Genomic DNA, 72,089 nt, shown 5'->3' on the forward strand with positions numbered 1-72,089 from the left:
CTTGTTTTGCCAACACAACGTGGCGTCTCTGTCGTCTAAACACTGTGACACTAATGAATATTAACTAAGTTGCACAATAGAGCGCGCTGATTGGTTTGAACCAGGCTTTACTCATGCATTAATGCAGCACACTGTAAGACGTAATAAGACACACTCTGGCACAGACGTCCAGTCTGCACGCTGGAATACACGCTATTATGTCATGACCGTGACGCAGCTTCAAAAATTCGTTTTAAACAGGAAGTACGAATTTGCTTGAAATAACGCAAAAACAACCAATTTACAATTTTTAGTGAAATATAGGTGTCCTAATAGTGTTTTTAGCAGTGTGGGACACATATACCACTGTCAACAGCTCAAACACATGTGTTTTGGTGTTTCGTGACCCTTTAACAGTCAAATGGTGGTTATTCTGACAAGAGACTCAGTTGTTGTTGTTTTTAGTTGCTTTAATAGTGTGGACCACAATTTTCTTTTTGATCCTCACAAATTTGGAATCCAGTCGCAGGCCGGATTGAACGGCTCAGCAGGCCAGATTTGGCCCGCGGGCCGCCAGTTGACGATCAGTGATTTAGACCTTTACTAGACAACAGTGAGATACAGTATTTCTGCAGTGAAAACATGCCAGAGGAATATATACCGTATAAGCACAAGTATAACACTGCATGCAGAGAGGACATGCTGCTTTGTCCTGCTGACATTCACCCCGGGAAAATGTGATTATGCGACCTTTTAATTTCACCTCCAGCACTTGTGCGCGCACACACACACACACACACACACACACACACACACACACACACACACACACACACACACACACACACACACACACAGGGTGTTCTGCATTTTAATGTCTATAAACACAAGTTTTTGCCAATTACTTGAACAATTTTTGCTAAACTTTGTCTCATTGCGTCACAACACAAACACACGAGACAAAAAACTAGGGAAAAAAGCCTTCATATTTATTTCAAATTGAAACTCTGCTATAAACACCCAACAATCCTTTGTCAAAAGGTCACTGTGATGACACACTCTCATAATTGCAGCAACACACTAGAGCACTTTCATTTATTAAAGTTAAAGTCGGCATGAACCGGAAGCTATGAACTTTTTTTTGTATTGTGATGCAGTTCCTAGATCAGGCGTGACCAAGCTTTTCTTATAAAGGGCCAAAAACCAAACCTGACTGTGGGCCGCGGGCCAAAGGTAACAGTATGACTGTATTAGAGTAAATTTTCCATGAGTAGTTTAATTTATTTCATAATATTTAAAAATAACTACAAAATATTGCTTCAAATTATTTCAACAAATGCAGTATTTTTTAAAATTTTGTTATAATTAAATAATTACAGTAAAAACATAAACAATCCCGTTAACAACACAGCGAAGCTCAATTCTGAATACACCAAGCTGCACGTGCCTTTGATTTGATTTGCTCACCAATTTCTTGAGCATTCCCCTCTGACAGTATTTACAAGTCAGATTCATTTTCAAAACTAAACAAATTACAAGAAATTAAAAGGTTACGTTAAATTCTAAATGCCCAGCTTTGTCAGATATTCGCCCTCGCTCTCTTCTCAAATGGGATGGATGGCCAAATCAAAGGCTAGCATGGGCTAACTTTGGCCCGCATGCCCTAGTTTGGGCATCTCTGTCCTAGAGAAACAGAATATTAGATGAGTAAACAGTGGGCGTGGCTTGTTTTTTTTTTTTTACTGCGAGCTGATTGGATGTAGTAAAGTAGGTATTTCATTCAGAAAGGTGGGGAAAAGGGTTTTGGGGAGTTAGACTCTTCCTAATAGACTCCTCCTTCTCACCATTTATGCTTGTTGTCATAGTGATGTCAAAACTGACAGCTGGAGGGGCGTGGTTAAGTATGTTAGTCACGCCCAATACCTCAGACAGACCTAATCTGAGAATTGAACTGAACACAAACAGAAAGAGCATTTTTAGATTTAAATCTTAAATTACAAGGGCTGCCTTGAATGTGCTTGAATGCAAGTCATCTGCTATAAAAAGTCTGTTACTTGATGAAAAATAAATGTATGATTTGCATCAAACAAAAATGAAGCATTGCAGTAAGAAATGTTTATTTTGCACTATTGTTTTTATAAGCATGTCAATTTAATCAATAATATTTCTGCTACAAAACAAATAAAAGACTATAATAAACAATTCAATTCACGCTAAAAGCTGCAAAACAGCCATCAGTAACTAAATAGCAAAATAACATACATCTCAAGTAGAGGTGTGAACCTATACTGGTCTCACGGTTCGGTTCGGTTACGATTATCATGCCATCGATTCGGTTCAATTCAATATCTCGGTGCATCACGGTGCATTGACGATGCTTTCCATATATAGTGTTATATTTTAGGGGGGAGGCTATAACATGCTGTCTGTATAAACACACAGACACACAGCAACACACTGTCTCTCATTCAAACACATTCACAAACATAGACAGCATCAAACAAACAAACACACACACACACAAACAAACACACTTAAGCCCTTGCAACAGGGAGAGCTCGCGCTGAGCAGAGCAGAAAAACGAAAAAAAAATAAGCACTTTTCCGACGGTCCCTTACAGAGAGCTCCTCTCAGCGCGAGCTCTGCCGGCTAAAGTAAACGCAGACTGCGAGGGTTTAAACGGAGCAGTGCTCGTAATGTCCAGCGAAAAAAAGAAAGACAGCTGTGAAACATAACCAGCTTTGTCTTTCTGTAGGAAACACACTTTATATCTTTTTAGGGTCAGCGTTTTTTGAGTTATTGCCGTCTATAACTGAATGTGTGTCAGGAAAATCGAAAACAAAACCAACTTAAGCGCTTATTTCTGGCACCCACTGGATATAAAGCACCCTAAGCATTTGCCTATGGTGCCTATGCCACGGGCCGGCCCTGAGTTGGCTGAGTGTTGTAAATACCGGCGCTCACCTCCCTCGCGACAGAGCGCATAGGAGATAAATGACGTCAGTACATAATAACCGGTTATGGTTATTACTGAATCGATACCGAATTGTCCGCGTCTGCATCGCGGTGCACCGAAGAAACAATTAATTTTGACACCCCTAATCTCAAGAAAGAACGGACAAAAGAAAGTAATGACAGTCTCACTTCTATAGAAGTTTTGGTTTGTGCTATTTTATATGCTCAGTCTTGTTATGAGCTGATCTTCATTTGTCTGTGTTTGTGGAATAAAGCCGACCCAATATAAGAGCATGCAGAGCAGGATTCTCTCGATGACCACCAGCGCAATACCGCTTTTGTGAGCCGCAGTTACAGTGTAAACTTAGTAAAGGCGAGCTTCTTTAGCGATGATGTGTACAGTATTAGATTTTACATTAAGCGAACATTTGCGCTGAACACGCAGTGAATGCAATGCATTGAGATTCGGGTGCCTTCTCCAAAAACCCGAGTTCTCTGAGACGTGATTGGTCTCAGCTGGCGGATTAATATTCACCACATGTCATGATCGCTCTCATATGCGCCTTTATTATTATTATTATAACTAGGTAGGGTTTGCAAACCTGTGTACTTTTCACTCTTGCATTCTCAGCGGTCACAAAAGCTGCCTGTCATCTGACCGCGGAAAGCCTTGAGGGATTGACAGCTAATCCGAACCAATATAGCAGCAGGGAAGAGTGATTCAGCACGTTTTTAGAAAAAAAAAAAAAATCGAAGCAGGTCGAGCTACAATCATTATATGCAGTCGCACTAATGCTCCCAAATATATTATGAAGTCGCATAGCTTAAATTTCGGGCGCATATAATTGATTTATTATGGTATTAACGGTATTAGAAAATCTACGTCGTGGCGCAATGTCACACCGGTGATGACTATGACACCGTTGTACCATTCACCCCTAAAACTAGCCATTTTTATATTTATTTTAAAGTGTTTTCATGTCTAAAGAAAGCAAAAGCACAGAACAGACTCACATTTAAGAGCAAGGGGCGGCCCCTGGTGGTTTGGCGGTATGGGTTGCGTATAGGGAGGATCAGCTCTTTAATGTTTAATGCCACCTTTCAGAGAAAGACTGAAATACAGGAAAATACCTTTACAAGATGGTAGTGGGATAGAACTGTAAAATACGGGAGAATCCCGGTAAACGGAAGGATTTACAGGTATGTATTAGTGTAACGAGGAGACTGACACGGAGGGATCCATTATGCAGTATTTATTGATCACAATCTCACTCAATCACACAATATGCACCTGGGCGCACACACACATCCACAGTAGTAGTAATGGTTTCAAGAATAACGGTGAACAGACACAGAGTGAGTTACCAGACATGAGTAGAGGGCAGTGAGCATGAATCAGAGTCCGTGTATCAGGCGTGGGTCGTGGGCAGGCAGAAGGCGAAGCAAAGTAAGAGACAGGCTGGAGTCGTACACAAGAGATCAGGCTGTATATAACGCTCAGTAGTGCTGGCCGGGGCTGAACAAGACTTCGCACTGACTGAGTGTTTGAGTGCGGCTTATATGAGGTACGTGGGTCGTTAACATGATTCAGATCAGGTGTATGCGCAATCAGTGTAGATGGATGATGTAATGCTAAAAGTCCGGAGATGGTGGCCTCTGCTGGCCAGCGAGGGGAATGACCGGGACCGAGTCGGTGACAATTAGGGTCTAAATTAACATCAGTTTTATTTTTGAGTGAACTATCCCTTCACTTTGCAGTTTCACATACACACAGTTGTTCAGCGCTCATTCATTCATTCATTTGCTTGTCGGCTTAGTCCCTTTATTAAGCCGGGGTCGCCACAGCGGAATGAACCGCCAACTTATCCAGCAAGTTTTAACACAGCGGATGCCCTTCTAGCCGCAACCCATCTCTGGGAAACATCCACACACACATTCACACACACACTCATACACTACGGACAATTTAGCCTACCTAATTCACCTGCACTGCATGTCTTTGGACTGTGGGGGAAACCGGAGCACCCGGAGGAAACCCACGCGAAGGCAGGGAGAACATGCAAACTCCACACAGAAACGTCAACTGAGCCGAGGTTCGAACCCAGAGACCTTCTTGCTGTGAGGCGACAGCACTATCTACTGCGCCACTGCCTCGCCCCAGTTGTTCAGCGCTACTTTAAATTTATTGGTCTCCATGTGGATCTCCGTGATTCCGTTCTGGTTTTCCGCATCACAGAAAGGATAGAGCCCGACTAACTATGCACAATTATATGGTTAGTTGCATTTATTATCTGCGTTAACAACTGTTTTAGTCCCTGCTGTCAGGACAGACCTGTGACCCACTTTCGGGCCGCTCTCCACCGGTCGAAAAAACCACTGGATACTAGGATTTGGATTTGCACTAAAATAATATGCAGGAATCCAACGTTAGTCCCAGCGACTGAAAGTCTATACGACATTATGCAATAATCCCGTCCGCTGTAGAACGAGATGCTGTTTAATCTGAGCGCCGCTCCGTTTACTGTTTGAAAACATGTAGCGCATGGGAGTCCTGTAATCACTGGAGGCTAAAAATAACACGCTATAATGCTCAGCGAGCCTGAACAACGTATATGAGGAGAGTTTAACATGGACAGACCGCTGACTGCGGCGCAGGGGGGGATGATGGGGAAGAAAATGGATCTAATGAAGCCTGTCGCCATACAAAAGGCAATAGGAACAAAAGCTACATGAGCTTATAGAGCAGAAAAACACACAAGAATGAACATTAGCAACACAATAAGCACTTAATAAACCTAACCAGCCTAAAAAGCAGCTACACAGGCAAACAGCACTTATATTCCTTCAGAAATGAAAAAGGAGCCATCTAAGATTAAGCTGAAGTAGGTTCAACGTGTTTTAAAATATGTTAGACAAACACAATAGTATATTATAATATATATACATTACTATTATGTATATAACTAATTTAATTTAATTATTTGTTTTATTCTAATTGTCATACTTTATTTTTAATGTCTAAAGATATAGGGCTCTATCATACACCCGTGTGCAATGTGGCGCAAGGCGCGACGCAATTGTTATTTGCTAGTTTCTGCTTGGCACAAGACTCATTTTGACGTTTTGCGCTACGCTGTTTAAACAGCAAATGCATTAGCGCTCATATGTGCACCCATAGGCGTTCTGGTCTAAAAAGGAAGGCGTTCTGAGGCGCACTGCTGGCGTGTTGCTATTTTGAGAAACTATAATAGATTTTTCAGTAGACCAAAACAAAGCCGGTCTAAAGTCCAGCGCAGAGCGCGTTAGTTGTGCGCCTCGCATACACACTGCTTAATACACACAAGATGTAGAGCAATACGCAAATATCTTTACATATGAAAAAGAATTAAAATATTAAGGATATATATTGGATATATATATATATATATATATATATATATATATATATATATATATATATATATATATATATAGGATATAAATATAAAAGATTAAAATATTACAAAACATATTATTTTCTAGCCTACATAATTATAAAAACCACTGCGTTCATGCCTTCTTCATCTCGGGAGGCTTTTTTAGTTTATTCGTGACAATTTGCTTCTGTATAATGTTATTATTATTAGCAGTAATATTTATTATATCCATATTTATATTTGTTTTATTAAAAACAAGCTTAGATTTGTCCACCTGCAGGTTTTAGATCATATGGGGCACAGCATGTGTTTTAGGATATAACTCAGGTTTTTGACCACACTTCGTTATTATTATTCATTTATTCGTTTGCTGGAAATTAGAACTGAATTTAGAAATAGTTTTGAAACAAATCTTTGCACTTAACACACTAAATTAATTATGTAAAGGCTAATGGATGTCTGTGCGTACAATGTTTCCCTATCTATGAGAGCGAAAGTGAAAGTAGATCATTTATCTCTCATTCTCGCGCTGCAGATGCTCTGTGTAACTGTTTTCTCTCTAGTGAAATGCTCAGATTTTCCACTTACAAAGTCTGTCATGTAAATAGCAAATGCACCATGGCGCGACGCACCTGGCTCTTAAAAGGGAATAGGAGATGAGACTTTGATTGGTTTATTCTCAAAACACACCTATAACTCATTATGAGAATAAGCTCAACCCTGTTAGACCATGCACCACGGCGCAAAGCAGATTTTTCAGTCCTTAAATTAGCGAAAGTGGATTCTGACACGCCCTGAATGTGTTTGCACCCTGCGCTTTGCACTTTGCGCATGGATCGTCAAAATAGAGCCCACAGTGTTGTTTGCCCAGATGTATATGTGTGTGTGTGTGTGTGTGTGTGTGTGTGTGTGTGTGTGTGTGTGTGTGTGTGTGTGAGTGTAATAAGTGTTCAGATGCAAAACCCTGTAAGTCAGTGGTTCTTAAACTTTTTTCACCAAGTACCACCCCAAAAAAAATTGTCTCTCCAAGTACCACCAAAATGACCAGTATTGAAATAAAGTAGCGTAGTAGGCCAAATTAAGCAGCTACAGCACAGCACAGTTCGAAAACGAGGCATATTCATATTTGTACAATTTGACAACTTGATCACGTGACTCGCGGAGCTGAAAAGTTAAAATGTTTTCAACTGGGTACACCTGGAATACGCAAGTGCATCATGTTGCAGTTTTTACTCATTTTGCTAGCCTCTGGGTTAAATTTTGATGCTCAGGTGACCGAGATGTAAGGCGAGAATACGGTCGTTTTTCTAAATGAAAGATTTTTTTAAATAAATGATCATTTAGACTCAAAAATAAATAAAACGAAAATAATTAATCATTTTAAACATCAAATAAAAGTTATAAAGATGTTATTTGTTAATTCACACATTAAGGATTCAGTTATGATACTCCCAAAATAACTCCACAGAAATCCGCATACTTTTACCAAAATTCTCAGCAGAAATAGCAAAAAAATAAAAAAAAAAGTCGGCAGATTCCGTCTGGCCCAAGCAATGACTAAATGCACTACAGAATGTTACGTTTGCACACATTTACAAATTACATGAATATGCATCAGCTTTTCACAGCATGATACTCACTACTCTTGAGTACTCTTAAAAGGCTACTTTATACTCATACTTTGAGCAATATACTCATAGTAATATTCAAAACAGATACTTTTACTCTAATCACACTGTGTGTGTGTGTTATTTTTAAATGACTGTTGCATTAACAATTACCATTAGGGAATAAGCTTGTAAATACAAGCATACTAATTCAGTTTAAGTGAAATTCTGCATTAATTGTAATGCGTTAAATTAAGACATGACAGATGACACAAAAATGATCAAATATTACAGAGCTGTACTGTTTCAATAAATAGCACAATGCCCTTTGTCCCTATCTGTAGTATTTTTGCTCACTGTTGTATTTTGGAGTCTATTTTTAACCCTTAGCCATGTGAAGATGTTGTGGGTGTGCTGTGCATCTGTTCCAGATGCTGCTGAAACAGGAATTCTGTCCAGAACCATCAGGCAGACGAGTGCATGAAACTACAACTAAACAGCAGCCGCCGCCAGACCAGACCAGACAAACACGCTCTCTGTGGAGGCAACCCTGAAATATTTAAAGTAAAAAGACTTTTCTGGCAGACTTAATATCATTAAAACCATGGTAAAACACCTTCATTGTTTTTGTTGAGCACAAAATAAGATACTTAGAAGAATGCTGAAAACTGGTAACCATTGACTTCTATAGTAGGAAAAACAAGTACTACATACTGAAATGAACTCATTATTTACCTCCCCTAATGTGCTTTCACACCTTTATTTGTTTGCTTTTTTTGTCAAATACAAAAGAAGATATTTAGAAGAATGCTGAAAACTGGTAACTATTGACTTCCAAAGTAGGAAAAAAATTAATATATACTAAAATTTACTTATTATTTACTTTCCCTAACGTGCTTTCACACTATCATTCTTCTGTAGTATGAAACAGCAAACACTGTATATTAAAATTCACTCATTTACTTTCCCTAATGTGTTTTCTCACTTTTATTTGTTTCTTCTGTCGAACACAAGAGAAGATATTTAGAAGAATGCTAAAAACGGGTAACCATTGACTTCTATAGTAGGAAAAGCAAATAGTATATATACTAAAATTTACTCATTATTTACTTTCCCTAAGACACTTGCTTTATTTGTTAGTTTTTTTCTGTCAAATACAAAAGAAGATATTTAGAAGAATGCTAAAAACAGGTAACCATTGACTTCCAAAGTAGGAAAAAAATTAATATATACTAAAATTTACTTATTATTTACTTTCCCTAACGTGCTTTCACACTATCATTCGTTTCTTTCTGCTGTCAACCTAATGTGCTTTATTTGTTTGCTTCTTTTGTCAAATACAAAAGAAGATATTTAGAAGAATGCTGAAAACAGGTAACCATTGACTTCTGTAGTATGAAAAACAAATACTATATACTAAAATTTACTCATTATTTACTTCCCCTAATGTGCTGTCACACCTTTATTTCTTTTTTCTGTCGAACACAAAAGAAGATATTTAGAAGAATGCTGAAAACTGGTAACAATTGACTTCTGTAGTATGAAATGCAAATACTATACTAAATTTTACTCATTTACTTTCCCTAATGTGTTTTCTAACCTTTACTTGTTTCTTCTGTCAACAACAAGAGAAGATATTTACAAGAATGCTAAAAACCGGTAACCATTGAACTTCTATAGTAGGAAAAGCAAATGATACATACAAAATTTACTTTTTTTATTTACTTTCCCTAATGTGCTTTTAAACCTTTGTTTCTATCTTCTGTCAAAAACAAAATAAGACACTTAAAAGAATGACTTCTGTAGTATGAAAAACAAATACTATATACTAAATTTTACTCATTATTTACTTCCTCGAATGTGCTGTCACACCTTTATATATTTCTTTTTTTCTGTCGAACACAAAAGAAGATATTTAGAAGAATGCTGAAAACAGTTAACCATTGACTTCTATAGTATGAAAAGCAAATACTACATACTAAAATTTACTCATTATTTACTTCCCCTAATGTGTTGTCACACCTTTATTTATTTATTTCTTCTGTCGAACACAAAAAAAAAGATATTTAGAAGAATGCTGAAAACCGGTAACCATTGACTTCCATAGTATGAAAAAAAACATATACAATTGAAGTCAATGGTTACAGATTTCTAACATTGTTCAAAATATCTTCATTTATGTTTAATAAAAGAAAGAAACTCATAAATGTTTGAATCAAGTGAGCTGTAAGTAAATAAATACAGTTTTCACATTCGGGTGAACTGTCCCTTTAAGACTTGCAGTGTAAACACCCAGTCAATGCCAAACTCTCAAGACTAGCTTTAGTTGTTGTTTTGCACACTCCATAACGTCAGCTTGCGGATTGCTCAAGTACTACACACCTCCAGGGTTTACTATAGTAAAGGTCTCGTGGTCAGTGTGTCCAGCAGATGGAGGCTTCTCTCGTCTGAAAGCTGCTTAACACTGGTCCAGTGCAGCTCCAGACACTGACTGCTCCTCCAGCTCCGGCAGATGGAAAACGCCCCGATAATTCCCAAAGAGGGGATTAAACCCATGCATCCTTCAGCCTGGACCATTACTATGGGATGTACATGATCTATACTGTACGTGAGACACTGTCCAACACACACTGTTACAATGCATATGCAGTTGATCAATGCATAGTTGACCAAACTCAATATTGCATCATGTGAGATTGAACTAGAGTACGAACAAGGAAATGATGCTGTATTGCTACTTATTAATTGTGAGGGTTTGGTGATTTGAACAGATATCAGTTACTAATGCTATGATTTGTGTGATTGTATGAAGCTGTGATGATTGTGATCCGGGCTGGAAATCCCAACATCACAAGCGTGAAGAAAACAATGATGAATTTGCTTTGAACAATACTGACATCAAGTGGTCACTCTCTGCATGCACATATCCAGTACACACACACACACACACACACACACACACACACACACACACACACAGACACACAGAGTACATTCATTCATTTTAATTTCGGCTTGGTACCCTTATTAATCTAGGGTCACCACAGTGGAATGAACCGCCAACTTATCCAGCATATGTTTTACACAGCCAATGCCCTTCGAGCTGCAACCCAGCACTGGGAATCACCCATATATTCTCATTCTCACTTTATGGCCAATTTAGTTTATTCCCCTATAGCGCATGTGTTTGGACTGTGGGGGAAACCGGAGCACCCGGAGGAAACCCACGTGAACGCAGGGAGAACATGCAAACTCCACACTGAAACGCCAACTGACCCAGCCGAGGCTCAAACCAGTGTCCTTCCTGCTGTGCCACTGCATCACCCACACATAGTTCAGTATTTTAAATATATATATATAAAAATGTATAATTTTATAAATAATTTTTATACTATTATTATTTGTTTTTATCAATATATCCCAAATATATATTAATATATTATTATATCATATACATACACACACACACACACGTAAACAAAAACTAATTTTAGCTTTACATTATGATCATAAAAAAACAAATAAAGTTTACAAATTTTCTTCAGTTTTCTATGTGTAATCATTATGACAACATTTTATAAATAAATCATTAAAAAAATTAATGTTATATAATAATATGTAATAATTCATATGTGATTACTTTTTAAACACTTTTGTATTTTATGGTAACTTTATAGTAATATATAGCAATAAAAATATTTATAATATTAAAAATATTTATCAAAGTATTTCAAATAATAAATGCTATAAAATATGATATAAAAATCCATAAAAAAAACACATGTATTTCTATTCAAGACTACAAATACAAATACATAACACACACAAACACATCTATATAAGGGTGTCACGGAGGTGCAGTGGGTAGTGCTCACAGCAAGAAGGTGACTGTTTCGAGCCCAGGCTGGGTCAGTTGGCATTTGTGTGTGGGGTTTGAATGTTCTCCCCGTGTTGGTGTGGGTTTTCCCTTACAGTCCATACACATGCTCTATAGAGGAATTGATGAACTAAATTGGCTGTAGTGTTTGTGTGGTATGTGCTGGTTCTCCAGGTTGGGGGTTGTTCCAAAACACCAATATGATGTGGCTAAATATCAACTTCGATATAAACAGCCCTGGTAGTAAGTAAGTATGTATAAATATATATATATATATATTAGTGCTGCCAAATTAACGCGCTAACGCATGCAATATGAAATAATTAACGCATTAAAAAAATTAACGCAATTAACGCAGTTTTTATTTATTTTATTTATTTATTTATTTTCTCCTGTTGTGGCCAGGGCAGAACGGGCAGTTTCCCGCTGGGTCGACGTAATTTTTGGGCCGGGCTGATCATCTTCTTATGATCTGATCAGCCCATAAAACACTCAGCAGACTGTCATGTTTTTCTCCCTAAGTGATTGACGAGCTGTCACGCTCCTGTGAGCTGTCACGCTCTGAAAGTAAGATGTTTCTTTTCCGGACAGAGCGGCCGTGTGACATAATCTGCAGCCCATTGGTTCTTTTCTTTATTGACATTGGGCTGACCCAATCACAAGCTTCCATGTTGGGCTCTGTGTAACGTAGGTGTGTATTTGTCAGAATAGTCGAGAGTCACGCCTGTTTCTTACGCGCGAGTCTGCGGGAGAGCCGGCATTTGACTTTTGCATCTGCGCCCTGCAGCGGGGCACAGATCAATATACTCCTGTCTATTCTATCTAGTTACCTATCTGTCCATATAAATATACTGTTTTTTAACTTTTAATCTGCACCACGGCCGCGGCAACTTCCTCCTGCTGTTTCCTTAACCTGCAAGTCTTTATTTTACAAATGATAAAGAGTGTCTGCTTCTCAAGCTCTATGAGGAGTGTCAGTCACGTATTTTAAGATGCACTCGGTCAGAAGACAAGCGCATGAGATATCATGACATTGTGTTTTTAATCGTCAGCATGATGTAGGCTTATAGTGACAATAATATTTATACAATATGGTTAATATAATGATATTTATACATGACCAAACTAGTGTGCAACGTAAGCAACTTTTTTTTTTACATTTAGTTTTGTAGTTCGGGCTGAAACATTTGTTGCATTTTTAATTGTTTAAGTTCATTTGATTGACAATGTAAAAGCTGTTAGCTACGTTTGATATCTCATTGTTGAGTTAAACATGTTTTTAGGGTCTCTGACACATTGCTTTTATTATTGATCTTTATTTTATTAATCAACATTAGCTGTGTGCGTCAGCAGGCAGTTTTTGTTATGTTCATTATTTATTAGGCTCCATCAAAACACACAGGTACCCACATTTCCAGTGTGGATTATAATTTTATTATAATAATAAAAAAAAAAATTTTAGTTTTTAATTTATCAACTCTTGTTATTTCCTATTTATGGCTTTTGTGCTTTTATAGAGTGGGAGTTGGTAAACATAATCAGGGGTGTGCACAGATGGGGAGCATTTTGATTGATGTATTGGGCCGCTTAGTGGGCACACACACACACACACACACACACACACACACACACACACACACACACACACAAACACAAACACAAACACAAACACAAACAATGATGCACAAGCATATAGTTAAACAAGAAAAAAAAAAGAAAGAATTTATAAGCTCTCTTAAAGCAGCCCTGTCCCTGGTGATTCTGGTTTTACCAGTATTATCACACGTTAAATAACCAATGAGAAATTCTCATCATGGTCACAGCCTTTTACAGCAGGACTTGAAAACAAATGACCTGTACAGAAGACAAAAAAATACTTCAGCCGTATAATAACTATCAAAACAAAGGTGCAGCATCTACTATAGATCTACTGTAGATAAAGTACTCTCACACACTCCTATCTGACATCACAACACAAACACTGGAACTTCTGCTCACAGAAACTGCTGACTTCATGCTTACTCCGCCAGAACCATAAAGACGTTTATCAAAGATGATATTACAAATCAGGAGTGATATAGATGCTATATTTCACAACAGAGTGATAATGAAAACTGTATGTTGTTCTCTCATAATCTCATCTTGAAATGGGTGTGTGTGTGTAATATTCTCTAATATTATTAGTTTATTTATTAGTTTATTAGTGACTAGTTAACAGACACTAATAAAAGCGTTAGTAAAAGCTGCACTAAATGCTTGATTACAAAATGTTTACTCAAAAAACAAGATATACAGTTGTTTAAATTAGTGTTACTAGCCTTTTATTTTTAATTACTTGTAAAATTAAGTTTATAAAGGAAAATTCGACACTTTTTTTGCATTTGTTTTGTCACTGCTTGTGATTGAACCTGGAATTTGTGAAATCTCAATTCCATTCATTCATTCGTTTTCTTTTCTATTAATCAGGGGTCACCACAGCGGAATGAACCGCCAACTTATCCAGCACATGTTTTACACAGTGGATGCCCTTCCAGCTGCAACCCATCTTTGGGAAAACAAATTTCATAAACAAGTAATATTAAAAAGATTGAGGATTAAGCACAATGTGGTACTATTGTACTGTATAAATGTATGCAAAATATTGTGATGAACATTAAACGTTTTCTCTACTTTGCCTATATACTTACAACCAGGGCAGTAGTTTTTAGTTAAAAATATTTACTATTTTCCCAAGTGTATATAACTACTGCAAAAAATTATCAGCATTCGGCACATACTTTTAGTATTATCTTTGCTTGAACTGACCCAATCTAATCCTGTTTATATGAAATGAGCTGCACCCTAGCAGGTTTGAGCTACCAGAACTGTTGCTATAACAACAACTCTCGGATCAGTTTTGAAGAACGAAACGATCCTGGATCATGTCAAATCATCAATATTCAAATCCAGCTAATTAAGTAATCCATGTACGAAGAACGGACCCCGGGGCTGTTTACATTGAAGTTGATATTTAGCCGCACCATGATGGTGTTTTGTAACATTAAATTATTTATGAGGCGAGTTGTTAGCCCGATGTTTAACCCCCATTCTGGAGAACCAAGACATACAAACATACACTACAGACAATTTAGCTTAACCAATTGCCCTATAGTGCATGTGTTTTGGACTTGTGGGGGAAATCGGAGCACCCGGAGGAAACCCACGCCAACACAGGGAGAACCTGCAAACTCCACACAGAATACCTGAGTGACCCGGCTGGGGCTCAATCCAGCGACTTTCTTGCTGTGTGGCCACAGCGCTACTCACTACACCATCGTGCCTCTCTTACTTTGTATATGAGCAATTCCAGCATTATGGATGTGACGTTTGCAGGAAAAACACAAAACATAAATTCGCATAGAAAGCATATGTTAACAATATATTAAAACTATTTTCCAGAACAAACAACCACAGAGTTAAGATACCAGAAACATATCAATCAATGTTTTGTACTGTAAATGTGGAAAATAAACATGCGTTATGGATGTGACGTAAAAAAAAAAAAAAATTTAAATCTGCGGGTTCACAGAAACATACTTTGTAGAAATCCTGTGAACTAAACTGCACAACCCAAAAGAAACAATGATAATCAAAAGGATAAGAGTCGGCTCTCTATAAAACACAAATCATTGATTTTATTTAATTTAATATTTTCACATTTATGAGGAAAAAGTGTTGTTACAGATGTGACATCTCTCTGTTATGGATGTGGCAGATGTGAAATTGCCACTTGTGTGACTTTAAGAAATCACATTGAATAATTTAAAAACATTGACAGAGACATTTTTAAGTATTTTAAAGTACTGTAAAATACTTGCTCATCCAAAAAAAAAAAAAAAAAAAAACCCAGAAACTGTTTCCATATATTGTTGAAAACTTAATTGCTCCTATATAGATTTATAAAATAAGCATATAATTGGCATCATGAAAACTTTGTTAGTAAATTCAGTGCACATTTAGAAATATCTACAGACTGACCACTGAAACTAATGGTTGTGAATCACTTTTTCAGTGCAGTTTTGCATATTAAAAGCCTTTAACTGCAGTTTCACTTATTCATGAAACTAAAAGACTTCATTTTCATCATAGTAGCTTTTACAAGCACAAGTTCTTTTGTGAAACAATTATAATGAATGTAATGACCTCCCTAAAAAACAGTGTGAACTAAATTGAGTGCTTGTGTGTAAATGCAAGAGTGTATTGATGTTTCCCAGTGTTGGGTTGCAGCTGGAAAGGCATCCACTGTGTAAAACATATGCTGGATAAGTTGGCAGTTCATTCCGCTGTGGCGACCCTAGATTGATAAAAGGACTAAATATATATTTATATATATATATATATATATAGATAGCTTAAGGGGGCTAATAATTTTGACCTTAAAATGGTGTTTAAAAAATTAAAAACTGCTTTTCTGTATTTAGCTGATATAAAACAAATAAGACTTTCTCCAGAATAAAAAATATTATAAGACATACTGTGAAAATTTCCTTGCTCTGGTAAACATCATTTGGAAAATGTAAAAAAAAAAAATGTCAAAGAGAAGCTAATAATTCTGACTTCAGCTGTACATATATACAAGGCTTGACATTAACTTTTTTGATCACCAGCCACTGTGGCTAGTAAATTTCCAACATTACTAGCCACTCGCCATTTTCACTAGCCACACTTTTCTTGTTGGGAAAACATATTCATAAATTTGATTTTGACATGCTAAAATGACTTGATTTAGATGTTGTGTTATGTCCACATGCCTTCTCATTAATGTAATTTCTTGTGTGTGTTGTGTATTAGCTTGCTCAGTGTGCATAAGGAAATGGGTAGTGTTGCAATGCAATCAGTTTATATTTCACACGACTTTTCAGGGCTTAAAATTAAGGATTTACCAAATTTATCTCTGACCAAACCAAATAAGTATTTCTTAGCCACAATTTTTAATGCATCAAAAACAAGGAAAATATAGCTTTATAGATGCACTTTCACATTCAACAAAACTTTTCTTAAAAAAAAAACAACAAAAAAACATTCGCAAGCATCACATCACATGTGCGCGCGAGTGATCATCCTCTCATTCGGTATTTACCTTCTTTTTTGCTGTTTTGCTCGCGCAAACACAGTTATTTTTGCCAGTCGTGTTGCTTCTCGATTTTAAGATCACATTTGAATGCATATTGGACCATGCTTATTGTCGAACCCTGAAAAAAATGATTTACAACCAGCCAAAGTGGCTAGTGGAGGCGTCTGTCTAACCCGCCAGAGCTGAAATATACCTGTATTTGGCGTTGGCGAGTGTTAATGTAAAGCCCTGCATATATATATATATATATATATATATATATATATATATATATATATATATATATATATATATATATATATATATATATATAGTAAGTTAAGTAAATTTGCTCCAATAATTGTAGTTTTATTTACAAGTATAACAAATTTACTACAGCAAATTAAAAATATATATATTATGCATTCTATTAAATGTAAAATATTAAACAGGACCATTTGCAACTTAAACTATTATGGCTAAAAGGCACAAATCAAGAAGCAGCAACCGGCTGTACCGAGAAAGTCTGAATAAAAATAATGCATAATCATAATTAGTACCACTCCGGGTGCCCCTACAAGTCCAAAGATTGTGGTATGGTTGAATTAGGTAGGCTAAATTGACCTTAGTGTATGTGTGTGAATGAGTGTGTATGGATGTTTCCCAGTGATGGGTTGCAGCTGGAAGGGCAACCACTGCATAAAACATATACTGGATAGGTTGGCGGTTCATTCCACTGTTGCAAACTTGGATTAATAAAGGGACTAAGGTGAAAATAAAATTAATTAATGAATAATTAGTAGCTACCAGTAATTAATAATAAAAATAAAGCAGTTTTAAAACTAGACTGGGCGGTGCGATAGCTCAGTGGTTAGCACTGTGACCTCACAGCAAGAAGGTCTCTGGTTCGACCCTCGGCTGGGTCAGTTAGCATTTCTGGGGTTTGCATGTTCTCCCCGTGTTGGTGTGGGTTTCCCTCCGGGTTCTCCGGTTTCCCCCACAGTCCAAACACATGCGCTATAGGGGAATTGATGAACTAAATTGGCCATAATGTATAAGTGTGTGTGTGAATGAGTGTGTTTCCCAGTTCTGGGTTGCAGCTGCATAAAACATATGCTGGAATAGTTGGCGGTTCATTCCACTGTGGTGAACCATGATAAATAAAGGGACTAAGCTGAAGGAAAATGAATGAATGAAACTAGACTGAGATCTTATAATGTAAAGAGGATATTGAGTTCAACAGAGCAGAAGCTGAGCGCCATGAACTGACTACAGATGAACTCTACCCTGCACCTCTGCCAAAACCAGCTTTTCAGGAAAACTAGCTGCGTGTGTGTGTGTGTGTGAGAGAGAGAGAGAGAGAGAGAGAGAGAAAGAATGTGTGTGTGTGTGTGTGTGTATGTGTGTGTGTGTGTGTGTGTGTGTGTGTGTGTGTGTTGACTCTGGGGCCCTCAGGAAATGGATAATTCTCACGCGAGCCTGTGAAAGAGGGCGGATCTACAACACACTCCTTCCTCAACTACAGCATAAATACTCAGTGTGTGTGTGTGTTTGTTCTTGCGAGTGTTCTTCTGCAAATCTGAACACACAGAACTACAATCAACCAGCCAGCATGAGCCAAATGAAGTCCAGAATGGAGACAGCGGCGAAGATGAAGGATGAAGACAAGCTCTACAGGCGGGATGGGATCCTGTACTCGACTGTTCTCAGTCCACCAGAGACCCTGGACAAGTTAAAAGACCTGCAGGCCAGAAAGGATGATCTCATTCTGGTTGCGTATCCTAAATGTGGTGAGTAAAGCAGTGTGTGAGACGTGGCTGTGTGTAACTGCTGACAGTGGACTCAGGTTACATGTTAGTTAGTTGCGTAACGTTCTTGTGTCAGAGCATGTCTCTTGTAAACGTTCCTGCATGGCAACTGAAAGTCACACATTCTGCCTTTAATGCAAATCTCAATCTAATGTTTTCCATGAGCTGACTCTTGAAATCTGATGCTTTGTAATGCATGACATTAATGCTATTCTTACACAGTATTTGTCAAGTCATGCTCAGTCAACACACACTGCAATACTAGACACAAAAGAGTGACGCAATTCTGTGCATTCACAGTCAAACACTTGTGTAAATTGCTGAACTGGACTGAATATATGCAAGAATGTGTTTTTAACAGAGTAAATACATGAATCACAGAGTGCAATTCAACCTTTTAAGACCTTTTTAAAGATTCTTTCCATACATTTTAAGACCTTATAACCACTCAGGGGCGGACTGGGACTAAAAATTAGCCCTGGCACTGTAGCCACACTAGCCCACATTACCACACCCACACAGCCCCATCCACAGACACGCACATTCACTACTTATATTAGTGTACAGATGGTGAAATAATATAAGCAGTACCATATGTAATAGATATTTAAACATTTAATGTATGTGAGTGGAAGAAAAACAACCCATTTATAACAAATTTATACATGCAATAATTGCATTCATTTATTATCTTTTCGGCTTAGTCCTTTTATTAATCTGGAATCGCCACAGCGGAATGAACCGCCAACTATTCCAGCATATGTTTTACACAGCGGATACCCAATTCACCTATAGCACGTGTTTGGACTTGTGAGGGAAACTGAGAGGAAGCCCGAACATGCGAACTCCACACAGAAACTCCAACTGACCCAGCCAAGACTCAAACCATCGACCTTCTTGCTGTGAGGCGACAGTGCTACCCACTGCGCTGCCCCCTTTCGAGACTATTTCAGTTAATTTCATGCATTTGGCAGCATCTGATTTTGGAGCAACTTTCTTTTTCAATTTTTCGCCTTTCCTTTTTTTATGGTCCATCTCTGACAGTTAGCTTGTGTTGCTCTTACTGTTTGCTTGACATTCTTGCCAGATTTTGATTACGTCTATGTAACCTCTGATTGGGTCGGTCCCTTTCGAAACCAGCCGGCCATTGCCGATTGGGCCAATGCTTAACATTTATTATTATTATTACTATCATCATCATCGTCATCATACATCTTGCAAGAGATAAAAGCTGCCGATTGGGCCAATGCTTAACATTTATTATTATTATTACTATCATCATCATCGTCATCATACATCTTGCAAGAGATAAAAGCTGCCTGCGTGTAAAAACAATACATATAACAAAAATTAAAAAAAAAAAATAGCACACCGGCCCACATTTAAAAAATGGTCTGGCCCTTCTGGCATTTGCCAGAATTGCCAGATGGCCAGTCCGCCCCACTTTTTAACCAGAAACACCAGTGAGATTTTAACTTGCAGTATATTTACTAAATATTAATATGAGAAATTAATACAAAACTAAAACATTATTCATATGCGGAATAAAAATCTATTAAATCGAGTTAATTCAGCAGGTTGGGCCGATAGAACTGCAGAAGTAATAATGTTGCATTGGTTACTGCAGTAGCAGGATTTTATTAATTTCGTAAACTACACGGCGTTTTAAACTAAACTGATTTATTTTATCTTTGTCATGATGACAGTGAATAATATTAGACTAGATATTCTTCAAGACACTTCTATACAGCTTAAAGTGACATTTAAAGGCTTCACTAGGTTAATTAGGTTAACTAGGCAGGTTAGGGGAATTAGGCAGGTTATTGTATAACAGTGGTTTGTTCTGTAGACTATCAAAAAAAAAAAATGCCTAAAGGGGCTAATAATTTTGTCCCCAAAATGGTTTTTAAAAAATTAAAAATTGCTTTTATTCTAGCCAAAATCAAATAAATAAGACTTTCTCCAAAAGAAAAAAATATTATCAGACATACTGTGAAAATTTCCTCGCTCTGTTAAACATCATTTGGGAAATATTTAAAAAAGAAGAAAAAAAATAATTCATAGGGGGGCAAATAATTCGAACTTCAACTGAATATCTCTGGCTCTGTATAGCCAGTCTTCCACTGCACCTTGAACGCACATTCATTTAGAAGGAGAGCTACCCTGTACTAAAATGGTGGCTCTATTGACGCATTCCTTCCAGTAGACAACATCTAGTTTTAATATCTATGGTTAGGAAGTTGGACTTGTAATGAAAACGTTGTCTGAAAGATAGTCAAAATTAGGGAAGGAGGGAGCAAACTGCACTCTTTCCAGCTTCGATGCCCAGCTAAGGTGCCCCTGAGCAAGGCACATAACTCCTAATTGCTCCCTGGGTGCTGGAAGCAATAGCTGCTTACTGTGTATGCTCTGTGTGTGTTTGTGTGTGTATGCTCTTACTTTTTAGACCAATTTTGAGTATGGGTAAAACCATACTTGACAAGGCTCACTTCCCTCATTTTGCTGCTCTTACTTTATTAACCTAAATGTCTCTGTGACTGATTTCCAACAGGGTTTAACTGGATGGTGGCGGTCCTGCGTAAAATCATTAACGCTTCCACTGGTAAAGATGAGAAGCCTCCTGAAAGGCCTCCTCTGGTCGAGTTTCTACCTCCAAATGTTCAAGAGGTCAGAAACAGCACAAACAACCCAGCAATCTGGGAATATTTACCCTGAACACACACAAAAACATCCCTGCACGTGTAATATTACGGTTCCACACTGTTTGTTTTACAGGAAATGGCACAAATGCCTTCACCGAGGCTTCTGGGAACTCATCTACACCCTAACAACATGCCTGCTACTTTCTTTACTAAGAAACCAAAGGTCAGTAGCAACGAGATTAAACTTTGAGTCACATCCATGAGATCAAATCATGTGACACTACATTAAAAGCAAGCAAGATCTGCAAGTACTAAACACATCATACATACAGTTAAAGTCAGAATTGTTAGCCTCCCTGTTTATTTTTTTCCCCCAATTTCTGTTTAACGGAGAGCAGATTTCTTCAACACATTTATTATCATAATAGTTTTAATAACTCATCTCTAATAACTGATTTATTTTATCTTTGCCATGATGACAGTAAATAATATTTGACTAGATATTGTTCAAGACACTTAGGGCAGGTTAGGGTAATTAGGCAAGTTATTGTATAACGATGGTTTGTTTTGTAGACTATTGAAAATGAATCTAGCTTAAAGGGGCTAATAATATTGACCATAAAATGCTGTTTAAAAAATTAAAAACTGCTTTTATTCTAGCCGAAATAAAACAAATAAGACTTTCTCCTGAAAAAAAATATTATCAGACATATTGCGAACATTTCCTTGCTCTGTTAAACATCATTTGGGAAATATTTAAAAAAGGAAAAAAATCCAAAGGGGCTAATAATTCTGACTTCAACTGTATATATTCATTACACATTTGTTATATAATTTTGAAAAAATACATAGTGTCGCCTTAGAATTATACGGTTCTATCTGACATTATTGTCAAAATTGAGTTAGACATATTCTTATTAAATGACAACTTATTTACATTATGTGATGTGTTTTTATACATTTTTTACATTTTAAGACTTTTATTTAAAAAACAAAAACGGTTTACCTATAAAGTTGAACTCTAGCTTGCCTCTATAAGGTTCTTTCTGTGAGCCAATCAGCATTTTTAATGCATGCACGAGGACCAATCAGGATCAGCTTTCTTTGTCATTTTGCCGGACTGCTCCATTGCCAGCAGGAAAGACCAGAAAGAAATCCAAAAGTCACACAAAATCAGAGTCGGCTAAATAACGCTACAGCACACAAATTGAGATGAGATGACTTAGAAGCATTTTTTGACATTTAGATTAAATGGTAAATTTTACACTGTTGAAATAGAAACAAAATATTTTTCAAAAAATGATATATTAAAATGTAAAATATTTTTATTTGTGTATATAAAGTCAGTGAAACACTTTTCAGTGTTTATAAACTCATTTGCTCATTGTCGGTTTTCTTTTAAAGTCTTTAAATTTAATATTAAGCCTTGAAGGGCAAATACTTAATTTAATTCATGGAGCATATAATTCAACAAATATAGCATAAAATTCAGTAAATATAATTTAATAATTCATATAAAGCATAAAGTTTAATAATTATGACCATATTCATTACATAAAATTAACATCTGCACTGCATAAAATATTTAACACAGCTTTGTATGTTAAGTTTGAACAAGTAAACATATTCATCCTACAACATGAAATAAATGTTATAGAAAGCACAAATGTAATTTTCTCAAGTATCAACATATTGTTACAGCACAACTATATATTTTTTTGATTGTATTTTCTGAAAAGTAATGCTTCAACGAATGATCTGCCAGATAGAACCTTATTATTCCAAGTGGAAAATGACTTTTCAGAATAAGAAGGTTCTATCTGCATTTACCGTGGTTTATTTACTCCAATTTGGAAATGTAAGAGAATCATTTGCATTTAGAGAACCCTTAGGGCCTCTATCATCCCCCATAGCAAAATTTCTCTGGCCCAGATCTTGCCCACACCATCAGCATTTGCTTGGCCCACATGCCGCAGTGAATTACGGTACATGACTGGACCAAGTCCGGCTTCCATACAAGAGGCAAACATAGACCAGGATTTTAGGAGTGGGTCAAGATAGGCCAATCTCACGTGGCCCACATATACATTTAAACATCTGGGCCAAATTCTACATTTGATATCTGGCCCAAGTCTTGAGTGCCGCCTGTAAGATGGTGCCACCTCAGCCAAACCTGGGCCAAGTTAGGTTCACATGCTGCATGCCAGTGCCGGACGAATGCCTGCTGTGCCAGCTTTATGCCAAATCTGGGCCAGAATTATTTGCTACCTGGGATGTTAATGTATGAAAGAGAACTGTTACACACATATTGTTTGCTATATGGATTGCAGAAACTTTAAAGCTCAATATCTCAAAATCATTCAGAACTTAGATAGAACCTTATAATTCCAAGGTGACGATATAATACAACTCAAATTCTCTAATTTCCCCCATCTCCTCAGATTCTTGTGGTGTTCAGAAACCCGAAAGACACAGTGGTCTCATATTACCATTTCATGAACAAAAACCCAGTTCTGCCCAACGCTGAGTCCTGGGACAAGTTCTTCTCTGACTTCATGACTGGTGATGGTGAGGAAAACATGACTATGAGCCGTGACAGATAAATATTATTTTGATGAACATATTAAGATAATGGTTATGCATGTCTGTTTCTCAGTTAGTTGGGGCTCTTACTTTGATCACGCTCTCGCCTGGGAGAAACGGATAGACGACCCGAATGTGATGATCGTGATGTATGAGGATCTCAAACAGGTAAATGCTTGTAAAGTCATTAGTCTTACAAGTCATCAATAAGTATTTGTGCAAGCAGATATTTATGAAAGATTATAAGGACTTTTTCACAATAAGTGTATTAAACTAATCAACAAATGCTTCATGCGGATCATAAAATTGTCTGATTTCAACTGTAAACAAATGTTTAAATGCTATAATAAAAATCTGTAGCCTAGGTAACAGTAAGTTTCAATAATATACACGCTGAATAACCACACCATGGTTTCCGCTACATTCCTTCTTCTGTGGCGGGGCGCCACACCAAAATCCATCCCGCCACGGCTACATAACAGCTTCTTATTCAAAATATTTGGTCGTTTTTTAAATATCGGGTTAAAAATCGCACCGAAAACGTATTTAAAGGTAAGTGAATAATAACAGCGCAAACTTTTCTGTGACCGTAGTAGTGCTGTGTGTTCTGGTTAACCTTTTAAGGTGACGTTCTGACTGACAGGCTGACTGACAGGTGCGTGATGCGAGAGACCAGCAAACATGGCATAGCATTCAGTTATGATAAACACAGTTTCCATAATTATACTTTATTATAGATATTTATCTTGCTGGAGTTTACAGCCGTTTCACTTTACTTCAGGATGCATTGATGCCGCGGTCCGCTCCCCAAGTCTATCGGAGACATTCATAAATATTCCTAGCAAATCTAATAAATATTGGAGACATACTCGGTACATAAATGCACAAAATCACACTTCAACAGCGTTTATTTGAGGGCGCGCAAGTAAATCTGCATTTGAGCAGCGTATATTTGAGGGTGCGCAAGCGGTTTTGTGCACGAACAGAGGAAATCGGTGCTCAAGCAGAGATTGACATGCTTGTAGGCTATTACATGAATGCAATCTCATTTACATTTACATTTACATTTAGTCATTTAGCAGACGCTTTTATCCAAAGCGACTTACAAATGAGGACAAGGAAGCAATTTACACAACTAAGAGCAACAATGAATAAGTACTAAAGGCAAGTTTCAGGTCTGTAAAGTCTAAGAAGGGAAGTGTTAAACAAGTCCTCAAACCATACACAACAACTGAAACAAATCTTAAATGTACTTACAGGCTGCTGGTCTAGATGCTGCTAAAGTGCTTCTTTAGATCTCGACTTAATACTAATAATAATAATACTAATAATAATAATAATAATTCCTTACATTTATATAGCGCTTTTCTGGGAACTCAAAGCGCTTTACACAATGGGGGGGGGATCTCCTCATCCACCACCAGTGTGCAGCATCCACCTGGATGACGCGTTGGCAACCATTTTGCGCCAGACCGCACACCACACACCAGCTGATTGGTGGAGAGGAGACAGTGATGAAGCCAATTGGAATATAGGGATGGTTAGGAGGCCATGATGGACAGAAGCCAGTGGGCAGATTTGGCCAGGATGCCGGGGTTAAACCCCTACTCTTTTCGAAGGACATCCTTTTTAACGACCACAGAGAGTCAAGACCTCAGTTTAACGTCTCATCCGAAAGATGGCGCTCACTGAGCAGTATAGATTACCTGTCACTATACTGGGGCATTAGGACCCACACAGACCGCAGGTTGGGCGCCCCCTGCTGGCCTCACTAACACTACTTCCGGAAGCAACCTAGCTTTCCCATTTAGTTTCCCATCCAGGTACTGACCGGGTGCAGCTCTGCTTAGCTTCAGTGGGCGACCATGTGAGAGTTGCAGAGAGCTAGCTGCCGGCCAATACTGCGCCCATGACATTTGTCAATGAAATAAAACCACATGTAGATGTGTGTAAAAATGAGTCTGCCACCATAGCTGAAAAAAATCCTATAGGAAACACTGCATGCAGTACATTGGCCTTCCCAAAATTCCCTGCATGACAATTCATTTTCGATGTTTTTTTTTTGTTGACATTTTTAAAGTCTCCTTTTTTTCCTCATCAGTACCACATAAAGAACCATTGTATAGTATATTTAGGGCCTTTTATGAGTTGAAAAGATTCCATGGCTGTTAAAGGTTCTTCAAAGAACCATCTACATCAACAAAGAACCCTTTAAGCAGTTCACATTTAGCTGATGATTGATTATAAAGTGTGTTTAGCATGTTGTGCCGGAAGACAGCCTCATAAGATCCTCGAGCCCGGGGCTCCCTCCCGTTTGCAGGTCGAGAGAGGAGTTTAAGCTCAGGTAGTTCTCATGAACTCCCCTGCTGTTTTGAGATAATGAACAATTAGGGATTGTTATGAAGAGATATCTACATACTAGAAGCACATCTATGGTGCCGATTTGGATTAGTCAATTAACTTAAGTTGCATGTTTTTGGATGGTGGGAGGAGACCCAGGGAAAACTCACTTGAGCAAGAGGAGAACATGTAAACTCCGCACAGAAAAGATGACTGGCCTGGTAAGGGTAGAACCAGTGATCCTCTTGCTGTGAGGCGACAGTGCTAACCACTGTGCCGCCATGCCGCCCATCTAGGAAAGGAGGAGGAGTAGGGGTGGAAGGGGGGATACTTCAAGACGAAGATGGCTGTTTTATGGAACTTAGGGTATTTATGGTGACTTAAGAATAGTCTGATTGGTCAATCATGAATTGGCCTAAGCCAGGACCAGCTGTGATCAATCATAAGCACGTGATCCTCTCGAAATTAGTTTATAAATAAACTTCACTTAGACAAATAATGTTTACTGCATTACTTTATTGGCATGTGTGTTGGAAATATGAGAACCCAGTCCAGGAGACCCGCTTCAAGCAGAATTCTTTGAGATGTGTTGGTTGTTCTGCAGTCAAACAGCATCTTTAAGAAATCTACACGACTAACAGAAGTCTAAAACAAGTCTAATTTGGGACAGAGTTGTCCTGTCTATTATAATGTTTTTAGGAGAGGCTGTGACTAAAGGTGGAGATGGCTAACAATGCATGCAAACGAAGTAGATAGGTGAGCCACTGACCACACAAGTTGATCAACAAACGAGTTCCTTTGGTCTGAATGGATCCACAAAGACTAAGACACAGTCGTTGGGACCCTGCCCATAACATGTGGACCCTGCCCATCACATCTGCACCACTTTGGCAAAGCCAGTGCTGAAACAAGAGGTTTTAGTGTCTCTCATACCCTAGTTATATATAGATTAGGGCGACGTGGTGGCGCAGTAGGTAGAGCTGTCGCCTCACAGCAAGAAGGTCGCTGGTTTGAGCCTCGGCTGGGTCAGTTGGCATTTCTGTGTGGAGTTTTTGCATGTTCTCCCCATGTCAGCCTGGGTTTCCTCCGGGTGCTCTGGTTTCCCCCACAAGTTCAAAGACATGTGGTACAGGTGAATTAGGTAAGCTAAAAATGTCTAGTGTATGAGTGTGAATGAGAGTGTATGGGTGTTTCCCAGTGATGGGTTGCAGCTGGACATCCGCGGCGTAAAACATATGCTGGATAAGTTGGCGGTTCATTCTGCTGTGGCGACCCCAGATTAATAAAGTGACTAGGCCAAAAAGAAAATGAATGAATGAATATATATAGATTATTGTTCTAGATCACAGGTGTCAAACCTATAGGTAAGTGTGTTGGAGCAGGGTTGGAACTAAACTGTGCAGGGCTTCGGCCCTCCAGGAATTGAGTTTGACACCCCTGTTCTAGATATAAATGTATATTTCCATATTTGACCATGATGTTTTTGTGTTGTGTGAATGGCACAGAGCCTCTTCTATATAATCAGTGTCTTTCTACTTGTTTGATATGAGCTTTAGTTTATTACATGGCTCATGTCATCACCACATGCATATAATTGTGGTTTTGTCAAAAGTGCAATGTGTAGATGTTAATACTTCAAAACACGGTAACACTTTATTTTGATGGTCAACCTGAGTATTAGCACACTGTCTGCTTAATATCCGCTGATACTGCTCCTTGAACAGACATTTAACTCAGGTGTTCTCAACTGTTGATGGGACCCACATTTTTACATGGTCATCAAGCCGTGACCCAAATTTTTAGGAACTATAATACAATTTTAGGAATTATAATTAGCTGTTATTTATTTGTTATCATACACAAGTAGTGACAGATAAATCATAAGACATTCACAGAGACTTACAAATAAACAATATTTTATTGCTGTCATTTAAAAAAAAATGGATCAAATTATAGAAATATTACAAAGTAAAAACGACAAATACTGTAAACAGTGGCTAGGGTAAGGAAATGTTCAGTTACCTTGAACTAAACTGAACTGCTAATAAAACATGTCTGGTTTCTAAATGCCGTTTTAATTTAGGTTTCATGCTCTCTTATGAGAGCACCTCACTACATATGACACTGAGGCTTTAAGTCTTTTTTGTCATCAATATATGTAAATCCATACTTTACATATTCGGGATCGTACTTGCTCTCCGACAGATTTGTTGCTATAATTAAATTAAATTTCACAAGTCAAACGGTAGGGTTGTCGCGCACATTTTGCTTATACCGGACTTTTATTTTGAAATAAGTAAAAAAAAATTAAACTTTTGTTGTTGTTTTTTTTGACCACACACTCCGCGACCCACTGAAAATGTTCCTGTGACCCACTTTTGGGTCGCGACCCACCAGTTGAGAAACACTGATTTAACTGACTATAAAAAACTTTGCAGGTACATGTCAACTTACACTAACACTAACCCCAACCTAACAGTCTACTTATAATCTAACGAGAATTAGTTGGCATGTAGATGCAATGTAGCTTAAATTCAACAAACAGACCATTATAATAAAGTGTGACCAAAACACTGATGTACAACACTATAAATTAATGTAATGTGGTATATTAGCATAAAACACTTACATTACTTTTAAGTCTTCAACACTAATATTCATGGTATTTTTTTTTTTTTACCATAGCTTTTACAGATTTTCTTTACAGCGTGTCTTTTAAAACTGCAGTGCTGCATGTGCTTCTCTGAGTCTTAAACGTTCTTTCTGCTGCTCCTCCAGAATCTTCCAGAAGGAGTGAAGAAGATCTCGGAGTTCTTCAGTCTTCCTCTGACAGATGAGCAGGTCAGCAGCATCGCTGGACAGAGCACATTCAGCGCTATGGTGGAGAACTCGCAGAAATCCCACGGCAACTTTGGTAGCATTTTTTTCAGAAAAGGTAAAAGATCCCTTCATGATGTAAACGTTACGCACAAGCTGTCAATCACTCCAGCTGTCAATCACTCCAGCTGTCAATCACTCCAGCTGTCAATCACTCCAGCTGTCAATCACTACAGCTGTCAATCACTTAAGCGGTCAATCACTCCAGCTGGCAATCACTCCAGCTGTCAATCACTCCAGCTGTCAATCACTCAAGCTGTCAATCACTCCAGCTGTCAATCACTGCAGCTGTCAACCACACAAGCTGTCAATCGCTCGAGCTGTCAATAACTCCAGATGTCAGTCACTGCGACTGTCAATCACTTAAGCTGTCAATCACTACAGCTGTCAATCACTGCAGCTGTCAATCACTCCAGCTGTCAATCACTCCAGATGTCAATCACTGCGTCTGTCAATCACTCAAGCTGTCAATCACTCCAGATGTCAATCACTGCGTCTGTCAATCACTCAAGCTGTCAATCACTGCAGCTGTCAATCACTCCAGCTGTCAATCACTCAAGCTGTCAATCACTCCAGCTGTCAATCACTGCAGCTGTCAACCACACAAGCTGTCAATCGCTCGAGCTGTCAATAACTCCAGATGTCAGTCACTGCGACTGTCAATCACTTAAGCTGTCAATCACTCCAGCTGTCAATCACTCCAGATGTCAATCACTGCGTCTGTCAATCACTCAAGCTGTCAATCACTGCGTCTGTCAATCACTCAAGCTGTCAATCACTCCAGATGTCAATCACTGCGTCTGTCAATCACTCAAGCTGTCAATCACTGCAGCTGTCAATCACTCCAGCTGTCAATCACTCAAACTGTCAATCACTGCAGCTGTCAATCACTGACACTGTCAATCACTCCAGCTGTCAATCACTGACACTGTCAATCACTCAAGCTGTCAGTCACTGCAACTGTCAATCACTCCAGATGTCAATCACTGACACTGTTAATCACTCCAGCTGTCAATCACTGCAGCTGTCAATCACTGACACTGTCAATCACTCCCGCTGTCGATCACTGAAGCTGTCAATTACTCCAGCTGTCAATCACTGCAACTGTCAATCACTCCAGCTGTCAATCACGGACACTGTTAATCACTCAAGCTGTCAATCCCTCCAGCTGTCAATCAATCAATCAAACAACCAATCACTTATTTTCATCTTGTTTGCATGGCGTCACTTAAGATAAAAGGATTTCTTTTGTGATTTAGTCATATATTTTTTTGTTTTGTGTTTTGTCTTGAACAGGGGAGGTGGGCGACTGGAAGAATCATTTCTCTGAGGCTCAGAGTAAACAGATGGATGAGCTCTACCACAGCAAACTAGCTGGAACTAAACTGGCTGCCCGAATGAATTATGACCTTTACTGCCAATAAACCTGAAGACACGACATGAGCTGACAGACGAAGACAATGTTTCACAGGAATTCACCAGGGCAGCTGTTCATGAACGTCTTTGATACTCTTCATGTACATTCCATTGCTTACAATAAGCACAGACTCACTGTCATTAAACCTCATGGTGTGTGTTTGCTAACATTTATTAAAATGAAATGTCAACACTATTTAGGTCTCTGTTATCAATTGCAAATATTCACCACTAGTCTGCGCACTAGTCACTACCAAAATCCACAGGAAGTGAGCAGAATGATTGAATTGGATCTAATGGCTTATGGACAGCTGGGGAAATGATGCTAAATGTCCATAATGAATTGCAACCAGCCATATAATGATGTAGAGTTAAGACAGCTAAATAAACATCATCAGCATTTTTACAAGAGAGTAAAACAAAGTCCAGTCAACCTTCTTCATCTGGCACCCAGTAGAAACTCATCAAAACAGATGGATGTACACGTGTGAATAAAAAATTAGCACAAGTACACAAGATTAAGAGTTGGTTTGCTTATTTATTTCCATTTTAAGTGTTTTTTTTAAAAAGGTAAAGCGGAAAAAAACTAACATTTAAAAAAATTAACAAAAATAATCCATTTAGATATTAAATTTAGAAATATCATTAGACATTCCCTATAGGATTTTGTAAGTCCAGTGGTTTTTGATTAAAAACAGACAAGATTTGTGTGTATTTTCACAGCCAAAAAGCAAAAAAAGTCATGTTTCGCCACAAATCTATTATCATTTATTTTTTCATATTTTTTTAATAATTATAATTGGCTCAATTTAATTAAATTCATATTTATTTGTTTGTTTTTGTGCTTTATCATATTTTAACCTAATTTTTATTGTATTGTATAATTTTTGTTGTTTCTATTTACTTTGTCAAATAAGTTTTATTGAAGACACAAATTCAGAAAGACAATGATTCAGTTTTACATACTTTGTCCACATATGACATAGGCAAAGCAGAGAAAAAGAAAATAAATAATTAACAGTGTTAGAAGTGCTAAAATGATTTGCCATCCCACAATCAAGAAGCATATTTATTCTTATTGCAAACTATTTAATATAGTGTATATTATATTATATTATATTATATTATATTATATTATATTATATTATATTATACACTCTCAGAAAAAAAGGTACAGTGAAGGTACAATTTTGTTCCTAGAGGGAACAAAATATATAATTGTACCTTTAAAGGTGCCATATTGGTCCTTAGGGTACAATTTTGTACCCAAATGGGCTATAAAGGTACAAATGTCCAGATTTAGGTTTGAAAGGTACATTTTTGTACCTTTTATAGCACATTTGGATACAAAATTGTACCGTAAAGGACCAATTTGGCACCTTTAAAGGTACAATTATATATTTTGTTTCTCTATAGGAACAAAATTGTACCCTCAGCTCATGATAAGATCAAGACACTATATAACACTAATTTAAATGTATTAATACTAAACATTAATACTAAAATACATAATTTAAAAATATAATAAATAAATAAATTGATTGAATTAAATATTTTAATAATGAAATTTTTTTTCATGTATTTAAATTACATTTTTTCTCAAAAATGTTAATAATTTAATTTATAATTGAATGTAATTTTAATCATTAAAAACGTAAATACTGGTCTTTGCTTACTGTTTAAGACCCTATAGTTTATGGGATGTAGAATAAGAACCATGCAGAGTGACAGCATCTTCATACAGGTGGTGATGTTGCTGTCTCTTTAAGAATTTGGCTTGTTGAGACGTTATAGTAGTGTTTGTTAATGTGGCGGTCCGTCGAGTATGCTGGCTGTTTACACAGAACTTCGCACGCTCTTCAAAGAAAAGTCTATTTTGGAGTCCACACTTTTCAGGTAAGAATGTATTAAAGATATATTTTCAGTCTCATTTTTACATGTGAAGCCGTGTTCTGTTGATTTTGTCTGACTCTCGGGTCTCGGCTTTCCCCCGCTTTAAGTGCTCCGGGCTGGCCTGCAGGATGGAGTTTGCTAAGATGTCTGCAGCTTATTAAAGAAGTTAATACAATGTCATATCGAAGTCACCGAGGGACATAACGTTATAGACGGTGAGTACTATATGCTGTTAGTTTTCTCGGTGTAAAAGTTCCCTTCATCGCCTACGTTACGTATTCGCGCCTTATATCTTACGTTACGTTACTGCTTTATTAATAAGTGTTGCCACGGCGGAATATAATCGCAACCCAAATAGCAAAATACACTCGGGCCAGTTGCGGCGGCAGAAGCGAGCCGACGCTGCCGTATCCGTGCACCGGATTCGGGCCGTGAGTAATGTGCGGTGTGGCCCGGAGCTCGCGCGACTAAAGTCTTCATATACCTTGATATAAAACCTTTTGTTATTAATACTGGAATTTGTAATTATCGATAATGTTTTATTTTTTGAGGCCATTTTTCTAGCCACGGTTGACCGCTGAAATGTAATTTTAGACGGTTATATAAGTTAACACCGCCATTTTGTGAAGAAAAATCACAATTTTGTCACCGGTAAAGCGACTGATTATGTAAACGTGGCTAGTTACAAACGTGGCGTGTGTATGCTTGTTACATATCTTCGTTTCAGTGTCTAAGTTACATTAATGTTGAGGAGTGTCCACAAACTCTCATGTCCAGAATTGTTGGTGCTTTACTATTGTTTAACGTTATACTTATGTTAATGTAGAATTATTATTAACATACCACGTTGTATAAATCGACGTTTTAAGTTATACTTTGTTCTTTAATGTAATAATTTGTCTCATCTGTTCTGAAACTGATACCTTGAGCTATTTTACCTATTTTATTAATATCTCAAAATAAATAGTTATTGCTTTATCTTATTGCTTTCCAGAAGTTTTTTAAGTTTCCAATTGTCTTTCAGGACAAGATTGAACCACAGAATGCAGCCTAACAGCATCAGACCAATGAAGGCATGTCATATGAAAGCATGGCTCAGTTACAAGATGTAAGTATGTCTCATTATCTATACCATGGTTTTAATGGCTTACATACTATTTTAAATTTGTAGGTTTTTACTTACAAACAACAATAAATGTACACCCACGTGTTTAAAATTATTTTCTAGGTTTTCATCGAAAGATGAGAGATCCACTGAAGAATGCTATGGACCTGACTCTAAGGTACTCTTTCTAAACTTTCTCCACTTGATTAATATTATTAAATTCTAGCTTTGGATGGATTCATTCATATTTGTTTGTATGCCACATCTTATGTTCCAGGAATTGATTTTACAGCAGAACTTCTCATGTTGCCAGCCTTGTTAAGCGAGACACTTCAACATTTCGTTGTGCTCAGGTGCGTATGTTGTTTTCTGTTCAGTATATGCTGTGATAAATGCATTTTATAATGCTTGATATTCTTTATATTAGGATGACGCAGTGGGTAGGGCTGTCACCTTACAGCAAGAAGGTCGCTGGTTCGAGCCTCGGCTGGGTCAGTTGGCATTTGTGTGAGGAGTTTGCATATTCTTCCAGTGTTCGTGAAGGTTTCCTCCAAGTGCTCCGGTTTCCCCACAAGTCCAAAGACATGCGCTATAGCTGAATTTGGTAAGCTTATTTGTCTGTAGTGTATAAATGTGTGTGTGAATAAGTGTGTCTGGATGTTTCGTAATACTGGGTTGCAGCTAGAAGGGCATCTGCTGCATAAAACATATGCTGGATAAGTTGGTGGTTCATTCCACTGTGGCAACCCCAGATTAATAAAGGGACTAAGCCGAAAAGAAATTGAATGAATGAATGAAATTTATATTAGTCTTTTAATCTGTGATATATATTTTTTTTAATCAGTGAATATTAATTATTTTACTTTCTATGCATGTTGATTTTCTCTTCATCAGTGATAGATTGACTGATATTAATGTAATTATTGCTTTGTCATTTACAGTGAACCACCTTCACCACATCCAACAGTTCAAGTACAGGAGAAGGCCACCGACTGGACAACTGTGTTAACAAGACGAGTTCCGGCAGTCTTCAGAGTTGATGGGGTTGCGATTGGCCGAGCTGATGATGTGGACGAATATACATTTTTGACATGTCCATCTTATTAGAAGAACACCTTGATGTTTCTGCAGTGGAATGTTTTAAATGAAGTGTGGACGGTGACAAGCCTCGATCTACTCCAGTTACCAGAGGGATCAACCTTGGTTTTTGTTTCTCTACATGCTCTTGGGATAATCACAATCATCAAGTTAATCCAGCACACTGCTCTCATTCATGCATAAAGCAAATTTTTAAATAACTTGTGGTCATAATGACTATCAAAGAACATTTTCCAGATATGAGTGCTTTACATGTCATGTTTATCAAAAACAAAAACACATATTGTGTTACAACAAATTACAACTCCACTTGAGGATGATGAGGAGTAATCTACTGATGTTGAGGAAGAGGCTACTGATGTATTTGGTTTTCTGCACTGTTGAAGCAATTTATAGAGAAACTTTGCCTTCATTCTGAAATTCAGAGAAAATGTTGATGACAAATTATTTATTATGACCGAGTATTCTGACTAAAGACAAATACTTTGGACTTTATAAAGTGCAGTACTTGATGTAGCCTGTGTAATGTGTTTATAAATCTTATACAGTATTCTTGTGGTCTTTGTATTAAGTGTAGATTATTTAGTTTTTATTTGTTATCTAAATTGTTCTTTTTACTGTTTTACATGTCTGCTTTATACTTGCTGTGTAATTTTATTTCTTGACACATTCAGTTGTGAGTTGTAATGAAATATTTCTACATTAATAAATAAAAATGGACATCTGTGAACCAAAATATTTTATTTATTTATTTGTGCATTCTGTCACCAAAGGATCAAAATGCCTGGGTCAGTACCCTGAAAATACTATATAATATAAAAAGGTACATTTTTGTACCTTCAGTGTCTAGGGTACAAAATTGTCCCTTAAAGGGTACAAATGTAGAAGGTACAATTTTGTACCTTTAAATAGAGGTACAAATTTGTACCCTTAAGGGTACCACCCCAGTGACGGGCCATTTGTACCCTAAAAGGTACAATTTTGTACCTTTTTTTCTTAGAGTTTATTATATTATATTTTAATATTTATTTATTTATTTTTTTTATTAATGATCATAAATAAATTTCATCCATTTAACAAAATAGATGAAAACTTTAACAATTTAACTTTATTACATTTTTAACCTAGTTGTTTTAATTGTATTAGTTAATTAATTAATTTATTTAGTTTTTCCCTATTTTTAATTACTTCGCTTTTTTATTCCCTTTCATTTTTTTTTTTTTTCGAAAAAAGCACCACAAGATAAAGGAAAACATCTCTATATTATATTAAATAGTTTAATATAATATAATATAATATAATATAATATAATATAATATAATATAATATAATATAATATAATATAATATAATATTTTTGCATCATTAATAATTATATTGGATCAATTATGTTTATTCATTTGTTTGTTTTAATGTCTCTATCATATTTACGCAATTTTTAATGTATTAATTTAAATTAATTATTTATAATTTGTTAAATTTATTTGTATCTATATTATATTAAATAATACAATAAAAATATAAGATAAGATAATAATAAAATATAATATTTTTGCATCATTAATAATTATATTGGATAAATTACATTTATTAATTTATATTTATTTGTTTGTTTTATTATCTCTATCATATTTTACCTCATTTTTAATGTATTAATTTTAAATTAATTATTTATAATTTGTATACATTTATTTATCTATACTATATTGAATACAATACAATAAAATATAATATAACACAATATAATATAAAATAATACAATAGAATAAATAAATATAATATAACATAATACAATACAATATAATACAATATAATGATTAAATATAATATAATTGAATATAATATAATTAAAAACAAATAAAATTAAATATAATATAAATATAATATAATATAATATAATATAATAATTAAATATAATATAATATAATATAATATAATATAATATAATATATTATAATATAATATAATTAAATATAATGAAAAATATAATAAAATACAATACAATACCATATAATATAATATAATTAAATATAATATACAATAAAAATAATATAATATAATAATAATATAATATAATATAATATAATATAATATAATATAATATAATATAATACAAAATACAATATAATATACAGTAATATAATATACAATAAAAATAATATAATATAATAATAATATAATATAATAATAATATAATATAATATAATATAATATAATATAATATAATATACAATATAATATAATATACAGTAATATAATATAATTTGTGTGACAGCAAATCATTTCAGCACTTCTACTATACTTGTAACACATATGTAGACCAATTTGCCTGTTGGAACAGTATAAATAGCATACTATCCAGAACATACAGCAGTGCCAGGAGTATCCCATAATTCCTAATGAAGTCTAATTACAGTCATGTAGATATGAACAGCAGATGACCTCTATGAACAGCAGATCCTGGAAACACTACAGAGTTTTTCTTGTCAAAACAAGACGATCAGTGAGGAAATGCAGAAAAGTAGATTGACATCCGAGAGACATCGTTCAAACTAATGCAATCTCATTTCAGACTAATGCGCCAAAAACAGGACACATTATAATATAAATATACGATAAATAAACAGCACTGTGGTCCATTTAAGAGCCATATTAAAGCTGCAGGCTACAAAGTCTACAATCTATGACTGACCTCAGTGCTTTTATAACGGCAGTAAAGTTTGACTGTGAAATAGTTGCTGACAGATATGAAGCAGATGTGTTTTACAGCTATTGGGGCAAACTGGGATTGATAAACACCGATATGTGAACGAGACACCACCAGTCATTATTGTAACTGGACTTTCTTGCATCATATCCTGATAGAAAAGCCATTACACATTAACAAGCACAGACTTTATAAACACTTTTCAACCGGAAACACTGGCAAGATTTGAACTCACAGTATATTTACCAAATGTTAATGTAAGAAATGAATCCAAAACTAAAACATTATACTGAATACAAATCTATTAAAACTAGCTAATTCAGCAGGTTGGTGGCTATAATTGTAGAAATAATGGTGTTGCAGTGCTTACTGCAGTAAACAAAGCAGCGTGATGTAAAGCGCGACAAAGTATTGATAGCGCTTCACTTTTTCCACATTTGTTTATGTTACAGCCTTATTCCAAATTGGATTCAATTAATTTATTTCCTCAATTTTCCACACAATCCCCCATAATGACAATGTGGAAAAAGAATTTTTGAAATTGTTGCATATTTATAACAAATAAAATTAGAAAAATCACATGTAAATTTGGGTAAACTTCCTCCAACCTTTAAGCAATGGCTTATGGAACTCCTGCACCACCTGACCTTAGTAAAAATACAATGTACTGTAAGAGGCCGTACTGATATGTTTTTTTTTCATCTGGCAACCTGTTCTAGATCACACAAAGAAGATGGACCCCTCAGTCATGTTAGAGAAGTAGAACCTTTACTTTTTTTCTTTTTTTATTATTATTTATTTAATTTTTTCCAATTTAATATTTTTTTTCTTTTCTAAACTTATGAGAGTAAACTATGTTAAACTTAGCATTATTTTTTTTTGTATTTTATCTTATTATTTATATATTTTTATAGAACCTAAATGTATATGTGTGAAACAGGTTTTGTTTGTTGTGTAAAAAAAATTAAAAAAAAAAAGAAATTGTACTGTATGTTTCATATCTAATATGTTCAATAAAAATACTTTAAATTTTTTTTAAAAAAGAAAATTTTTCAGAATTGTTTTTTATTATCTATTATTTTTATATTATCATTATTAATAATATTATTATTTTATTTTGCTTTATTTTTACTTTACTTTTATTAACTTCCATAAATAAAATCAGGGTGAGTTTCTTTTTCAGTGTATGTGAAAAAAACTAAGAATAATTCATAATTCAACAACATTATTTTAATATGATTAATCAATGATTAGGAAACATTTCTGATTATCATCAATGTTGAAAGCGTCTTTCTATATTTTTGTGGAAACTGTGACATGATTGTTTGAGCAGTAAAAAAAAGAATATATATATATATATATATATATATATATATATATATATATATATTGTACCACTCTAAAAAATGCTGGGTTGTTTTAACACAATATTAGGTAAAAAACTGACAAACTAAACATTGAGTTGTGACATTTAATTTTAAATTACACTTTGTTTAATGCAACGGTTGGATTTGTCCATATTTGACCCAATGTTAAAGGTTTAAAACCTCCAGCATATTTTAGAGTGCAAATCTGGTTAATTAAATGAAAATTGAATAAGTTTAATGCTGAATCATGAAAGCATTTAACTATTAAAACATCTTTTTAGGGCGGCACAGTGGCCTCACAGCAAGAAGGTCGCTGGTTTGAGTCCCGGCTGGGTGAGTTGCTGTTTCTGTGTGGAGTTTGCATGTTCCCCCCTGTGTTGGCGTGGATGCTTCCCAATACAGGTTTGAAGCTGAAAGAGCATCCACTGTGTAAAACATATCCTGGAATAGTTGGCGGTTCCTTCCGCTGTGGCGACCCCTGATGACTAAAGAGACTAAGCTGAAGGAAAACGAATGCGTGAACATCTTTTTAATGATATAGACAATAAAAGGATGACGAGAAACCTGCTTCACTGATTATATCCTGATTCATCAGTGATGAAAACATTCACCACGTCATGCTGAACACTTTTAATCCAGCTGCTCACACACAAACAACAATGGCTGCATTACGGGAAAACCAATCCAGACCAAAGCCTCATCCAGATGTCATTTGTCAAACTGCTGCCATTTATTCTACTATAAGACAAAGCATGAGTTCAAATGTCACAAGCTGCCCTTTTCGCAGAATCTGAATCGAATCGCTCGCTGTCTATGTGAAGATCTGTAGCCTATACATCCTTTGTCATAGGGTTTGCTATAAAAGGAAGGGGAATCTAAACATGACAAATCACTAAAGCCTTTAGGAATGCAGCTAAAGACGCCTGAAAACACCTAAACAAGCTTATCTTTTGCATTCATTACATGTGCATTTGATTATACAAGTTCAATATCCATCTTTTGCCTCATAATCACACTAATGCAAATGTCAGACAGGGTATAAATACATGATTTTTTTGCCTAAATGCAATATAATGGTCATTTTACAGAACAAAGGATGGATGAATCCATTTAGAGTCATAATCTTAAATCATATGCAAATAGGCTTTGATTTCAGAACTGTTGCACATACAAATAGGCATTCTTCAATGGTTATTGTTGATTTATTTATGTTAAACTGCAGGGCTGCTTAATACTTAATTCTGGTTGAGGAGCATTCTAAGGTGTGCAGTTATTTACAATTAAACCCACAGCTAAAGTAGTTCCGGCATGTTTTGTGTGCATCATAGCTCCATCTCACTGTGCTGAATTCATTTCACAGAAATTAGTTTTAAAAAAAAATCACATCAGAATACAACAGAAGGCTTTGAAGGAGATGTGGAAGAAACTAGTGCTAAACACAGAAGACTTTTGAGGACAAAAACCTGACAAATAAAGAATCAAATACAGTATCTGAACAGTTAGGCTTAGACCAGGAGAGCTGTATAGAGTTCAGGGTTGGGCGATGTTGACCAATTTGGCATCGTATGATGTCTAATGTGAAACATCGCGATGGACAGTGGAATCGTTGTCGTAGTATTGGCCAATCCAGATGGCCCAGATGGAGAGGAACTCAGTCATGAAGAAATTCTCGCTGTAATTGATGGATACAAATAACAGAAAACACAAAGCAAAAACAATGCGACATTTGGGATTAAAATAATGCTGTCAGTAGAGGGAAATCATTCTTCATTATCATCGCGAGCTCCTCAAAGTAAACTGATCTCGCCATCATCTCTTTTCTACCGTTATACAGGCTGTCGTTTAAAGTTCAGTGGTGCGACACAGAAATATTTAGTAGTGCGTAAGTTGTAACTAAGGGTGCTTTCGTTTCGGAACCTGTCTCATTTGCCCAGTTAGCGCGGTTCGTTTGACATATGTGAAACCACCAATCACGCTCGGATCCGCACCAAAACAATCACTCCGAGATCGCTGGAATGACGTGGTCTCTGCTCGATTGAAACAAACTCTGGAGTGAATCGATTGTAGTTAGAAAGCGATAAGATCTGAGCCCGGTTAGATAGCAGAGAATTATGGATATGTAATATTTGAAGAGAGAATTATGAGAAGGGCGGGAGGTCATTCTAGACATCCCAAGTCTTCTGTAAGTTTCATGAGTTTCCCGCAAATGCACAGAGACTCCCGGTTGCCCGCAAACGAGAGATCATCTTCCTGAAATCACGCTTCTCCCTCCCGGTCCTCAAATACGTCACACACCCTTCTCACCCCATCCGTCCTCGCTCTTCAGACACGTCACGCTCACCCTGTCAAACACCACCAAACCACTACCATCCCCCTGACAGCTGAGCAGGACTCTGCAAAATAAACCGTGAAACTGACCAATGTGAGGAGAGTTTACTCGCAAGTGACTTGTTTTAGCTCTTTTGGTCTGTTTATAAACTTTGCCGTGTGAAAGCGAACCGCTCCAAGAACACAGAGCAACACTGTAACAATTTGAATCCCTGTTTCGGAACAACTGAATCGATTCCCAGGTGTGAAAGCACCCTTAGGGCCTGCTCACACTTTGCCATCCGTACCGTGCACAGGCCCGTTTCCCGGATCGTTTGAGAAGTGTGAGTGGGCTGAAGCACGGTTCACTTGGCCGGCCCTGGCCCGGTTGGAAGAGGTGTGCCTGAGTGCGGTACACTTGGGCTTTGGCGCGGTACGCTTGTGTGTGAGTGCAAAACGCGCCAAAGCCCGAAACTGAAAGCGAGACGTGACTTTTAAGGGGCTGTTTCATATAGATTTATTAATCATTCTTACTGTTCAGTGAACGCAAACTGCCGTAGTTTATTAAAGACGCAAACCCCTCACTGCACGACAGCTGCGCGCCTTCAGCAGACCTCCTCATTCCTGCAGCACGAGAGCTTTATGATTGTTTATGTGCGGCAAAAGTGGCGGATCTGTAGGGTGAAATATCTGACTGCGTGTCTCCGCATCCCTAAGGACTGTTTGGCGAAATATTTGACTGCATGTCACTGCATATCAAACGACTGAAATGATATAACTAGAGAAATCTCCAATGTGCTGAGCCAAAGCGCTCACTGAACAGCGCAGCATCGATGACGTAAGCGTGCCCAGGCCCGATTAGTATGAGTGCGGGCCGTCGGGGGAGACAGGAGGGGGGGGGGGGGGGGACAAGCGTGCTTTGGCCCGGTTCGAGGCAACTGTACATAGTGTAAGTACAGCCTTAGTTTCCCTTTAGGTCAACTAGGCAACGTTTTAACTTATGCACTGCTGGTGCAACCGGCTCCACATTATAAGCAGAATAATTCACTTCCGTTTATTGAATTATTAGAAAAGAACGCACACTACCTCATGCATGCATTTATTTTGAATAACTCCAGGCCTTGTCGTCAATTATTCCTTAAGTTTTACTAGTAGTTCTTTAAATGTGAGGGCTCAACAATAAGGACTGCCCGATGGCCCGGGGCCAGTGTGAGAGATGCTCGGGACAGTAGACAGAATCGTTACTGGCCCAATAGGGTCCCTAAATTTCAAATTGCCTGCTACTATGTCATTTGCGTGCAAATACAGTCTAAGAATCGAGAAACTATTTGTGCTTTTAAATCTCTGAATGCTACCTTTTCTGTGAAGTCGTAAACACCATATTGCTTTTTATTTCCTCTTATCTGATTGGATGTTGTGAGCACAATATTTTTTCCATAACCTGGTAAAAACCAGTACAGCAAAGAGACTGCAACATGACGGCAACATCAAACTATGAGGCCAACAGAAAACGTCTGTTTACATGCGTACAACACGACGAATAAAATGATGTTTTGCATACCGTCATATTGCATTCCGTCACTTTTAAGTCAGTCACCTTTTGTTTTGCAATAAAATACCTGCACATTTCCCATACTGCTAAATATTTTATTATTTCTAAAATATTTAAATTCTAGATTCAGACATTATTTTGACACATTGTTTAAAATATGTGGCTAAGAAATAGCAATTCACCTTTTTTTTTTTTTTTTTTGGCAGGGCAAGTAAAAATCTGAACCACTGGTCCAATTGAGCCAGTAGAAATAATCCTTAACGTTGAACCCTGGATGTGTACATTAATTTCTAAAAAAGAAAAAACATACACGCAAAAGTTTTTACGCAAAAGAAAAAAAGTTTTGTCTCCTATTTAGGAAAAGATGAAAAGAACAAACCCTCGAGATAAAGAGCAACATGTTTGCTTGCATAAAAACTGAGGAAACAAAAACTTCTCTCATTAAAGGTCATCATTAGGACATTCTTAATCAGCGGCTAATTTCCATCTCTGGTTTTACAATAACTGTCATCCAGATATCTGGTTTGACTGTCCCTCAAATGCAGCCGCAGGAAATGAAGTCCTTGGGGGGTCATTACAAAATCACAGACCACCATTACTGCAGGAACAGCTCTGCTTACTGCTGACATGCGGATGAAGACATGCTGAATGAACACAGATGACGGACACCTTGGCAACCACACAAAACACCTATAGCTACCCCATATTAACATACTAAACACTTGGAACACCATAACAGCACATTAAAAACACTTGGAAGACGATAGCAGCACATTAAAAACACTTGGAACACCATGACAGCACATTAAAAACACTTGGAACACCATAAGAGCACATTAAAACACTTGGAACACTATAGATGCATATTAAAAACACTTGGAACATCATGACAGCACATTAAAACACTTGGAACACTATAGATGCATATCAAAAACACTTGGAACACCATGACAGCACATCAAAAACACTTGGAACACCATGACAGCACATCAAAAACACTTGGAACACCATGACAGCACATCAAAAACACTTGGAACACCATGACAGCACATCAAAAACACTTGGAACACCATGACAGCACATCAAAAACACTTGGAACACCATGACAGCACATTAAAAACACTTGAAACACCATGACAGCACATTAAAAACACTTGGAACACTATAGATGCATATTAAAAACACTTGGAACACTGACAGCAGACTAAACACACTTGGAACACCATAGAAGCACATTAAAACACTTGGAAGACGATAGCAGCACATTAAAAAAAACTTGCTTGGAACACCATAACAGCACACTAAAACACTTGGACGGCCATAGCAACACATTAAAAAAACTTGCTTGGAACACCATAACAGCACACTAAAACACTTGGACGGCCATAGCAACACATTAAAAAAACTTGCTTGGAACACCATAACAGCACACTAAAACACTTGGACGGCCATAGCAACACATTAAAAAAACTTGCTTGGAACACCATAACAGCACACTAAAACACTTGGACGGCCATAGCAACACATTAAAAAAACTTGCTTGGAACACCATAACAGCACACTAAAACACTTGGACGGCATTAGCAACACATTAAAAAAACTTAGAAGACCATATATAGCAAACACTTGGAATGTCATATCCACTCACTAAAAACATTTAAAAAACCATGACAGCACACTAAAACACTTGGAACACCATATCAACACACTAAAACGATTGGAACACCATAACAAACACTTGGAACACCATAGCAGCACACGAAAAACACTTGGAAAAGCAAAGCAAACACTTGGAAAACCATAGCTATTAGCTACCCATTAAAACACTTGGAACAGAAAAGCAGCACACTAAAACACTTGGAACACCACAACAACTCACTAAAAATACTTGGAACACCACAGCAACACACATAAACACTTGGAACAGAATAGCAGCACACTAAAACACTTGGCACACCATAACAAACACTTGGAACACCATAGCAACACACTAAAAATACTTGGAAAACCACAGCAACACACATAAACACTTGGAACAGAATAGCAGCTCACTAAAACACTTGGAACACCCCAACAACCTACTTAAACACTTGGAACAGCAAAGCAAACACATGGAACACCAGAGCAACCCACTAAAAACACTTGGAACACCATAGCAGCACATTACAAACACTTGGAACATGAACCAGCACACAAATCAATGGAAACATTTACAAAAGTTTTCTTTTACAGAACCATGCATATTTTTGGTTGTATATGTTCTTAGTAAGCTCCAGACCTGAGCTGACCTCGCACTGTACACTGACCTGAATACAGTGTGGGTGGACAAATATTAGATTAGAAGACCTGCAGAATTCTGTAATACAATTGGCCGATGCCTCTGTAATGACCCTCATACAACTTACATCACGTCATACTTTTCACAATCTAATGAAGATGCTGAATTACTAACAGAGACCGTCTCACCCTGAACCCTGAGATATGAACATCTGACTTGCAAAAAACATTCTTTAAGTGAGCAAATCCCACATACACACAAAGAAAGTCACTGTAAATCTACCAAGCGTCATTTAAGCATCATATCGAAAAATGAGTCAGCAATAACACGTCTTTCCGAGAAACCCAATTGAAGTATGACCGCCAGATCACTGCTTAGGTGTATCCCACCGGGACCGCTGTGACGCAGGACAGACGTTGAGGGATCTTCAGTAACGTGAATAATCAGGTGTATAAAAGCAAGCGGTCAGGAGAGAGACACGCAGACAGGCTGAACTGAGCTGAGGAAACTATTCTTCATCCTAACAGGTGTCAGCGGACAGAGATCGTATACCAACCACAGAAGTAGACTGTAAGTAAAGCTAATATTAAAACTTGTATACAAATGCTAACTTTTAAAAACATTTTTGCATCATTAAATATAAATATTATGTGTACTGTTGTGTGAGAAACTAGAGGGGATTTTTGTAATTATTTTAAAGAATTTGTTTCTCATTAAAATGGACTAAAAATGTGATAAAATATCTATTGAAATTTTATTTTCCCTTGTATTTTTATTTAATGGTAAATCTTAACTCAATTCATGTTTATTTCTGGCGATTTTACAATGTAGATTGTGTCAAAGCAGCTTAACAAAGAAGTTCAAGCACATTGAAAGTGTGTCAGTCCATTTAATATTGGAGATTAAAACAAAATAAGCTCATAGAGAAAATTACTGGATAGAATAGAAGTTTTATGCGTGCGTTTTTTACGCAACTATATTTAAATCAAGATTAACAGTGCCTCTTTTTCAAAGATACATTTTAATTGATCTAAAACAGGAGTCAGGAACCTTTTTCCTTTTTTTATGTGCTTATAGGAAAAACAGTGCACTGAAGAGGAAGGTGTGTATCCTATAATTAAAATTAAGGAAGAGTCTAAGTGTTTTCAAGCATCCAAACAATTACTGTGATGCACAAAATATTTGTGTTTATAATATAGAATATAGAGCTTTTTCAGTTTTTGATCCTACGCTGCTTGCTTTTATCCATCAACTCATCACATAGGCTGTACATCAGTGGTGCTCAACCCTGTTCCTGGAGATCGACCTTCCTGCAAAGTTCAGCTCCAACCCTGATCAAACACACCTGAACCGATTAATTAGGACCTGAACAGCACTTGATAATTACAGGCAGGTGTATTTGATATGGGTTGCAACTGAAATCTGCAGGGAGGTCGATCTTCAGGATCAGGGTTGGTCACACCTGCTGTACATTATCCTCTTTTAAATCATCACTTATTAAAACATGTTAATGTCACTTTACAATAAGTCTTGTTATTAACATGAACTAATAATTAACAATACTTGTGCATCATTTATTAATAATAGTTTACTTCAATTCATATCAACATTTATTAATGCATTATTAAAATATGAATGCATCCTGGTTGATGGGTTGGGAACCTTTTTTCAGCAAAGAGCCAATTCAGATTATTTTGGCAAATGCATTTTTATAAAGAGCCATTGGGGATTTATATGAAACATCACATGTTGAGCAAGTCCATATAATAAGAGAAGAACAATTTACAGAATGTCTTTCTTTTCGCCATCAACACTCATGTTATTTGAATTTACGTGTGCAGGTTATAATAGAAACGTAAGTTGCATGCCTTTGGTTGGTGTCGCGATTCAAGTTATTCCACATGCGTAATAGTTAAAAACGTCAGTTTATTCTTATTCATTTTGCTGTAAAAAATATACAATAAAAAGGTCATTTTAATTTTATTTTTAATAGGAAACTGATTTTTAGTGACAGGTTTTATTTTTTATTGAAGGGAGACAGCTGAAGAGCCACATATGTTTGGTCTAAGAGCCACATGCGGCTCCCGAGCCATAGGTTCCTTACCCCTAATCTAAAATCTTGACATTGTACAAAAAAAAAAACTGTCATATATAACAAAATATTAGTTTATAAATTATATTATTATTATTTTATATTTTATTATAGATTTTATATAGGCTTTTATATCAACGTTATTACTGGAATTAATGTATAATATTTGTAAATTATTTGTACATCATACATAATTAATTGATTTTTTTTTAGATAAATTCTGACTTTATAAAATGTTTGTTTTTTTTTTACCACAAATACTACTTACACAATGCGTTTTGAGAAACTACATGGACATAAATGCATTTGTCTGAAAAAGCTATATTACCACAACTAGTTATAGTGTGCATGCAATTCATTTCCGTTGCATTTTATATTACTTTAACTAAAAATCCTGACAAATAAATAGCACAAATAGACTAAGAGGCTCAGGTGAAGTCAGAATTATTAGCACTCTTGTGAAATGATGTTTAACAGATTCGGGAATTTTTCACAGTATTTCCTATAATATTTTTGTCTTCTGGAGAAAGTCTTATTTGTTTTATTTCAGCTGGAATAAAAGTAGTGTTTAATTTTTTAAAATCAATTTTAGGTCAATATTATTAGCCCCCTTCAGCACATGTATTTCTATTGTCTACAGAATAAACTGTTATGTTTACAAATGTGCTGAAAAATTCTACTATCCCTTAAACAGAAATTTGGGAAAAATATACAAGGTGCTAAAAATTCAAGAGGGTTAACAATTCTGACTTCAGTTCCAAGTGCCAGTAATGCAAAAAACATTGAACGCACACATTGAAGGAAAGCATACGTCAGTGCGAGTATTGAGTCTAATTTTTCTGACCTGTTTTGAAGATCTGCTGAAGACATGAGTTCTCTGAGCAGCTGTCAGACGCTCCTGCTGGTGGCCGTCTGCAGTGTTTTCTGCTGCAGGACTCTTGCGTTGCCTGCCATCTCTGGATATCCTGACATCAGGTGAGACACAGATTACAATTAATTAATCAAACCCAATGCTTTAACCAAGCTCAAATTTTCATTTTATTGGTCACATACAGGGTCATGCACAATATGCTATGCAGTGCAATGCTTAAACTACCACACCTTAAAAATAATAACAACAATAACAAAAGTAAGAATTCGTTTCTGAGTCTCAAACTGTTTAGCGAGCATCACTACGCGGTTTCCCTTACCTTACCGTGTTCCACTCCTTTACTTTGTTATTTTGTTTGCTATTTTTACGCTTGGGATTATCTGTATGCACCTGTCTTTCTGTTTCAGCCTTTAATTGCAAGACGATTGTGTTAATAAACTGCTATTTGATCCTCAACTTTGTTGAGCCGGCGTCCTTACATGACACTAACCATGTTTTTGTTGTGTAACGATAAGCAAATGTGTTATTTGTAAAAAATAAATAAATAAATAAATAAAATAAAATAAAAATTAGATAGACAACAGTTTTGTATTTTCTCAAGAAAATTGTTTTGGAGTTTATTAAACCGGCGTATCCTAAAAATATTTGTTAAACTATATTATAGTTTATGGTTATATTTACAGTGTTTTATGACAACAGCAATTATTTGTATTTGTTGTATGTTAAAAGTGGGAGATTTGATGGAATATTTAGAGATTTCATGCATAAATTCATCTGTATAATTACATTAATAGCCTACACAACTACAGTAATTATCCTCTTAATCACATGAATTATTCTGTATAATTAGAGAAATAACCTGTATAACTGCAGTAATAATCCTTATAAATCACATTAATTATCTTTATAATTGCATTAATAAATTATATATTTATAGTAATAATTAGCAAAATGACTAATAATTGCAGAAATAAGTAGTAAAATGACAGTAATAACTTGTAATTATGAAACAAGAAACTACTGCTATTTTTTTTTACAGATTATCTACATTTTTTTCAGTTTTTTTGTTCTGTAGACTTTTGAAAAATTATATAGTTTTAAGGAGCTAATAATTTTGTCCTTAAATGGTTTTTAAAAATTAAATACTGCTTTTATTCTAGCCGAAATTAAACAAATAAGAAAAAAAAATATTATCTGAAATACTGTAAAAACTGCCTTGCTCTGTTAAACATCATTTATGAAATAGTAAAAATAAAAACTGTTAAAAATAGTAATTTTCAGGCTGCATTTTTTTCCATGTTTTCTTTTTTTTTTTTACAGAACCACACTATATATTTGTAGAAATACTGCAAAATTTAACCATATCAAAGTGAATCATTGTCATCTGCATATGTTTTTAAGGTCTGTGACTGACTGTGTGAGCATTTTAAGAGTTTAAAGTATTTTAGTTGTGCATAAAGTCTAATAAAGATTAATTTTATTAAATAATTTATCTGATAAGGACTACTGTATGCAGTGCTATTTTACATTTGACTATTCAACTTCTGATACTCCCTCCAGAAATCCATAAAGCATGCTTTATTTCACTGTGATATTTGCTCCATTGTGTTTATTTATGACTGTAGTTTATTTATCATATAGTTGAAGTCAGAATTATTAGCCCCCCTTTGAATTTTATTTTTGTATTATTATTATTCCCCAAATGATGTTCAACAGAGCAAGGACATTTTCACAGCATTTCAGATAATATTTTTTCTTCTTATTTGTTTTATTTCAGCTAAAATAAAAGCAGTTTTTAATTTTTTAAACACCATTTTAGAGTCAATATTATTAGCCCCTTTATGTAAACAATTACATAAATAATTCTGAATTTAACTGTATGAAGTAAATTACATAAACATAGATTTATATTACACTTCCCAACAAAATCATCCCAATCCATCTTAAGTAATGACTTGGCAAATAGAGCTATTTAAGTCACTGGTGAAACTGTATTCATATTGCAATATATAATCGCAGAGAAAAAAATTATTGCAATGACAAAGAGGTCCAATATCGTTCAGCACTATAGGAAAGAACAATAAAATTGCCCCAAAGACCAAACGTCTGACCAAAATCACTGCAACAAACACCCTCTGTTTTAAATTTCACATGCATGATTTCTGTTTGTCATCTTATTATCCAGACCCAGCGCTCTTGATGAAGACGGAGAGGACGACTGGACGAGGGATCCATCACTACAGGATCTGGAGGCGTATAAACTCCTGTATGAACTCACTAACACCGTAGAGAGGTTTGTGAAAAAAGCAACACCACGACATTAGCGACAGCTTCAATTTACTCTCTCGTAAAGAAATAATACAGATTTCCAGAGGAAAGACCGAAGCTGTAAATGTGATGATTATGACGATCTTTTGTGGGGACAAACAACTTTGAGTTTACGAGAAAGCACTGAAGACCGTCTTACAGTCAAATAAAGTGTGTTTTTATATGTGACATTCCTTTTAGACCATCCAGACACGCTGATGGACTGTTCACGAGCGGATACAGCAAACTGCTCGGCCAGCTGTCTGCTAAAGAGTATCTGGAGTCTTTACTGGCCAAGAGAGTCAGGTGAATGACCATAACAAGTAATAACTCATTTTCTCCACAGAGAAGCTAACAGTAACTGATCAACCTTTTAAGGGACAGTTCAAGCAAACATGAAAGTTCTGTAATCAATATCTCAGCCTCATTAGGGATTGGAATTAGGGCTGAACAATATGTCCTTTGAACATCAAGATATCGCAATGTGTGTATCCTCAATAGTCAAATCACAGGATTAGGTTATTAATTAAAAGATTAAAAGCGGAGATATTATTAAATATTATTCTTATATTATTCCATAAAATTATTTATATAATGATTATCATGTTATTTTATGTTTGATTGTTTAAATTTGGTTGAGGGTACCAGAAAGCACTGTTTATGGGGTATATGCTGAAGCATGCTAATAGGACTTTTAATTTGCCAGTAACCTGGGTTAAGCGCTTCCGCTTTAAGGTCTGTTTTCTTTAAAAATCAGTGATCTCCACTAGCTGAGTGATATCAGATTTAAAGTGGGTCTCAGATTGTACAAGAAGCACTGCATTAAATTACATTTCCCCCGCTATATCTTTATAATATGAGCATTTATTTTACCCCAGTGTATTCAATGGAGCTTCTGCGTTAGCCTGCCGATTCTGACGGGTGCGTGCAAGTAAAGAGCTTTTTGTCTCGTTTTACGCTTGAGTAACTAAATAAATGCTAAAGTTTATTTAACTGAATGTATTTTAATGACATTACAACATCCATGCTGTATAAGGAACCGTATAAAATGAGAAAAAGTTCACAATAACAGGTCACTGGAAGTGTATCAGCATGGGAACAGCACTAGCTCGGCATATACCCTATTGAACTTTTTTTACATTATCCTTCGGCTTAGTCCCTTATTTATCTGGGGTCACCACAGCGGAATGAACTGCCTACTTTTCCGGTATTTGTTTTATTGAGTGGATGCCTTCCAGCTGCAACCCAGTACTGGGAAACACCCATGCACACTCATTTCCAAACACACTTATACACTACGGGCAATTTAGTTCATCAATTCTCCTATAGCGCAAGCGTTTAGACCAGGTGTGGGCAAACTTGATCCTGGAGGGCCGGTGTCCTGCATATTTTAGCTCCAACCCTATTCAAACAGACTTCCCTATAGAGTTCAAGTGATCTTGAAGACACTGATTAGTTTGTTCAGGTGTGTTTGACTAGTGTTGGAACAAAACTCTGCGGTTTAGATTGTGGGGGAAACCGGAGTACCCGGAGTAAACCCACGCCAACACAGTGAGAACATGCAAACTCCACACAGAAATGCCAACTGACCCAGCCGCGACTGCAACCTTCTTGCCGTGAGGCCACATTGCTAAGCACTGAGCCACCATGCCACCTGATTTATATTTTCTCATATTTATATATGCTTGCAATTTATTAGATTTAATGCATATGCACTGCATAGAAAAAGACTTGATCGCCCCGGTCAGTCTAAAAACATTACATTTTTCCCAAACAGAGGTATTTAAATCACCTAGTGAAGATCTTATATTCATATATCAATATATATTATCACAGCAAAACAAAATACTGCAATGTCAGATTTTTCCAATATCATGCAGCCCTAGTGAGACTTCACAATCCATTCTGATTCTATCTTTGCAATTCAATTCCAAAATGATGCTTAAACTACATGTTTTTCTACTATTTCAGCTGTGCAAATACATCTTACATTCTTGGGTTTATGATTGGGATGTGTGTGTGTGTGTGACAGTACTGCCATCTTTAAAAATATATTTCATTGAAGTTCAAGATAAATTTAAATGCCATACAGTTTTTTAAAGAGTAGTTATAAAGAACAAAAAAACTGGACAAAGAACATTCTTGCACCACATCCTAAAATTCTTAAGTTGTCCAAATTAAGCATCTTCAGCAGCATACAGTGCATGCATGCGCCGGTAAACACTTAATATTTTTCTCTTCCTAGCTAATTTGTCTTATTTGAATACAGAGCGATTAAAGGTCTTTTCTTAAGAAATGATTCTGTGTTTAAACTAGATAAAAAAAAAAAAAAATATATATATATATATATATATATATATATATATATATATATATATATATATATATATATATATATATATATATATATATATATATATATATATAAAATTATAAACATATACGGTTGAAGTCAGAATTATTAGCCCCCCTTTGAATTTATTTTTATTTTTTTAATATATTTCCCGAATGATGTTCAACAGAGCAAGGAAATGTTCACAGTGTGTCTGATAATATTTTTTCTTCTGGAGAAAGTCTTATTTGTTTTATTTCGGCTAGAATAAAAGCAGTTTTTAATTTTTTAAAAACATTTTAGGGACAAAATTATTAGCCCCTTCAAGTTAAAATATTTTTTTGATAGTCTACAGTAGGCTTGGGTGGCAATGTGGTAATATTACGCACGGAATCTAAAAATAGCAACAGTGTCAGTTTCAATACTGTTATACCGACATAAAAAACAATACACTTAAATAGGACACAAGTATTAAATATTAAATATTATTTATTTAATGTCTACAAATGCGTACAGTATGCGTGATTGTCATCACGGGACAGTGGGGAGGAGAGAGAGAGAGAGAGAGAGAGAGAGAGGTGAGGTGGTGAGTCGCGTACCAAGTGAACTGCAGTTTGGCAGTATTTCCGGTTTCGACCGGAAAGAACTAGAGGTCTGCATTCCCACTGCAGTACCGCGGAAGCCGACTAGATTTCTTGCGGTGCAGGAATGAATTTCCGAATAAAGCGCAGGAACAATATCGCTCCCGAGCGAGCGAGCACCGCGAACCTAAGGTCGCACACACGGTATTGTTTCTGAATTGTTTAGGCACAAGCCAACAGTTTTGTGACGCCGTCAAAATTTTTATTATTATGCAGGGCTCGAAATTAACTTTTTTACTTGGTAGCACTGGTGCTCCTAACTTCAAGATATTGGAGCATCCCAAAAAATTTAGGAGCACCCATTTTCTTCTTAGTTATGAGCCGATCTTGATTCTTAATGGCCGATTTTGATTAGCACACGAACATCTCGGAGATGTCTATTTGACATCTGCATTCACATCTGCAAAACATCTAAAAGACGTTTCCTATCAGATGTGAAATAGACTTCTATTAGACATCTTTAAGATGTTTGCAATTCAGAATGTGTGTAAAACTGACATCATACAGACGTCTGCCAGACGTTTGTATACAGCAGGTGCTTTCCAGATCAAGAAGTCTTTAACAGACATCTTGCAGACGTATACAGACACAAAATATCTAATACAATGGCATTTCAACCTTTATACCATTAAAAGGGATAAATCAAGTATATAATTTCTTATATTAGTATTACTTAATTGGTAAGATTTTTAAAAGGCACATTAACTTCTTTCACATTTACACATGGATCGATAATTGCAATAATTTGACCATAAACAGCTGAAAAAATTTATTGGAAATAAAAATTCATTCTCTGTCACAAGGGGGCGCTTTAGGAGCGCTGAAATATTACGGTTTCCCTAGTAATGGCTGTACACAAATCAGCATTAAATGAGACCAAAATGGTCGCAATTTCGAGCCCTGTTATGCACGGTAATACCAGATACTGAAGTAAAATAGGGAGGATGTTTGACGGTATTAAAATTTGGATATCGCCCAAGCCTAGTCTACAAAAGAAACCATCAAAACTTTATTAATGATTACATTAATATCATATCTGTAAATTAATCAACAGCTGTAGCAGTTTTTTATTTTTCCAATATCATGCAGCCCTAATATAAAAGCCAGCAACAATCAGGAATGCACGATTATAAGCTGTCATGTCTTTGCATTATAAAAATGATTATGTGCATATAATGGAAGTCAATGGGGCAAAAACAGCCCCCAACATCAAGGGTGTATTGCTAAGTTCTTGTAAAATTCCAAAGTATTTTCCCTTAATACGGTAAGTGTCAAAATAAGATTTGTCACCAAAAATCATTACACTTGCTGAAACACAGAGAAAGCTCTGGCCAAATTAAGACTCAAATTAAGCCCAGAGTGGATGAAAACAACCCAACAGCACACAAGGGTTAAAGATGTTGAGTTCACACCCTTCTCTTTCCATCGAATTTTTATTTACTTCTATGCTTCGAATCAAATTTCATATCTCATATCTGGCTGCATTAGTTCATTCATGGCTTATGATCCTTTAAAATGTCTTTTTTAAAAATCTCTATGGAAAAAAAACTGAAAAATGGGCATCCCTAATGCACTATGGATGGTAAAAATAACAGCCAAACTGACTGTGTTAAGTATCACATGGCAATATGGTATCTGTTGTGACGCTGATTGAGTTAAGCTTTTAATAATGATGTGCAGTGAGTGAGACGTGGTCATGTTTCTGTCTGCCTGCTGCAGTGATGAGCTGGGTGTGGAGGAGATGCCTGTGAAACGTCACTCAGATGCCGTCTTTACGGACAACTACAGCCGCTACCGCAAGCAGATGGCGGCCAAGAAATACCTCAACTCAGTTCTGGCAGGAAAACGGAGGTACGGCTCAAACCAAAGGCGAGCATCACTGTTATTGGTGTAATTAAACAGCAAAGATCTCTCATGCTTACACTGAATGAGCCAGAGTCTGAAGGAAATAACTAAACACATAGAAATCATTATAGAAACCACACACTGTAGCTATTACTGGTAACAGGATGCCATAGATATATACACTAGATATCGTATAGGGTCCCTGAGCATGCGTCAATAGCGCCGCCACATTGGTACAGTGCTCCCAGGACAAATGTCATTCAACCGCACTAGTCAAGACAGTGTTATTACGTGAAGATGCGGGACTTTAGCGCTGTCTACGGGTGTAGTAACGAGCAAACAAAGAAAACAAACAACAAAGGCAGAACATTTCATAGGTAATATTAATTTTTTTTTCTGTTTTTGTTTTTGTTTTTAGCTTTTGTGCTAATCAGGTAACATTATTGATAATAAGAGTCACTTACTGAGCTCACAATACGGCAAAGCAGCTCCAACTCACACTAAACACTCGGCTTATACTAGTTTTGTTGAATAAAATCAGCAAACAATGCAAAAGAAATATGACAACGAGATGCTGCGCTGCCAGAAACTTGTATTATTGTCGGCTAACGTTAGTGAAAGAGTCGTTCGGGGGATTCATTCACAAACGAATCGCTTCCTCCATCAGTATGAGAAGTGAAAGCAGGAGAGGAGCTGTGTTTCAGGACATGATTACATCCGATTTAACAGGGAGGGTGAATAGTACATTTCTGTACACACAAACACAAGCTTTTTGCCAGGAATGCCCGTGCGGTCACTGATCCATCAATGTAGAAAAGTGATGTCAAATTATAATTTTCGTAATTAGAAAAAAAAATTACATACTAACATCCAGGAAAACTCCCGATCATAGATATATGTGTATATGTGTATATCTCTGGCTTTGGATGGCCTTAGTCCTCCACTGTACCTTGGTCCCGCATTCATTTCAAAGGAGGGCTACCCTGTAGCAAGATGGCGGCGCTATTGACGCATTCTGTCCAATAGACAACAATAGACCAGGCGACATCTAATGTATACATCTATGACAGGATGCAACAGGATAGCAAAAAATAATGCTGTATCCTAACTCGCCTACGTATACTACGTCCTACATGTACTTTTTTGTGAATACTTCGAGTGTATAACAACAGTATGCAAGCTTCTTGCTCAATAAAAGGTCTCATGGATTTAAAATAAAAGTTTAGATGTTAGTATCAGTCTGTTAGTTTTAAGTATATCTATAAGCTAATGTGCTTCAAACATTCAAAATATGAACATTCAAAGTTTGCAGTTTGTCACTTCCGCCTAAATGGGTGGATTTCTTTGACATCGTCTCATACTTCAGTTTCTCATTAAATCTTCTGACCAATCAGACCTCTAGTATCTGTCATGCACCGCCCCCTTCTCATTGGCTGTTCATTTGAAGCGCTTGAGCTCCTCCACTCTCACTGGAAGAGCTGTGATAAACAAAACGCTATTGGCTGTTTTTTTTAAAGGGGAGGGGCTACTCTATACCTTTCATGAAGAGAAATTCACATATAAATAAATAATAATTAAGGACTATTTATTCAAACATTTTTATCAAATCCTCTCCACTTAAAAGACAAACTGATTGTATTTTTTAATATTATTTATGATGATAGTATGTGATCTGGGACTCAACATTCAGATGGTTTTTTTATGTGCATTTTGCACATGCGCATAAAAAAAAACAGTTGATGGAAACGCCATGATGCGCATAAATTTAGAAAATGCGCATAAAAAACTTATGCGCCTAACTGGGTAGGCTAAACTTTTTATTCGATAAGAAAAGATGCGCATAAACTGCAATGGAAACAGTTTTACCGCACAAACTCCAGCATGCGCATTAAAAAAGGTCATGTGATTTTGTTAAAAGAGATCATGTGATGCTTAAAATGTATGTGAATGGATAAAACGTCAGGCTGAGCACATTATAAAACATCTGAAATGTTGTTTTGGTCATTATAAAACGCCTTACCGTTTCAGTATTAGTGTTATTATATTATTAATGACCTCCAGAATCAAGAGCTCCTGTGCTCCGCGTCTAACACCTTCAAACGCCACTGCGCGCTCACTGCTTGTCAGGATTGTCTTCTGAGGCGCATTCATTTAGAAAAGATTGTCGCAGCTTCTCCTACTGCAGCAAATGCAGTTTTTACTGTGGATATTTGGCGCCAGTTAATCAGGAAGTGACAATTTTGTTCGCTTTGACTCGTTGGATGGAAACGATGCTTCATTCGCACAACTTTTATGCGATAACCCAGTTTTGCGCATAAAGTTTATTCGCATTTTTGGATGGAAACATAGCTGACACATCACTAGCAACAACATCAAATATTCAAAACACTTAGCAACCTAGCAACTGCATAAATAATCAAAAATTATTCACAAATCTGTATAAAAAAATAATTAAAAAAAGTGAAATGTTATTTTTTCCCTACTTTGTAGTCTGAATGATTTTAACTTGTCTTTGCATAAAAAGTTGACCATCTATCTGCTTTCTCCTTTACTGTAGGTGATGCACGCGTGCGAAAAGCGCTGCCTGTGCTCTTCAACATGTAAAGACACAGACAACACAGCTTCAAGATATCGCCATTATTATACATTCAAGCTTACACAATCTATTACAGGCAGAAACGGAATGCACAGCACTGAACAGAGTGAAATGTGATTGCGACTCTGGTGTGAATGACACAGCCTGTTTGCTGTTGACTGGATTAATGCTGTCATGTTTACAGAAATCTATTGGACTGTAGTCATTCTTGATAATTGAAATGAAACCAAGTGAAATCAATAAAATGATCATGTTTGTAAAAACAGTTTTTGCCTATCGCTGTCATTACTTTACTCATTAAAGTAGACCTATTATGCAAAATTCAGTTATACTGTATAAAGAGATTAAACAAAGACTTATCAGCAGGGGCGTAGCACCAAATTCTGGGCCCTGTACCCTCTCAATGTCAGTGGGCCCCCTACACATTTTTTTTTTATTATTTGAATATAAACATGCACAAATAGGGTTTTAATCTATAATCAAATCAGATTATAATAATGAATGGTTCTTTCATTCACCACCAAATTGATGCATTTGGCCTACTTGTGCTCAAATACCTTTAAACCGTAGGCTACATTGGGTTTGTGTACTGACATTTTGATCCATGATACTGATGCAAGTTTTGATTTAAAAACATTTATTTTTTCTCCAGAAGAGCAGCCAGGACTGGCCATTGCTGCTACTGCTGGTGTGTCGGAACCATTGGTTGTTTCTGAAACTGGTTAATGTTGGCAACCTGACGTTAGCTGGCCTGGCCCATAATTTACTTACAGCAACAAGCAGCCTGGTTGACAAACTAAGCTAAAGATTTAACATTAGCATACATACATTACAGGGCTCAATATATTATTAATATATTTTGAAATAAATAATGACATTGACATCAATAGGAGGGGCCAATTAATTCGAAGTAGGCTTCAAAAAAAATAATAATAATAAAAAATTGGTGGGATTTCAAAGGGCCCTCTCCCTAGACGGGGCCCTGGGTAGTCAGGTCCACTTTTCCCATGCCTATCATCAGTCTGCAGAAACACTTTGATTGACATTCTCCCCTTGAAAATCAGAGGAAAGCCCTGCACAATATTGACCAATAAAACTGAGAAAGAATTCTATTTATATTTTCTCAAACATCAGACTTTAAGCTACATACTGTGAAAATAACTATTCTTAAAAAATTGTCTTTTGCAAAAATGGTGTTACTGCATATGTCAACTACAGACTATAGCTATAATAAATTATAACAAGTAATCACTTAACAGTTTGCACTTGTATATTGCATATGACATTGACAGACCATTTTGGGCAATGGGAAAGGTCCTAAAACAACCTGCATATATTTATTGATTTTATTTTACTGAAAACCAATCGTTTTATACAAACAAGTACACTCTAAAAAAACACACTGTAAATAATACCTCAAGAGGTCTGCTACCACCACATAGTTTAATACACTATTTTAACTTAAAAATTCTAAAATGCTGATTAGATTAAAACTTTTAAGTAGCCAGAGTAATTTTATTAAGTTTTCAAAACAGGTATAAATATCGATAATTACATCAATTTAAAAATGTGGCTAATTTAAAGGCAAATATATCTGTCAGTTACTTTAAATAATTTTTAACTTGTAGCAACCCAACGAAATTGAGTTGATAACTCGATTTTTACACACTAATGGAGTTGTTCTGTATTTTTAAATCCACTGATGTTTTTTTGTTAATTTTATACTGATAATATGGGACAGAACATGTTTTTGTTTTGTAAAAAAAAAAAAAAAGGAAAACTTGTGGTTTAATACAAATTAAAAATTACAGGAAAACAAACATGTTGTTGTTAAATGTATTTCTTACAAGCATGAATGGTAAATTCGAAAACAAACAAAAAATTTAACAATTTCAGATACTTAATTTATTTGAGGTTCTAAACTTGAAAACATGCATGTAATTAAGCACATAACACTGGATTTGTTTTCAATTTTAATTTGAAAAACCTATTTTGAGTTCTCGACTTAAAAATCTGAGTTTTTTGCTATGTGAGAATGCCTCTGATTGAGGAGGAAAAGATTTGGCTAACATAATAAAGTTTGTTGTCTGAACTTCATTTTGTTAGATGTTGTCTTGAACATTTTAATGCAAACTGTTGCGTTAATTTTTTTGTTTTGTCTAAACAGTATTTTTAGAGTGTAACTCACAAGGTCTGTTACCACTACATTTTTTTTTTCAATTCAATTCAGCTTTATTTGTATAGCGCTTTTACAATGTAGATTGTGTCAAAGCAGCTTCACATAAATGGTCATAGTAACTGGAACAGTGTAGTTCAGTTTTTAGTGTTTAAGTTCAGTTCAGTTCAGTTTAGCTCAGTTCAGTGTGATTTAATCATTACTGAGAGTTCAAACACTGAAGAGCAAATTCATCGATGCGTAGCTCTACCAATCCTGAACCATGCGAGCCAGTGGCGACAGCGGAGAGGGGAAAAAAACTTCACCTGATGGGATGACATAGTTTAATGCATTATTTTAACTTAAAAATTCTAAAATGCTGATCAGATTTAAACTTTTAAGTTGCCAGAATAATTTTATTAAGTTTTCAAAACAGGAAAATATTGATAATTACATCAATTTAAAAATGCAATTTAATTTAAAGGTTAATATATCTGCAGTTACTTTAAAACAATATTTAACTTTTAGCAACCCAAAGAAATTGGGTTGATAATTCACACTAAAGGAGTTGTTTTGTATTTTTAAGTCCACACACTGATGTTTTCTTGTTGTTATTTTTGATACTGATAATATGGGACAGTACATGATTTAGTTTTGTAAAACAATGAAAACCTGTGGTTTAATACAAATAAAAAACTAACGAAAAACAAAAATGTTGTTGTCAAATGTATTTCTTACAGGCATGAACAGAAAATTTGAAAACAACTGGGTTTGTTATCAATTTTAATAAAATAAAAAAAATTAAACAGCTTATTTTTTTAAAAACTCAAAAAATTGACGTTTATGCTGTGTAAAAATGCCTCTGATTAAAGAGGAAAAGATTTGGCTAACATAATAAAGTTTGTTGTCTGAACTTCATTTAGTTAGATGTTGTCGTAACTTCAATATATTAATGCAAACTGTTGCGTGATTTTTTTTTGTTTTATCTAAGCAATATTTTTAGAGTGTACATACAATCACACGTCAGACGTCTATACAAGTAAGAAAACATTGCACATCTTAAACTGTAGCAAAGATAGAATTGCTTTCAAATTCATAAATACATGTTTATTAAGATTTTATATATTTTCCAAACTTTTATTATTGAAGAGTTTAGATGGAAAAACCTCTAAATGCCGTTTGATATTTTCTTTTAAGGTTAGCATTTTTCTCTTATGTATATGCTCTGAAATTTTACTTTTATAGTGACGAATAAGTCAAACACTTGAACATAAACATAGGAGGCTGAGAAAAATCCTCATTTTAGAAGTAGTTTTCAGATGGCATTTAGAGATTTTTGCATCTGAACTCTTCAATTCTTTCATGACTGCAGTATAAACATTTCGCCAACAGAGGGAGACAGACAGTTAAACATCTGTAGCTGAAGCTGGCAGTAGACATTCTCCAGTCACGTGCATGCAATTTACTGTTTGCTCATATGTGGGGTTTACTGTCAGGCAATTACTGCATTTAAACTTCATATCAGCAACTCTTGCATTGGGTTTTACAGAATGCCAGATGTCCTGTTGTGTCATGCTTTTTCAGTTTCTTTAGTGATGATCACCCATATCACACTAGCACAGCAACTATGAATTAATTCACTTTGACCATTAGAGGCTGCTTATATTCACACACTGTTGCCACACAACTGTGCTTAAACCCCTAATATTTGTGTAATTGGTCCCCATTAAGGCATTTCAGGTTTTAAAACAGCATCTGCACTGTTTTTTGTCTTGTTTTGAATCCAAACATCAACACATTCTTAAATCAAGAAGCATTTTCTAGACAAGCAAAAAGCAGGGTTTTGTTTTGTGAAGTAATAAGTCAAAGTAAAGTGAGCTTCTCCTTAAAACAAGCCAAATAATCTGCCAGTGTGGTCAGCAAAATAATAATATTTCAATCTGTTAATTCTACTTACCCCATTGGGAGATTATTTTCCTTGTTTTACGGAGAAACTCGCTTCATTTTCATCCTACATTTCTAAAAACAAAACAACATCTTTGCTTGTCAAAAAAATGCTGCTTGATTGAAGAATTAATGCATATTTAGACTATGATGAGATAAAAACTCTAGGTAAGAAAAGCAATTCTCAGTGTGATGCTGTGGTTTGTTGCAGCTGCAGGTCAGTGGAGTGTATGAGAAGCAGGACCAATGGTGTCCACTGACCTTTGACCCCGCAGTGATTAGGCTTCTTCAAAACATAAACGCTGCTGATTGTGGTCAGCTCTCATTCACGGAGAGAATTCCTGCAGATAACAGACCTGATGCTCTTTGAACTTCTGCTGCACAGAACAGAGTTCAAACACACACACGCACGCACGCACGCACGCACGCACGCACGCACGCACACATACACACAGCTGCTACAGGTAGGACTAATAGTCAAATGTTTTATTTATATATATATATATATATATCTACATTTATACCATCTGATACTGTTCATTTTGAGGATGTTTACAAAACAGACATCAGTAAACAAACTCAGAATATTCAGCGTCTGTGAAAAGTGATAATAACCAGTGAATTATCTGTGCTCTCTAAAACTGTATTTTATTAAAATTAGGACGTATCATGTACAAAAACATTAATGTTATGTGACTTTTTTATTGAAAAAAATAAATAACAATTAATTGTGTATAATAATAATAATAATAATATATTATAATGTACAAAAAACAGGTATTGTTTGGATGCTTTAGATGCTTCATATTTTTATTATCTGTAAGCAAAAATGTAGTTGTTAATTTTTTGTTCAAGAACATTGAAAACACATTGTTTGAACATGTAATCTAAATTAACTAAATATTCAAATTACACAGTCTAAGATTAATAAATGCTGTTTTATTTACCATTTTGTTTCATGCTAACACTTATAATGTCAATAAACACATAATAGTGTTAACAAGATGAAAAGATAAAATTATTAAAAATGTTTTAAATGTTTTAAATTATTAGATTGTTTCATATTTTTTGTAATACATATAATGTATAATATGAAACTCAAAATTTATTATTATTATTATTATTATTATTATATTAATTTAAATAGAAAATGAATTATTATTACTTAATTTTAATATTTTTAATATTAGTTATTATTAAAATTAATTGCTGTCATCTCAATTACTACATTTCTCAATTTTTTTTGAAAAATGACAATGTATAATTTTCATTATGAAACTCCATTTTAAAAAACAATTATGATTATTGTTATTATTATATCAATTTTTTAATTATGTAACAAACTATTATTATTAAAATAATTAGCTTCATCTGATTTACCGCATTTAGCTATTTTAGTATTTTAAGTATAATATGCAATATGAAACTCACAAAATTAATTATTATTAATATTATATCAATTTAAATATGTAATAACTATTATTATTTAAACAAATTGCTTTGTTATCTGAATTACCACATTTAGTTATGTTCTGCACATTTAAAAAAATTTAAAGTAAAAGTTTGTAGATTACTGGAAATCAAAAATATTAATAGTAATAAAATAGTGGTGAAAGTTTTTTGAGTTCATAAATCTTGCATGCTGTTATTTTGGATGAAAAAAAATCTTATTATCCCTCAACAAAAAAATACTGAATTAAGGTGAACGTCAATTAATAGTGAATTAGTCTGAAATGATTAATCAATGAACACACCCTTTATGGGTAGTTAATGATTCTCTGAATTATCAGACAAACAGCATTGCATCAGAGCAGAAACACTCGCTGGATCTCTGATTTATCAGCTTTGCTTTTTAAGTGAAATTGCTGCTTTTCCTCATTATGAGATTTTAATGTGTTCTATGAGTTGTTTGAGACTTTGAGACTATTATTATTGAGCTAATAATACTGTTTTCACTGCAGTTCAGCAAGTTAAAACCGTTTCTCCGGTCTGTTCACCGTAAACCACACAGATTCTGTTTTATGTTATCACACAGACTGCTAATATTTGGTTTGCAAAAAAATCTGACATCAGCGTGAAAGAAACAGGCATGTACCTGCATTAAATATTGCGTAATAGTGAACTGCACTTTTTAAAGTTTTCTGTCTGGAGGAGCGACACGCTGAAGTCCATTAATAAAAGCTGGAGGAGCAACAAACAAGGAAAACAAGTTGAGAACGGTTCAGTTAAGGTAAGAGCAGATCCATTTTGATTAATAAAAAAAGGGTACAAATAGTAAATTATGCCATAATTCTTTGTTTTACCAAGACTTAAAAGACTTAAAACTGACTTAAAAGATATAAAAATAACAGTCTGAACCAAATTTTATATCTGTATACACACACACAAACACACACACACACAGAGAATAAACACATTTATTCTGTAAATACAACCTTATTTTGGATGTGACTAATGGATTGACAGCACTAATGTACCGTATACATTAGAATCAGAAAGAGTTTGTCAAGTATATTCACACATGACAGTGACGGGACAAAAATAAATAATAAAGGAATTAAGAAATAAGCAAATATAAAATATAAAATATACAATTTAACAAATGCATTACAATATGCACACTATTGTATGTATATTATGCGCAAATTAAAATATAGACTGAGTTTGTTGTTAAATATATAAGTGCAATTGTCTTTAAATAGTGTTGTTGTTGCACAATATAGTGACATGCATTCATTTTCTTTTCGGCTTAGTCCCTTTATTAATCTGGGGTCGCCACAGCGGAATGAACCGCCATGGTGACATGAAAATGGTAAACATTTATATAGAACCCAGATTTTTTGGATTGTGAAATCAATTTCATCATGATCTGCGAAATATTTACAATTATAATTCATATATTATTTTATAAATATTAGGGGCTGGTTGTTGTATTTCTTTGTGCTGTGGCAACAATTCTGCGACAGCTCTTACAATTGACCTGTTTTTGTTCGGCGTCTGTAACTTTGAAACCAAAATGTTCCCATATTACTGACATGCTGTTTTCCTTTGATATGAATTTGTCTATTAATGCACGGTAAAACAAATCTGTAATTTTGGCAGCTGTGGTGGCGGAAACAAAGTCAAATAACAGCCGTTAAATTACAGAAATTTACTGTAAAATAACAGATGTTGAATTACAGAAATTCAAATTTAAGAATATTTCTGTAATTAATGCCCTTTATTTTACAGTAAATGTCTATAATTTAACAACTCCAGCTGCTGGAAATAAACCATAATTTTTTTTTTTTTACAGTGTGCTACTTAAGCGGCAGACGCCGTCATCCCACTTGTTCGTGGTTTCCTGTTTGTTTGTTTGTTTTTACTGTGTGTGTTCCGCATAGTTCAGTTGCACAATCCTGATTGGGCAGAATAAAAGTGTGCTCACTCAATTGGCTAATTGACACGCAGGTGGCAGTCAAGCATTTGCTCAGGGTGGGGGAAATTAAATTATCTATATACTGTATATTTCATATCGCAGCCTCTTGCGATTTAGCTAATCGCAACGTTTCAAATTGCGATTGTGATTCGATTACGATTAATCACACAGCCCTAATTCATACATTTAATATTAAAGATAAATAAACCAAAACTAAATTAATTTATCAAATTTGGTACTAAATCAAGCATTGGCATATTCCACTGTAAAATTTGCCTTATTTCAAAATGACCCATATTCCATACCATAAAATTACACATATACTACCTTATATTTAAGAAAATTTTTATTAATCAAGCAGTATTAACATATGCCCATATAAAAATTGTAGAACTATAATTCATATATTATATTTCATATTAAAGATAAATCAACTAAAACTTGATTAAATTAATCATATTTGGTTCTAAATCAATTTGTGTTAGCATATTCCGCTATAAACATTTTTTTTTAATTAACCATATTTCGTCCTATAAAGTTACTGTCATATTTCAGAAAATGTAATTAAATTAAATTAAATTAAATTAAATTAAATTAAATTAAATTAAATTAAATTAAATTAAATTAAATTAAATTAGTGAGGTAGTAAAAAAATAGTGAGGTAGTAATAAGGTAGTAAGGTAGTAATGAGGTAGTAATAAAATAGTGAGGAGGACATTATAACCCGCAGTTCTCTCTCAACACAAGCGTCTGTTTCCTCCTGCATTTCCATTTCCAGCGAGTGTTTTCAGTGTTTGTTTCTGTCCTGTTTACACACCGTTCCTCTGATTTGACAGAGAAGAGCCGGAGGAATCACTGACTCAGCAAACACACACCAGTGTGAGTGTGTGTGTGTGTGTCTATCTGACGCTCACATGCTTCCTCAGCTCAACAAACACACCATCAACAGCCTCCAGCTTTGTTTGTATTAGTTTGCTCATTGTCTTGTACAGAATGAGTGCTAATGATGTGTGTCTGTTGTGTGTTTTCTTTCTCAGATGTTAAGGAGCAACAATTGAGATTGTGTTACTGATAGAGAGTCTCTTTCCTTGAATCAATAGCTGCGTTTTCATTCCAAGATGCAAATTAGATTCATGCGAAAAACTGGAATTTTGCATAAAAACATTTGCAATTGAAGGAGCGTTTCCATCAATGACTGTAAAAAATATGGATGACGCGACAGCCCCTTTTCCCATTGAACGCCTTGAGGGCAAAACACCTGCTTGACGGGCACAAACTGTCGCAAAAGACTGCTGAAATTGGAGCCTTGACATGCGCAGAAGGACTGTCTGATGGAGCCTGAGGAGGAGCCGCGAAAATGAGCGGAGTCGAGCTTCCAATCAAACGCTTTATGTAAAATCAACCACGCCCCCCGAACTTCTCAGCATGCGTTTGCTGTCATATCAACACAAATGGATGTAATAACGTTAACAAATATGAGGGTTTTATATATTCAATCGCGCCAGCTCCAGGCCGCAGCGCATAACTTACTCGCGGCGTCGCGGGCTGATTCCGGCTCGCATGCGGCAGCGCCTGCTCGCTCGGCCGCCGCATCTGGCTCGATTGACTCGGGCTGGAATTGGGTAGTGAGTCCAGGCATCCGGAGTAGGTCCAGCAGAGGTAACATTAGTCAGTCTGAGCTCTAAGAGATAAGTCTCCGGCAGGCGAGAATCTAGCCGGAACTGTGTTTTGCTATCTGGGTGGCTAGGCGTGTATCAGCAAACTAATAAAGCCCGAAAAAAGCCCTGAACTTAGCGAATAAACAGTGTTCCACCAGGATCATGTATGTCAGAAACTATAGTTTACTGCTGAACTCATTTTGTCATGGTAAAATAACACAGAAATCGAATAATAACATTTCAGTCTACTTCAGTCTTCTGCCGAAGCTCAGACGCCGCGCTTTGAGAAACTGTCAATCACAGCTGTCAATCACGATGACACGCCCAGCATTAAATTACTGCTAAAAACAAACTGTTTACAAAAATGAAGATCTGCACCTATTTCAGCACAATAACCAGTGCCTTAATCGACCAGAACTATCTTTCGGGACATTTTATTGCAAGTGTAATAATTTTTTTTTATTTGGGCTCAAGTCTCCTTCATTAACACGGAGGAGGCGGGCTTTATGACTTGTACTGCAGCCAGCCCCCAGGGGGCGATCTAACGGCCGAAACCTTCACTCAAACGTAGGCTTGCGGCACACTTGGTTTCCATCCAATGAGAAAAATAAATGAATTAAATCAACACTTCACGATAAGCATGCGCAAATATTGATCAGAAGAGTGTAGTTTAATACATTGGGATTTGCCACCATGGTGTTTGTTCTCCAATAAATGAGTTGTGCCTCAGAAGACGAAGACAAAACATAATGAACGTAGTGAATGGGGTGGCTTTTGGAGGTGTGAGAGGCTCTTCGGGAGCGTAGACTGATGCTCAAGACAGTTCTGGAGGGATTAATAATTGGAGAATAATAATACTGAAGCACTGTGATGACGGACTGATGGCTGAGGCAGCAGATCTTTTATAATGTAGAGCTGGAAACATGAGCTGCTATTAATTTGTCCCATCACACACATTTTTATCTGATCATCATCTGTCAAAAACTAAATCACATCACGCAGACTGATGAAGCGCATGCACAGATTTATTCCCCAAATGTGTTGCATTGGAGTTTACGCACATTATTTCTCGTCGGACAAAATGTTTGTCCTTCTCAAGTGTGTGCAAATGCTTTTAATTTACATTTTCACATTGCATGCGTATCTTGATGTTTCCGTTAAGTATTTTTTATGCAATATTTCAAAATGTGCATAAAATTCGGTGGATGGAAACGACCAGCAGTGCTCTGAAACGTGTCTTATCTTGCAGTGAAAAGTATTCAGACCAGATATGGAGAGTCAAATCAGAGTATGCAATGCTGTTGTTGGGTGGAGGATTTTAATGATTGTGTATTCAGAGGTTATAAATAGTACACGTTCACATAGGATGGTCTTTTACATGCATATATTCATGGCTTTTAAAGTTTATTAGCAGTATTTGCTAAGACAAAGGTTTCCATTACTCAGTCTTAAGGTCACTGTTTTGATCAGGCCACTATATAACATATAGTGAACATATATTATGTAACATATATCATATATATATAACATGTTATTTATATATATATATATATATATATATATATATATATATATATATATATATATATATATATAWAWATATATATATATATATATATATATATATATATATATATATATATATATATATATATATATATATATGTTATATATATATATATATATATATATATATATATATATATATATATATATATATATATATATATATATATAATTTTTTTTTAATAAATAGGTAAATGAAACTATAACATTTGGTATAATCTTAAGCTTTATTTATTACAATAAAAGCAAAATATATAAAGAGCTTTATGAGCTTTGATAAAATAAATTAGACATTTGATAAATTATGTTAAATTAGATTATCATTCATAAATGTATTAATATTTTTGTAAACTAATTTTAATGAATTATAATTTTAAAAGAAATCTTAATGTTAATTATAATAAAAAATATATATATATATATATATATATATATATTATGTTTATTGGCGATGCAGCAGCGCAGAAGGTAGTGCTGTCGCCTCACAGCAAGAAGGTTGCTGGTTCGAGCTCCGGCTGGGTCAGTTGGCGTTTCTGTGTGGAGTTTGCATGTTCTCCCTGCCTTCGCGTGGGTTTCCTCCGGATGCTCTGGTCTCCCCCACAGTCCAAAGACACGGGTGCAGGTGAATTGGGTAGGCTAAATTGTCGGTAGTATATGAGTGTGAACGAGTGTGTGGATGTTTCCCAGAGATGGGTTGCGGCTGGAAGGGCATCCGCTGCATAACAACATGCTGGATAAGTTGGCGGTTCATTCTGCGGTGGCGACCCCAGATTAATAAAGGGACTAAGCCGAAAAGAAAATGAATGAATGTTAAATGTTAAAATAAAATAAAAGGTTCATATTAATTTACTTTTTGTGATTATTACACCATAGTAGATAAATTGACTGAACAACCAGGTGTTTTTAATTAAGTATTTCTAATTGTTTATTTATTAATTTACATATTTATTTATTTTCACTTTTAGGAACATAAAAGCATATTAATGATTTTCATTATAAAAAATATAAATGCAAATAAATAATCATTAAAACTGAGTTTACAGACAGAGGTTTCATTTTTTTGTGATTAGTAGCACTACTTGTTTGGTAGGGGAAAAAACAGTTGAGCCCTAAAGGTGACTGTGTAATGAATAACTAATCATTTTATTAAATTGCATAATCTGACAACTTTTCCTAAACGTCCCTATACCTTACGCCCTTAAACATAATGCTGAAAACAGGCTCATTTACAGATTATGAGACATAAATTAAAATGTGAGTAACAAAACCTCCCCTTATTAGTCATTTCATGAAAAACATTTATCAGTGATAAACAAGAACATTGTTCAATTCTGCAATACATTCAGTTTTAACCACAATAAAGCAGAAGGCAAGCTGATGTTGATTCAGATCAGTTCAATGACTCAATCTTGTATTGAGGTGTTTATGATTATTAATATATTTTAAACCTCCATATTGACATAGCATAAGTATCCAAACAGCTGTTTCTTATTCTAGCGATAACAGGAATTGTCTGTATGTGCGAATATAAAACCAGCTTCACCTTAATACAATAAGCATTTGACATGGGGCATACTGACAACAACTGACTAATCACATGGAGAAGAAAAGGCCATAAAGTACAGCACATTTTATGATCCACAAAAAAAGGGGTAAATTAAATATACCTTACAATAGTTTCAAGAATGTTAAACGTTTTCAAACAGCTGTTAACAGTAAATGTATTTTTATAGATAAGTGGCATTAATTGAGTTTGTTCAGCCATTAGAAACTAGCATAAACACAATATGAATTCACCCAGGAGATTCATACACAATTTCATCATCAAACACTCGTTAGTAAAACGACTATGACTGTCTATAATGCTTTATATACATCCCTGACAGCTTTAACTGTTGTATTATGGGTTTTATTTAAGTTAACGAACTGTAACCAAAGTTCGACTGTTAAAACAATCCAAACGAATGTTAACAGAGCAGCTTCACAACAACAACAAACTGTAGAAATAGTTAAGAATGTTACTTACTTCAAGTCGAAGAATCAGTAAAAAGCGATATATTCCTTAAATCGCCGATGATTTGGTTCGATTTTAATGATTAAAAACAGCAATATTGCTCTAATTGAAAGGGCGCCAATATGACAGATGGACTCATGGGATTTGTAGTCTTTGACTGATTGCGCCCGATCGCGCCTATGGTATTGTAGTTTCATATTATGAAGTTTACATTTACGGATCATTTTATTTCATTCATATGTTATAAAAGTGATAGTTATTGCATTGAATGCGGTTTGGGTGGGTAACTGCGTTGTTTCCGTCAAAAATACTGTCAACATTGCACCTAAAGTGATCAGATTTTGAAAAATGTTTTTATTTATTTGTATTTATATGACACTTTATACATGAACAGACTGTTCACGCTAATGAAAAAGAAAACTTCTCCTCTACTATGACCATAGCAGATATGAATAAATTAATTTGTTTAATATATCAGTTTATATTTTAATTATATGTTTGTTTTAATAAAAACAATTAGTTCAATTATAATATATATATATATATATATATATATATATATATATATATATATATATATATATATATATATATATATATATATATATATATATATATAAATGTATATATATATATATATATATATATATATATATGGATCGATGGATGGATGGATAGATGGATGGATGGATGGATGGATGGATGGATGGATGGATGGATGGATGGATGGATGGATGGATGGATGGATGAATGGGTGGAAGGATGGATGGATGGATGGATGGATGGATGGATGGATGGATGGATGGACAGACAGACGGACAGACAGATAGATATTTAAAAATAGATATGTCAGATAACATACATAATATGTAAAATTAATGAATTATTATTTATATTTATTATTGGTTATATTAATTATATTTATATCATATATATCGTTTGTATTTATATTGTTTTATTAATAATGTTCTATTATTTTGTTATATTATTTCACTACAATATTATCAATCCTATTGTTTATTGTTATGCACCATTTTGAAAAATATTTTGTTATTAGATTTAATTTCTTTGTATGTTATTCATCATTATATATGTATATCCTTCATTTATATTCTACTATGATATTTCATACCATCACATGAATCTGCACATGCTCGGTTTGCAGCAGGGTGTGGTGCCGCTGTAATTTACTGTGTTTCTTTCCATGGAGGATTTTGCCAAGTTGTATTTCAGCTCTTATCTGCAGAACTTTCAGTGGGAATATCTCTCTTTGATTGGACGTATCCCATCACACATAACTTACCCAAAACTCAAGCCAAACACTCTTTCAGCTGAGCTCCAGGTAGTGTCCGCTGAAGTATTTGGCCGGTGTTTCAGTGTTTCTGAAAGCTGTATCTAGAGCATGCTGGTACTGCAGAGCTCATCTGGAGCCTAGGTGTCTGTGAGGAGAAGCAGAAAACACACACACACACAGACATCAGCTAAACTCGCTCATGACTTGTGCACAAAACACACTTCCCATATCCGCGAAGGTCTTGTGATTCACTTTCCTCACTTCAGCATTTTTATGCATGTGTTTCATTCATGATGCCTGCTGTTTCCAGTGACAGTTTTTACATATCCAATCTTTCAATGCATATTTTCATTTTGCATAATAACCAGCTGCAACCAATTGTGCATAGTAGCCTTCACCTTTTGTCTATACACTGCAAAAATATCTGTTAAATACCATATCTGTATTTTGTGATTTAT

At 35.6% G+C, this 72,089-nt stretch overlaps 3 protein-coding genes and 1 long non-coding RNA gene across 7 annotated transcripts in view; all 4 read left to right on the forward strand.

Annotated features, from left to right (window-relative positions):
• Positions 1–18,425: 18,425 nt before the first annotated feature.
• On the forward strand, positions 18,426–30,788 carry sult6b1 (sulfotransferase family, cytosolic, 6b, member 1). Of its 3 annotated transcripts, none has more exon segments than NM_214686.2 (7): positions 18,426–18,716; positions 21,286–21,401; positions 21,510–21,599; positions 23,818–23,944; positions 24,033–24,127; positions 29,078–29,234; positions 30,473–30,788. In NM_214686.2, coding segments are annotated over 7 exon segments (891 nt in total). In that variant the 5' UTR covers positions 18,426–18,538; the 3' UTR covers positions 30,601–30,788.
• A 1,908-nt stretch (positions 30,789–32,696) lies between these two features.
• LOC141376681 (uncharacterized) lies at positions 32,697–35,420 on the forward strand. Its single transcript, XR_012387383.1, has 5 exons — positions 32,697–33,593; positions 33,714–33,768; positions 33,868–33,943; positions 34,018–34,194; positions 34,532–35,420. It is a non-coding gene; the product is annotated as an uncharacterized lncRNA (long non-coding RNA).
• Positions 35,421–45,426: 10,006 nt separating this feature from the next.
• vipb (vasoactive intestinal peptide b) lies at positions 45,427–57,847 on the forward strand. Of its 2 annotated transcripts, NM_001114555.1 has the most exon segments (6): positions 45,427–45,468; positions 47,846–47,965; positions 50,047–50,154; positions 50,370–50,474; positions 54,861–54,992; positions 57,544–57,725. In NM_001114555.1, coding segments are annotated over 5 exon segments (456 nt in total). In that variant the 5' UTR covers positions 45,427–45,468; positions 47,846–47,858; the 3' UTR covers positions 57,548–57,725.
• A 5,992-nt stretch (positions 57,848–63,839) lies between these two features.
• The window catches only part of slc29a1b (solute carrier family 29 member 1b), a 37,603-nt gene continuing 29,353 nt past the window's right edge, over positions 63,840–72,089 (forward strand). The window contains exon 1 of the mRNA XM_021479916.3: positions 63,840–63,911. The gene's annotated coding sequence lies outside the window, so the exon portion shown is untranslated. The remainder of the gene's footprint in view (positions 63,912–72,089) is intronic.

The sequence above is a fragment of the Danio rerio genome, chromosome 11, assembly GCF_049306965.1.
Source record: "Danio rerio strain Tuebingen ecotype United States chromosome 11, GRCz12tu, whole genome shotgun sequence".
Classification (NCBI taxonomy): domain Eukaryota; kingdom Metazoa; phylum Chordata; class Actinopteri; order Cypriniformes; family Danionidae; genus Danio; species Danio rerio.

Coding starts and splice junctions, on each gene's coding strand:
- vipb (XM_021479523.3), top strand. CDS start 47,859: ATGAGTTCTCTGAGCAGCTGTCAGACGCTCCTGCTGGTGGCCGTCTGC. Junction 47,966..50,046: donor TCTGGATATCCTGACATCAG/GTGAGACACAGA, acceptor CTTATTATCCAG/ACCCAGCGCTCTTGATGAAG. Junction 50,475..54,860: donor TTACTGGCCAAGAGAGTCAG/GTGAATGACCAT, acceptor TGCCTGCTGCAG/TGATGAGCTGGGTGTGGAGG.